Genomic DNA, 72,089 nt, shown 5'->3' on the forward strand with positions numbered 1-72,089 from the left:
ACAGACTACGAATTTGTGTAATCCTTTAAAGTTGCCAATTTTAACCTGAACTGGTTCTGTAATTGGGTTGGTCAAATACGGATTTGTTACACCTAAAATCTGTACTGTTTTTCCGGAAAGGGGTAAAGTTTGGCACTTCTGCAGTTCTCACTGTAGAGCGCGTAGCTCCTGTGTCAACTAAAATGAAACTTCCCCCCTCACATATGGACCCTTCTGATCTACTTCTAAGGAAGCTGCAAGCACACATTCCTCTTCGTCTGAACTCTCGCTTATCCACGCATTGTTAATACCATTCACACTGTGTAATGGGAATTGGTGTACTGTATTATTAGTCTGGTTGAACCTTTGACCTGTGACCTGTTGAGAAAGCATCACCTGCTGCTGCTCCATTGGGCCTTCAGGTATTTGGATTTGCTGTCTAGGTACCATTTGAACCTGCTGTTGCATTGGCTGTGACTGTGTCATCAGCACACATCGCATTTGCACCTGCTGCATGGGTTGAAGATTTTGCATTTGATTTAAATTACTTAAAAAATTTGTATTGTGACTTCTCATTCTCTGTCCTCTCATGTTTGGAATGAATTGATGTCACTTGTTTGCTGAACACCACGTTCCTGTATCATCATCTGACACTCCGGCTTCCAATGTCCGATCCCTCCGCAAGCGTGACACTCAACAATCTCTTCATTCCCTGCACATCATTCTGAACCACTACAGTACCTAAATTGGTTTCCGTTTCCAGTTCTTCTGGGACCTCTACCTCTCGACTGATTTTGAAATACTGCATTTCCCTGCTGTTGCTGCTGTAGAAAATGTCCCTGCATCCCTGTTTGTGCCGTTTTAATCTACCTCACCGTCCCCTTTTCTTTCACATTTCTCTGCTTCAACTCAATCTCATCACTAGAGTGCTTTGCATACTGCAATACCTCATCAACTGGTTTTGCATGCCAGCAAATTAAATTACTCTTCTGGCTAATTTCAGGTCTCAATCCTTCCACAAATCTGAACACAAAAAGAATCATATCTTTAGGCTCAATTGTTTCTGTACCACTGTAACACATAAAAACCTGCAACAATCTCTCATAATACATATGTATTGACTCTTTCACTTCCTGGGCTGTCCTATCTATTCTCTGCCAGTCGGTGTTTTTAGGCGAAATTCTTGTTTTAAAAAATTCAGTCACTTTATAGTTATATTTCATTACCTTGGGAGATGGTGCACCGCTAAACGGATCCCTCTCTGGTTCCATCGTCGGCCAATCTACGCTCCTCTTGCACTCGATCCATAAGTCTGCTGGAACTACTATCTCTAATAGGGTGTTAAAATCCTCCCACAGGCATTTTGAAAGTTTCACAAACCTGTCTGTCTGCTGGTACCGTTCTACTGGTTTCTCGCTCAACTTAGGATCATCTTTTGTAAATGACAGATTGTCACTTCAGCTCTAAGGGACATGAACAAAATTCCCTCCTGCTGCACATTCTCAGTAAGATTTGCGGAATCCTTTTTCTTCTTATCTCTTTTCTTCACTCATTTGCCTTCCCAGTTGTCTAATGCTCCCCGTGTCTGGACGTTTTGAAGTAACTCCCTAAGGTTTGCCTTCATTCCTGCAGATCTCATGTGTTTGAAATCTTTTGATTCAAAATCCAGCCTATAACTCCTCTTCAAGTGTTTTGTTTTCTCTATTTCCATTTCATATTTCTCTGCTAAGTCTGCTAGTTTTTGATGCACATTGTTCGCTTCCCTTGTAATTTTTGGGTACAAGTTTCTCAATTCTGCTTCTGTGCAGGACTTGAGTCTGTTCACACCCAGAGGCTCTGATTTATACTTTTTTTGCGTCGCATTACTGTCAATTTCTGACGCAAAAGTGGTGCAAACTTACAAAATACAATTGTATTTTGTACGTTTGCGACGTTTTTGCGTCAATAAATTACGGTAATGCGGCGCAAAAAAAGCATAAATCAGGGCCAGAGTTCCTTCAATAAGTTCACCCGCTTCCATCCCTAGTCTACTATAATTCAAGTACTCTTCTCCTCTAGGAGCACTCTGCAGGGTATTCAGATTATCTAACCATTCATTCAATTGTTGGGCAGTTAAGCCTTGGAGTGAAATGTTGTTGGGCTGAATATTTGTCAATGGCTGTACAGCTAGATTTTGAGACTGCGGAATCAGTAACTTCAGGCTATGACTGATGTTTGACACTCTACCAGTATTCAGGGGAACTCCGAAAGGACTAAGGTCTAACAATGATCCTGTTCCATCAAAAGTCTGTCTCAAAGGAGAGACTGCTCTGGTACTCTCATTGAGTCCTCCCCTTATTGAATTCTGACTCAGGACTCTCTGTCCGTTTGTGCTGTTATTTCCCTGGGCAAAAAAAGGTATGACTGGACCAATGGTGACGGGTACATGCACAGCATCTGGACTTGGTCTAACATTCGGGTTCTGTGGGTGCATAATTCCTGGATTCTGACTCATCAGTACAGACATATCTGTCTGTGTTCCTGCTATAGGGGTGTACATTGGTATGGCTTGTGGCTGCACTTGAGGCAGTAAGAGTGGAGTTGGCTCTGTATGAACCAAAGTTGGTTTTGGGAAAACCTGTCCTGTTGGCACAAGTAAGTTTGTGGCAATTTCCACAATGGGTACATCAGGGTAAATTCTTGGGACATTCAGCTGTGGCATTGGATTTTGAGCTGCCGAAGTAGTAGGTAGATTAAGACTGCTCTGCATTGGGCTTTGTGTCATGCTAGGATTAATCTGCACTGGACTCATCGTCATGTTAACCGATGGCAGTGCCGAAGGGTTTACTCTAGTGCTCGGACCACTGTCTTATGCTGCATATGGTGGGGGACGATTTCTCAGTAACTGTAAAATAAGCTCATCATCGTTTAACTCTTCCTGAAGTGTTAAATATCTCCTGGACTCTTTTGATCTCCACTCCCTACTCTCGGAGGGACTTCTGTTTGTCTTTCTGATAGCATTCCTTGCTTCTCTCTCGCTGTCCTGTGTAATTGCAGGAAACAACTTAATTCCGTGTATCGTCTCTTTTCTCCAAGACTTCTGATTACTGTCCCACCTAGCCTCCCCTAGTGTCTTTTCTGACTTTCTCATTCTCCTCTCAAACTTTGGTTTCTGTTGCTGTCTGGCTACTAATTCCCAGATTGCTAATGCCTCGAGCTGTGCTGGTCTTGGAGAAGGTTTCAAATCGTATAGCACCCTCCTCAGATTCTCTAAGCTCCTCAAATTAAATGTTCTGTTGGCAGGAAACGCTAAACTCCCATCTTTCTCTGTCACTTTGCACCATTGTTTCAGCCAAAGACATGGCGCAGCACTCTTCTCTTTGATTACAATGTAAGTAGGTGTACCTTCTGGCAATGTAATATTCCCTATACTTGTTGTAATATACTTATCTCCCCTTAGGGCACTCTTCAAAGCTTTGAAAAATGTCATTTCTACTGCCTTTATGTTTTTCTAAACCAAATCAGGAAGTGACTTTCAATCCCAGAATCCTTTTCAACAACCTTCTCAACCAATTGCACTTAATGGTTGTCTGACAATCCGTGCGCGACCCTTCTCACTAACCAACCTATCCCAGCATAGCTCCAACGACATCACACTCACACGTACATCAGCTTACAAGGTCTTGCAGCTTGTCCTCTTAACCTCAAATTCACACTCAACTAAAGCAAAATTATTGCAAGCACTGAACAAAATCAGAACCCAATTTGTCCGTTTACTACAGGTAGAGTAACACAATCGCTTCAGAAACCTTACGGATTTTTTACTGACAGCATTTCGCTCTAGCAGCTACTCTTTCTTTCTCAGTTTCCCTGATTCGCAAGCAAAATTTGACCTGCAAATTTTACACTCAACTGATCAGTGGGTCTGTCCTGGTGCACATAGGACTTGCCAGATCTCAGTCTAAAATTCTTTCACTCCCTTTGACTCACATTCTGACTTGTCGACCACGCTCGATCGACCTACTAAACCAGACAAATTACAACAAAAAACAAGTGTTTCATACACTTTTCAAAATACTCTGGAGTCTTAGACCTCACAGGGCATGCATACCAACAACCACATGGACAATTTTTCAGCACAAAGCGCCACACACATGTGAAGTTCGATGACTTCCCTACTCTCACACTTCGGAGTATGCAACTCCTTCAACAACTTCATTTGGAGTATGCTAACTCCCAAAACCCTCACAAACATCACAATTTACCTGCAATTTGTATAAGCTGTGCAAGGGCAAAAGCTATTCCATTTACACTGTCACTAGAATGCCAAGAACATCCTCAAACAATCATTGGCAAGCTCCAAGGTTCTTGAAAATTCATCCTAGGTATTTAGAGATATATTTTCTCTCCACCTTGTATCATCAAATCTGAAAATCCAAACTTTCTGTGAATTATTTTCTCTTTAAGGGACTAATCCAGTACCAGGCCTTTCTGGTGGGCTCTTAAGGAGAATAGCTATCATACTCTGCTACCATCACTGTTAGCGCGTCTGACCTTATTTAGTTTCTTATCATTAGATTATAAGGGGACAAGTTAGAGGTTCGGTGGACCTTTTGACTACGCTTAGAGTAGTACTCCACCATAAGTCCCAGTTCCAATTCAAATCAAAAGCAATACCAAGCAACAGCATCAATAATCTTGGGAGTCAATAATTTTCACACACCATGACCCCTTGCCCGCGAATAACCACACCTTTATGTAAAAGTTAGAATGTTTATTTCCCCATATTAACAATGTTGATATCACATAACTTAATCTCAAAATCAAATGATAAGCATACAGAAACTGGTTGACAGAATCTTCTAAAGAATCTCAATTTAATCAAAATATGGATCACTACACATTCTAGAGTTACAGTACAAATCGAAAGCAAAGAAAATACATCAACTGTTGTTAATATTTAGCAAGCATCATCAGTGAATATCCTAACTAAACTTCTGATTAGAATATCATGTTTGGGCTTCATGCAAAACAATTTAGTCAACACAATTGGAAAAACATCTAACTATGGCTCTTTCAAATTAGCGGTTGGTACCTAAAAACAAAAGCAGATAGATATAGTAATCAGTTTTATCGTTTTATACCTTGCCTCAATTTGGTCCAGCAAGCGGTAACAGTCTTCGTCTATTGGACATCTCTTCAGTCAGCAAAGCATCAGAATTCAGCAATAGAGTTCAAGATAGAAATATCTCAGGAATGAGCATAATAGAATGTCTCTTCTTGGCAACAAAGTCAAGGAGAAAGTTCAGCACGTCTCCTCTCTGGACGGTCAAGGAAAATAATGAGGAATGGTCTCTCTCCTCCCCGTGCAGTCTGGCTAAGTTAGATTCCCTAAAACTACTTCCCACATTGCTATCGGTCAAAGAATCATACGTTTACGTTTAGTCCAATGAAAGTCGAACCTCAAATCTAAGAATTTACTAAACCATTGATCACATGCCGATGATTGGCTCCTCTTCTCCTGTTCCCGTTGTTGTGCTTGTCAGTTAACAAAATTGTATCAGCTCATACTACAGTCAGTGCTTCCATTGTCAGCTCCTGGGAACCTCGCCTTTACACACACTACGTTTTACAATAGATCCATAGGTAGTATACCATTTCCTAGCAAGCAGTTCTCATGGGAAAGAATTTCAACTACTATAATTCGAACAACGCAATAGAAAATTACAATTTAATTCTCTAAGCAGCCATTTTATGATTCGTCTAAGCAATGCAACTTGACATGAGGCCATGCAACTAGGCCAAAAACCTCGCTAAATTTTGGCAACTGTATTTGAAGTGCTAGATACGAGGACTGTCTCTTCTGGTCTGTAAGTGCAGTTGGTGTCTGTTTTTGTCCTTCAGAGTTGAGCTCTTGCATCATCAGATTTGCCTGTATTTTGGTAGTGGTGGGTGCAGAGGGGCCTAGGGCTGATTCAGGCTCCAGTATGGATGAGTGGAGTAGTGTGGTTGCTAATTGACATTGGTTCTTTGTTCTGCTTGTGCTTCACCTGGACCTGGTGTACTTAATGGTTTCGAGTTAATTAGAACCAGACGAGTCATGAGGAGAGTAGGTTCTTCTGTTGGGTGCACTACAGTGGTTGCTAAAGGTTCTTCTAACTGCAGCAGGTGAAAACATTGCTCTCATTTTGTAGTAGTATTTACACAAAGAGGGGTAGCTTGTTATACTAAGGAATGTGTATGACTACCTGTTATGTGTTGACTACAAGTAATGGAATGTTGTTCATAAAGTTCTGTTGAGAATGTGAGTGCCATAAAATTACAGGGAGATCAGTTACTGGTCTCTCCTTGGAGTGGATGGACGCTAGGTCGTGTTACTTGCAATAAACTTAATAGATTCAACTATACAATGCTGTCTGACTCCACTTACAACATTTTGACGATTAATTGGTGTTGCTACACAATCTAGGTCATCCCGGTTAAGTGTTGTCTCATCCAATTTGCCAGGAATCGTTTGAAGAAGATTTTTCTGCCTCAAAGACATTTACAGATGTAAAGATTTTGGAGGACTATCGGAGCACTTTGGAGCGCTGACGAACCGAAGTGGCGGCTCACTATGTGCTTGCTGGTCTTGGAGTGGCAGCTTTCACTGCCGATGCTGAGTGCTTGTTTGGGACTCAACTTCAACGGAACTTGCGTGGGAGGAGGTGAGAGGAAGCTTCCTGTTGCTTTGGCATCCTTTGAACGATGTGCTGTTTACGCGTCAATTGCAGCCCCTTCCAGCGATCACAATGTTTTTTTTTAGATGCGCTGTCAGTAGGCGTGTCTTACACTATTGACACGACGCTTGTCCGGCGCAGCGTCTTCACGTCTCTGACATGTTGCTGGAGGTCACGCTGCTTGTGAGACATTTAGTACGGCGATCTGTGCAGTCAGTGCAGTGATCTGCACACCAATTTCAACGGATGCTGACTCCACGGTGATCTGCACACCAATGTCAACGAAGTAGGGGGGTCGCAAAGACTGTACCTAAAGACTGTTTTTTTTGGACACTGTTTGTGTAACAGTAAGTTTCCTGTTCAAATTCTAGGTTCGGGTTTGCGTGTAATAGAGGGTGGTACATGGGAAAGTAGGCCCCAATATCAATATTACAGAATTGTATTATTATTTTTAGTGTTCAAGACTTTGATGAGTTACTGTAAGCTTTTATTGAGCATCTAGTACTGAGGTCAAGCATATCAGTTGGCCATCGTCTAATTCCAGTTATGGCGTCCAAAGGCAATATTTCTCCGCCACCTTCATTTTTACCTCAGCCTGGGCCACATGTTATTACTTGGGAAGATTGGACAGAAATGTTGGAAAACTATATATTAGCCTTAGATGGTCAGAATTTTTCCCTTTTAAGGAAAATAGCTATTTTACGGAATGCTTTGGGTTGTGAAGGTCAGCGTATTTTTTAATATTTACCTACTGTTTTGGGTCAATGGACAACCAATGGAGGATGTATTTAAGGAAGCTAATAAAAGGTTTGGAGATTAGATTTGCTAGGGAAACCAATTTAGTTTTGGCTAGAAATACGTTTTACACCTAGCCTCAGGATCACCATGAAAAAATCGATGAATTTGTGTCAAGATTGAGAAAGTTGTCCATCAAATGTCGGTTTGGGACTGTGACCAAAGAATTGATACGTGATCAACTTATTGTGCAGTGTCGAGATAGGAAAATTCAAGAGAGGTTATGGGCAGTCAAAGACCCTATGTTGCGAGAGGCCATTGAAATGGCGAAAGTTATAGAGGAATCACAGCGATGCATAAAGGAACTAGAAAGGAGAGATAAGGCAAGTGACATGATGGAACGGGTAGTGATAGTTTTATTGTGCAACAGGAAGTCAATGTGATATCCAGAAAACCAATTGTTTCTAAGACAAAGGGAAGGGAATGTACTTGTTGTGGGAGTATGTATTATATGGCTGATTCTAAAAAGTGTTTTGCTACAAGCAAAGAGTGTAGGAAGTGTGGTCGCAGAGGTCACTATGCGCAAATGTGTAGAGAGAACAGCAAAACTAATAAAGATATCAGGTCTGGTATAAATGTTATGGGTGAACTCAATGACAATCCTAGTGATAATAGGATTTTAGTTGTTAGTCAAGAAGAAGTAATAGCAGCAACTAGAACAGAGGCAAGGACTTCTAGGCCTACAGCTTTTTTCAAGATAGATGATTGTGAAGTCAAACTTATGGTTGATGCTTGGTCATTGTATACCATAATCCCTGAAACTTTATTCAAAGCTCATTGGAAGAATGAAATGTTGTTCCCAAAAGATATTTCTCCAGGTGGATACCAAGGACAAAAGATCCATTTACTAGGGTTTATGTTAAAGCGAATACAATTTGAGGAGAGGTGTATTGAAGAGAAAGTTTATGTGGCTTCAGACGGGCCTCCTATTTTGGGATGGATGCATCAATTTGATCTAAACATTGTGATTAATCCCAGAGCGTCCAATCCAATACTAGTAGTTGAAGATGTGCAGCTACAAAATATTCTAAGGGGAGCCCGGGATGTGTTTAAAAAAACATTGGGATGCTTAAAAGGCTATGTACACAAAATCACCCTAAGGGAGGATGCCTCGCCAAGACAGCATAAATTGCATAAAGTGCCCTTCAGAGTGAGGGACGAGGTTAAGAAAGTGATTGACGATATGTTGTCTAAGGGCATCTTTGAACCTGTTGAGGTGTTTTCGTGGATTTCTCCGGTGGTGATCACTCGGAAATCCGACGGTAGGGTAAGGTTGTGTGTTGATTTGAGATCTTTAAATCGGAATATTGTAGTTGACACATATCCTCTCCCTAATATCAATGAATTGTTAACTGCTGTGAAAAATGGAAGGTATTTCTCAAAGCTTGACTTGAGGAGGCCTACCATCAAACTAAATTACATGCAGATTCTAAACACCTTACAGCTTTCGTAACCTCTGGGGGCACTTTCCAGTTCACTCTCATGCCGTTTGGACTCGTGTCAGCTGCGAGTGTGTTTATGGGCGAAACAGCACATGAGCATAACGTCACCCTGAAGAAAGTGTTAAAAGCTATAGTAGAATCTGGTTTGTGCTTAAATCAAGAAAAATGCACATTTTTGACGGAGGAAATTGATTATTTGGGGTATACTATATCCAAAGGAAATATCAAACCAAAGAAGAGCTTGTTGGAGGCTATTAGATTGGCACCTTCACCTAGTGACAAGGATCAGTTAAGATAATTTCTTGATTTAATAGAATATTATTCTAAATTTGTGAACAGGTTCACAGACAAGACTGAGAACCTGCAGAAATTGCTGCAGAGAAGAAATGGATTTATATGGGGGAGTAAACAATTTGATTGTTTTGTAATATCAAGAATGAGATCTGTGATGCTGACATACTTGCGCGTTTGACATTAAATTGCAATCCATATTAACAGATGATGCAAGTGCAACTAGCTTGGGAGCTGTTTTGTCCCAGATGCATGGCAGCCAAGAGAGAACTGTTGAATTTGCTTCTCGAACTCAATCGCAAGCTGAGCGCAATTATTCGGTAATATAACATGAAGCTTTAGCTGCAGTTTGGGGTGCAGAATATTTCAGAATATGTTTGTGGGAATTGCAATTTATTTTAAGGAGCAATCACAAACCTTTGTCTAAGATTTTGGCATGAGGAGGGTCAGGCAAAGGTTCGGCTAGGATGGCTAGATTAGCAGCAAGGTTTAAGGAATATCTTTACAGAGTGGAATTTGTTCAAGGTTGGAAGAATGTGCAAGCGGACTGTTTGTCTAGGATGTCCCTTGATTGGGAAACTGTTGATGTACAATCAGTTGAAAACTGTGACACAGAAGGTGCTGTGGCTTCAGTCATGGATGCTGTTGAGTGTGGTTTGGGAACATTTACGAAAGAGGAGTGGGAGGAGGAGATGAATTCTGGCAATTGTCTTAAGAAGGTTATTAAACTGATCTGCAAAGGGGCTAGGACAGAGAGTTCTCTGCTGATGGCATTGAGGCCTTACTTAAATGTGTTGGATGACTTGTCGGGTTTGTGGTGACGGTGTCATAATGAGAGGTGATCAGTATGTTCCATCTGAGGGATTGAGGTTCAGATTGTTTAATCTGGCACATGAGGGCCATTTAGGTCAAGGACTAACTTGACTTAACTTGTAGAAGAGTAAAAGAGGTGTTTTGGTGGCCAGGTTTGGATGGACACGTTAAAGATTGGGTAGAGAGGTGTACCTTATGCAAGGAGAGTGAGAAGAGGTTAAAAGTAGGTGACAAGAGGAGCTGTGGTCATATAGAAGTTCCGGTGAAAACATGGTATACCATTTGTCTTGATTTCATTGGACCTATCTCTGAATTATCATTTGAGGCAAGGTTTGCTGCGGTGATGGTTGATGTGCATTCAAGGTGGCTCATAGTGTAATTCATGCGGGATATCACCACAAACACGGTGATAAAGGAGTTGGAGGAAATTTTTGTAGAAGAGGGTATACCTTTGGTATTGATTACAGACAATGGTACTCAGTTGACCTCCAGTGAGATGCTTTAGTTCTTGAGGTGCTGGGGAGTGAGACATTCTCGTACTTCTTTGTACAACCCACAAGGAAATTGTATTGTGGAGAGGACCAACAGTTTGGTCAAGGGAACTATTCAATTAGCATTAAGTATTCATTGTAATGCAAAAAAAATGATCTCTTACATGATATGGGCGAATCGCACTACTGTTCACAGTACTTCTAACATTTGTCCGTTTTAGTTGATGAGGGGACGTTCACCAAGTTCCAAATTGGTTCCTTTTTGGCTTAAAGAACGGGTTGTGTCTGGTGGGTAAAGTGTAGTGAGAACATCTGGAATCACTAAAATAAGAGTGGGTCAAAATGAGATCTGGAAGAATTATAGGTGGTATTTCTAAATTTAGGGGTCCAGTTTGTGTATTAGAGTTAGCAAATTTTGTGTAGTAGTGGAAGGAGGTCAGAGGTGGAATGTCAGAAACGTGGCTTTGTATCGGAGGGGTGGTGAATGTGAAGGGAAGGAAGATGAAGGATGTTCTGGAGCAATGTTGGTTGCGAATAAGGGAGACAAGAAGGGGGTGACATCTAACACAGGTTTACGTGTTAATGAGAGATGTAAGGAGAACACTCATGTATTTTTGGACATACATGAAGAAGTGGTGACAACAAACGCAAGTGTGTGTGTCAATGAGAGTCAAAAGAAAAACGTGCGTGTATCCCTTGTCATCCTGAAGAAGAAGAAGTGAGGCAAACGGATGTTTCCAAGTCCATCAAAAGCGCAAGAACACATAGGCCACCAGCTTATTTTAATGATTACTTTAAGTCTTGAATTGTGTTTTTTCTTTTAGATATTGTAGTTGTTATTGTATTTATTCATTTTTCTCTTTACGTTCTTGTATCATTTTCTGATACTATTTTTGTGAGTTAGATTTATATGATGAAGGGAAGGGGGCGTGCTATGTGTTGACTACAAGTAATGGAATGTTGTTCATAAAATTCTACTGAGAATGTGAGTGCCATAAAATTCCAGGGAGATCAGTTACTGGTCTCTCCTTTGAGTGGATGAACGCTAGGTCGTGTTACTTGCAATAAACTTAATAGCTTCAACTATACAACGGTGTCGGACTCCACTTACAACAATACCCTTCGACCCCTTAAGTCCCAGGCCACATGCCATGTACTTGTTTCTAACCTCAGCTTTTACAAATATTCATTGTGCTTTTAAAAAAGAAAATCAGACTTCAAAAATTTCCAAATGTATGTGCTCCACACAAGCCACTTTGGATCTTAACAACATGTCTAGACATGGTCATAAGGGTGAGGACACTATGAAAGGCAAATGCATTTGACCTGTATGAGCTTTCTAAAGAATAGCTGACTAGACTTTAAAACATTTTACTTATGGTCTAGGATCTTAGAGCATAGGGTAACTCTCCCTATTGCTTCAAATTTGCTGTGTGTGATTGCTGCCGTAGATGGTGACATTCAGTAGTCCTGGGTTTTGCTTTTAAATCAACAGCACAATCTGGGATGGTTAGTTTCACATTTCCCAGTGTAGTTAAGGGCATACAAGTCTCAAAACACTAAGTTGGGCAGAAACGAAGTGAACCCTTTCTGTAGCAGGTACTTAGGCACCAGGGCCCAAAGCAGTAGGGGGCCTGCTGTAGTCCCATTTAAAAAATCTTATTATTCTACAGCGGGATTGTATTAGATCACATTAAGACCCATGACCCGACATTATTGCAACACTGCCGAAGTCAGGGCATGTGCAGCCTGGTCACGAGAGCGCTGCGTATTGGTATTATAACCATAGCCATAAATGTTATCAAGAGTACTCCTTCCGACTTGCCTAAAACATATAGAGGGTCATTACGACCTTGGCGGTTGACGGAGAAGTGGCGGTTTTACCGCCAACAGGCTGGCGGTAAAAAATTTGGAATTATGACCATGGCCATCCGCCACTTCTCCGATCAGACCGCCATGGCGGAGACGACTGCTGGGCTGGAGACTTGGGTCTCCAGCCCGGCGGCCGTCACAAGACTGCCGGCGATATCATGACCCAGCTCACCGCCATGGAGTTCATGGGGTTTGGAACCGCCATGAAATCCATGGCGGTAAGCACTATCAGTGCCAGGGAATTCGTTCCCTGGCACTGATAGGGGTCTCTGCCACCCCCATCCCCTCCCCCGAGTCCGTCCCCGACACCCCCCACCCCCCTGCCGCCCCCCAAAGGTGGCAGGACCCCCCTCCCCACCCCTACCCCGACATCACAACACAGACACACAACCAACATGCATGCAGGCACCACCAACACACATTCCCGCACACACACACACGAACAAACATGCCAACAGACACACACACAGTCATACACGCACACCCTCATTCAGACATACACGCACACATCCATACAGACATACATACAGACAGACACGCACACATTTCCATTCACACTACACCCCGCATGCATACACGCACTCACACACCCCCTCTACATACTCACACGCACACCCCCATGCACCCACACATCACACAACACCCCCCCAACCCCTCCCCTAACAGACAATCAACTTACCTTGTCCGTTGATCTTCCGGGAGAGGACGGGATCCATGGGGGCTGCTCCGCCGCCAGCACACCGTCAACAGAACACCACCACGCCGAATCACAGAACGTGATTCGGTGGGCGGTGTTCTGTTGACGTGGCGGTGGAGGTGGAGCAACCGCCACTTCCCCGCCGCCCGCAAGTATGGCTGATGGCAGCTCTCCGTCCGGAAAAGGACGGAGGGCTGCCAGCAGTCATAATACTCAGAGCGGAAAACCGCCACCACTGGCGGTCTTCAGCATGGCGGTCCCTCAGCGGTCTTGTGAAAAGACCGCCGAGGTCGAAATGACCCCCATAGTCTTTTAGCCAGTTTCCTTGTAGAAATTGCACTATTTTGCAGATCTAGTGTCTCTGTGAAGAACGCCACATACCACTATTTGAGCTTACATGCATCATTCACTCACTTCATCATATTTGGGGCAGGTGTTTACGTCCCACCACATTAAATTTCACCAGCCTCCACTGGAGCATGAGATCACATCTGGGCATATCTTTGCACTTAGGGTATTGAACTGAAAAAACGAAAAAGTGATGGATGGAATGCTTGAAATAATCTCAGCCTATGGTAATTACTTCAGGCCACATTCTGGTCATCAACTGCAACTTCATCTTATATCCCACCATGCCACCACAGACAGGAACCAGCTGTATACAAATCAGCCTTGGCATGGTGGGAAAAGAGATGGCTCTTGTTTTTCACATATCAAAAGTAGTGCTTGGAAAGGGCAGATGCACTGCAACAAATGTTGTTCCTTGATTGTTAATCAAACTCAAGTGCCTCTTGCTATACATTTGTGGTTGTAGATTTTTCTCAGCCGATAGGACAACCCATCTGGACTTTGCCTTTTCCTTTGCTTGCTGTAAATTTGCTTTTGTTATTTTCCTTTAAGCTGTTTTTGGATTAAATACCCCTAGGATCATCTGCCTTTGGACCTATCATCATACTTTGTTCTTTTCTCCCTCCTGATGTCAGATTATTTGTTTACTTATTGGTTATCACCAAATCAATCTATATAATCAATCAAGATCTACACAGATTTCCAGATGAGAGTTTTCCCCTGTGGATTTTTCATGACCCTGCAGAGTCATTGTGAGAAGCCAGGGACTTCCAGACTAGGGGGGTCATTCTGACCCTGGCGGCCGGTGGCCGCCAGGGCCACCGACCACGGGAGCACCGCCAACAGGCTGGCGGTGCTCCCACGAGCATTCTGACCGCGGCGGTTCAGCCGCGGTCAGAAGCGGCAAGTCGGCGGGCTCCCGCCGACTTACCGCTGCTCGGGGGAATCCTTCATGGCGGCGGAGCGCGCTCCGCCGCCATGAGGATTCTGACCCCCCCTACCGCCATCCTGTTCATGGCGGGAAAGCCGCCATGAACAGGATGGCGGTAGGGGGGGTCGCGGGGCCCCTGGGGGCCCCTGCCGTGCCCATGCCAATGGCATGGGCACGGCAGGGGCCCCCGTAAGAGGGCCCCGCAAAGTATTTCAGTGTCTGACTTGCAGACACTGAAATACGCGACGGGTGCCACTGCACCCGTCGCACCTTCCCACTCCGCCGGCTCGATTACGAGCCGGCATCCTCGTGGGAAGGGAGTTTTTCCCTGGGCTGGCGGGCGGTCTTTTGGAGACCGCCCGCCAGCCCAGGGAAAAACTCATGATACCCTCCGCGGAGCGGTATAATGGGGGCGGAATTCTGGCGGGCGGCCTCCGCCGCCCGCCAGAATCAGAATCACCCCCTAAGTAATTTGAGTGATTTGAACCTCAGAACAATACACAAAGATACAAAAACGTATATACACAAATCAAATGCCCAAATATTGGACTATTTAGTTTAATTCTGAATCACATTTGGAAAATATTTCACATTTTCAATTTTTCTTCCTTATTTATAGATAATGTATTAATTTTAATGTATAAATTATAATATTTTTAATTTTGTAAAATATTTCAGTCACTCAGAAGAGGCCTAGTGGACCCGGACTAGTACCCATGCCCTAGGTTAAGAACCACTGCACTACCACATACTGCTGCCCCTTTATCTCACTCTTGCCAATCCCTGCTCTTTGTCACGGTTTTTCCATCTTTCTTTTCCTCCCACTTTCCCCTTTGTTTGTTGTTCCCTCTCTTGCTCTCAGGAAATGTCTGACGAGGGAAAATATGTGTCAGTCCCAAAAGTGAGTGGCGTTGGGCCCCACCAGCAACCACCAGCTCAAATTCAGTACTGCAGTGAGGTGTGCACAGCGAAAGTAGTACAGGCTTCAGAGGGATAGTAGGAGGTGAAAGGAAGCACTGTATCAGGAGGACAGGACTGGCGTATAAGGCAATCTGGCAGTGCCAAAACGACTGGTCTGACAAGCCAGTGTTGGGTTTTTTGACTGTTTGTGGGTCTATTTTATGGTCTGGTGGGCTGGTTTTAATAGTTGATTTCATTGAAATTACCACAAACATTATCTGTAACAAGGCCAAATGTATCCTGTCGCCCATACCTGGAAAAGCATGTATACATTGTTCAAAACTCTTGATTGGCTGAATGTGGGTCACTTTTTCAAGCATCTGATCCGCTAAAGGAAGTCAGTTTCAGTTTGGTGCCTGGGCCTGTTTTGTGTCCTAGAACATCCCTATGTAGCTGAGCAGGAAGCGACCCACCAATATACACCGCTCAAGTGAAGTCTAACGCTACTGATATGTAGTAAAAGAACAAACAAAATTTGAAAAGAACAGAAACTAACTGCCCACAAAGAGGGGGGGGCAACACAAAAAAGCAGGAAAAAAACAATGTGAACACTCATGCACATATAAAGAGAAAACAAAAGAAAATAACACTCCACTCCTGCACATAACAGGTGAAAGAAGACGAATTACAGTTGTCACAGTGTTAGAGACAGGATCATTGCAAACTTAACAGGAAAATGCAGGATGATAGTATGACTGCCAAGGAAAAAAAGAGAGAGTAGAAATAACAATGAATCATTATCATAAGTAAAAGAAAATCTGTTGCTTTGTTATTGCATCTATAGTGCAATCTATATGGATATCATGATATGTGCATAGTGCTTACTGCCCATGAAAAGTCACTGGAACACTTTGGTGAATAGAAAAATGTCAGAGACAGAAGTAACAACTGTGGCAACAGGACCAATGTCATCACAAATGATATTTAAAAAGACAAATAGAACAAGATAGTATTACAAGCTCCATATTTTGGTGACCACCACATTTGACATGTCTAAAAAACAAACTCTTAATAAACATGAAAGATAACAACATAGAGGAATTTTTTGTAACATATCCACCAGAACAAATAAGCATAGGAATTCAAGTTTTACTCCACTACAAAACACTGACTTTGAAAGAAAAACTTTCAATATTGAATGATTCAATGGATAATTTTGCAACATGACTGTGGAAATTAGTGACTATTGTGATTTTCATAAATTTAACAATGAGGAAGCAAAAATGCTATGGATTATAGAAGGATGTAATTCAACTGGATTTAGAACTAAGCTACTAAGAGAGCTCCTAGATGTACAGAAAATTCTTCAAAATAAATAAATTAATGTTAGACAGAAGCACAAGTAAAATACCAGACATTTTTCAATGGTGAAATCTGCATCCAGTTATCAATCTGGGCAGGGTTCAGGAGACAATCATTTATGGAAATCTAACACTATAAGAATAAATACAAAGCCAAATGCCAGCGCTTAAGCAATGTAATTGGGCAAAATATGGGTCAAGTGGCTATGGCATTTGAATTGACTGAAGAGAATCATTTCCCTATTATAGGTATAGACAAGCTTAAAAATGCACATATAACTTTACACATCCATAGCTCTGTTGGTCCAACAGCACAAGATCATAATAGAGTACCCATACATATGCGAAAGAAAATTGGGGAAGAACTTCACAGTCTCCTATAGTAGAACATGAACAGCAACAACACCATTGCTTGCCGGAATTGTAAAAGTGCCAAAAGAAACAAAACTGAAAAAAAATGTATCTGTGTTGATGTATGACAACCAATTATAGCTACTGAGCAAGAGTAACACACAGGCCCTTGTTAGGTGATATCATAAACTACTTCAATGGAGCTATTTTCTTAACAAAACTAAATCTTTGCAAGGGTTACCATCATGTTGAATTAGGTCTCTTTTAACATGCAATGTAACTTTGGAATCACATCTGGAGCAGATGTCTTCCTGGAAACAATTAGAAAGATAATACTAGTAAAGAAAAGTTTAAATGGCAGTGATGGCATCCTGGTGTTTGGACGAACTCACAGAGGTGTGTACATGATTAACAGAAGCATGCCTCAAGCTAAACACAAAAAAAAGGGAATTCATAAAAAGAGAACTGATGTTCTTTGGACATATTTATTCAAGCAGATGAATGAGACCAAACTCCAGATCATTCATGAAACAGAAATACAGTCATGTTTCTGATGTTCACTCCTTCTTAGGATTGGCATATTGTGTCGTTTTTTTGTATACCACAATTGGCAACAATAAGTGCACCACCATGGGAACTAAGAAAGGACATGTTTTTAAGCGGACCACAGCATGTGATGAAAAATTCAACAAAATAAAAGTAGAGGATGTAAAATAGATTACCTATTTTGATCTGTAGTTGTCCATGCAATTGACATTGGATGTGAGGCATGGCAGCACAAGAACAATAACCACAAAACACAGGCCTGTAAGGGATTTACTGAGATACTTTATTTCATATTCAAGCAGAGTCGTAGCATAAACTGAAAAAGCGTATTCTCAGGCAATAAAAAGGAGTGTTTAACTGTAGTTTGGGCATGTGAGCATCATCAATTGCTCTTGCCTTGCAAGCCAATTACAATTGGTATACATTACCAAGCACGTCTTAAATAAATAGTAATTCAAAAGTAAAAATACCACCCAGAGTTATGAGCTGGGGAGTAGGTGTTATGGGTTGCTCATAAGTAGAGCAAGGATTATAATGCAGAAGACTATATTTTATGCCAGGGTTACCACCATGTTAAGAGAATGGCACTTTAGCTGAAGAATATATTAACTTCATTTTAAAACAAGTGACACCAGAAAGGATAACGGAAGAAGAATTTTAAAAACGCTTCTCATGTGGATACAAACATATAAGAAGTAATTCAACCTACACAAATGAACAAATGGAAAGATGAAAACTGCAATGAAAAGTCAAAAGGTGGTAAACGTTATGCAATGATAGTTTACAAACAAACACAAAGCAAATGTACAGTCTCATAAAAAGGATTACTATTGAGAGGAGTATGGGTTGTAACACCACAATTCCAGTGGAAAAGAGAGGTTGATATAGGGATATTGTAGCTACAACAAACATTAATGAGAGGAAATGGCATTGATCTAGATTGGCGGATGTATCTTGGAGTCCACTCTTTTGTCCCGGGTCCAAATAAGAGCAAGTGCAGTCCTTCAGGGCTCATCTCAGGTCAGAGACATCAGGTTTAGTCCTCTTCTGATCATCCTCAGGTCCAAGAGTGTTCTGATGTGGGTGCCTAGAGATGCCACATTTATGCCACGAATGAGCTAGTGGGTGGGAATGACTCCCAGACATACTCTAATCAACAAGGTAAATGTTCCCAGGGCCAATCTTACCCACTCTATGCATTTTCAAATGAGAAAAGACTTCAGCCATAAATAATATGGCCTCTGATGGCTGTGGTGTGTATGTGGGGAGAGTACTAGCGTCATTCCAATGTCTTCCCAAATCTAACACCAAAATCCAGTTTGAAGCAGCCACTGTAACCACAATAAACCCAGAGCCGGTACGACAAAAGTAAGGTTTTCTGGCAACCACGCAGTAAATGCACGAGACTGTTTTGGCACTGTGTTTATCTCCCTTTCAAGTGTTCCCCCAATGTCATATGTAAAATTCAGAGAAAAAGTCTAGTGTGACAAAGCAGATCCTTAAACAAGTAGACAGTGAATATAGAATTATCTGTCTGCCTTTTAAGTGCATCCTAAAGTATTATGTATAAACCCAGTAGACCTGTCATGCATGCTTTGACACTCAAGAAGGATTTGACACTATAATGTCAAAAAAAGATGCTCACAGCTCCCACACTCCATACTGTGTGATGTAAAGAAGAGACATCTCTGCCCATTCAGGGCAGTCTATTGTTTGTTACAGAGAGGATCACATATTTTTTATGCCTATTCAAATGCTACTTACAGGCTAGCATAACCCTGAGAGCATATGCAAATTAGCCTCAAAGAACTTCAGTCAGGAAAAGGCTCCTATTTATTAAACATCCGACTTCCCCATTGAATTGGATTTTTAAGAACTATTTGAAAAAGTTGTTTAATTATGTGTCTAGCTAGTACCATTCCTGAGATACAGTATTAGGATTTTTAAACCGTACTCTGGTTTTCGACATAGGGCAGCTGAAGAGGTGAAAAATAGGTTTCGGTCACTGGTCACTTTATGGACGTGTTCACATTAAATCTCTACATATCCTACTTTTAAATACCATGCACCTTGCCTTGTGGGTGTCATGGCCTTCATAAGGGGGTATTTATTAATATTTAAAAGGGAGGTTTGACCTCTCAAAATGGTTTATTTTGACAAGTAAGATTGAAGTATTTACACTTCTACAGACAGGCTACAATGACCGGCCTGAATCCTTGTTTTACACTGTCACTGTAGTGGATGGCACAATAGTTGCTGCAGTGCACTAGTGACATTTACGTTATAGTCCCCTGATATGTTTTGTACCATATACTAAGGACTTCTATGTATAAGTTTTTTTTTAAACTCTGTTTTTATTGATTTTATAATACCGAACCAACAAAAACAATACAGTGCATATCAATGCGAGTCATCACAAATATCTTCTTTCAGGACGGAGTGCAGACACAGTCGGGAATATGCTTCAACAGCGACCAATGCAGTAATATTGCCCCTCTGCCTCCCCTGCTAGTTAACGTCCTCATGTAACCAATCATTATTTACACTATACGTGCCAGAAATGCAACATCGCCACAGTTGGGTTCTGCCCAAATTAGTCCCCAATGATGTTGTGCTTTTACCTATCCAGTTTATGGGCTTTTGCTTTTGATTTTGAAGAAATCAGAAGTCATTTCACTCAACATTCCAAACCCTTCACCAATCAAAGTGGATAGAGAGGAGTTAGCCGTGGCTTAAAAGTTCACTTACTTATACATTACTATCAGACATCATGGAGGGGCAGGCAGTGACATCAAGAGCAGATGGAGCAAAGTTCAGAATGACTTCAGGCTGCTGAACAATGTGTGGAGGTCACCTCAGTAGAGTGGCAACACCAAGCTGGGGCTTTACCAGACCTGTATTCTGTCTATGCTCTTGGATGAATCAGAATGGTTGCAGATGATGAAAAGCGACATCACCATACTGCCATCCTTTCACACCAGTAACCTGAGAAGAATCTTGTACATTTCCTGGCCGCGAACTGTCTGCAACCAAGAACTGCTCACCAGAAGCAAGCAAGCAAGCATGACTACCGTCATTTTGAGAAAACGATGGAGACAGCTAGGACACACCATCAACAGAGAACAAGGTAAGCGTCTTTATATTTTATGGCATAATTCTCTCCATCTTCAGTATTTTGTTCCACTCATTGTGTCCACGCCACACATGTAACACTGCCAGAGCCTGATGGGTGCAGTCAGTAGTCCAGCTATCATGACAGTGATGTTGTACAGGACGGATTGTGGTGGCATCACACTCGAAACCTGACTGCTGGTTCGGTTCAGGGTATCAGGCTCACACGGCAACACACTTCTGAAATAGTAAATTCCCAGGCTGGATGCAGAAGGGGAACTTGGATGGGCAGGTATATCCTTTGGCCCAGTCGTCAGAGGGTGGGTGTCTACAGCATTTGTGGACTTCGAGCTGATTAAGGCTAGTACATCGGCAGGAAAGAATGATCTCTGACTCTGATGTTGGCACCAACATCAGTCTCACAGTCACATGGCAGAATGCCATTGACACAGTAATGGTTGGAAATTCAAAGTTGTGGTGCAGTTAACTGCAAGAGCCACTGGGGAGACTGTGGGTCCCCTTTTAAGCAGAGGTCACTCCCATTTTAGTCCTGACTCCTGGTTGTTCCACACACCAAGAACACACTAAGGTTCTCCTCATTCAGGACCAGGCACACTCCTTCCCTCTATCAGCAGACAGGAAGGTTCTAAGTCCTAGACAAGCCATCAGCTTTTCCAGCAGAAACTAGACTTCAGGTGATGTTCCCTGACCTCCGAGTTGTCATGCACACAGCAATCTTTGTGTACTTTACAGTGCACTATATTCCTTGTTCATGAATAACTTGAAAATGGAACACATTGAGGTTGTTTAGATCACACTTTTATGTATGTTTCCAGACAGGACATGTGGAGATCTAGGGGGTGATTCTGATTCTGGCGGGCGGCGGAGGCCACCCGCCAGAATTCCGCCCCCATTATACCGCTCTGCGGTCAGAAGACCGCGGAGGGTATCATGAGTTTTTCCCTGGGCTGGCGGGCGGTCTCCAAAAGACCGCCCGCCAGCCCAGGGAAAAACTCCCTTCCCACGAGGATGCCGGCTCGTAATCGAGCCGGCGGAGTGGGAAGGTGCGACGGGTGCAGTGGCACCCGTCGCGTATTTCAGTGTCTGCAAGGCAGACACTGAAATACTTTGCGGGGCCCTCTTACGGGGCCCCTGCCGTGCCCATGCCATTGGCATGGGCACGGCAGGGGCCCCCAGGGGCCCAGCGACCCCCCCTACCGCCATCCTGTTCATGGCGGCTTTCCCGCCATGAACAGGATGGCGGTAGGGGGGGTCAGAATCCATGAAGGATTCCCCCGAGCAGCGGTAAGTCGGCGGGAGCCCGCCGACTTGCCGCTTCTGACCGCGGCTGAACCGCCGCGGTCAGAATGCTCGTGGGAGCACCGCCAGCCTGTTGGCGGTGCTCCCGTGGTCGGTGGCCCTGGCGGCCACCGGCCGCCAGGGTCAGAATGACCCCCCTAGTGTCTAGTTTTTCTGAACTGGTGTGGGTTGGTTTTCTTTCAAATGTTACTGGATGTTCCTGAGACACAGCCTTTGCTTTGTGGCTTTCACAGCAGGTAGCCATCATATGGATTCCAAGGTGGAATATCCAAAACCAGAGGACAATGAAGTGTGTGTTCTCTGCACATGACTGACCTTAGCAGTAATCAGGGAAAGACAAAAAATAAGTCTCTACCTAGAAAATTTGGCGTCTTGAACAACAGAAACTGCAGTGCCACTCCTCATGCATATAATCTACCTTGTGGTTAGCAGATCATTGATTCCAGGTATGGCCATGCCACTGACTGCCTTGAATACAAGTGTCAAGGGCTTGTATATTGCACAGTAAAGAGCAAGTCAGCTTGATGAAAGTGAAATGCAGTGGGAATAGACTTCAGGAGCACGGGGTTGTGGCTGCAAAGTTCAGGACTTTGTCAAGTGTGCAAAGGGGCCTTGGTGAAGGTCCACTAGCAGATTGTTACAGTGACCAGACCTGCTTACTATTGAGTTAATACATGTTTTTGCAGTGTTGAATTACACAAGAGAGCAGATTCCGTCTGTGTTCAGTGTCAGACCCCGGGAAGGCCTACAGGTGGTACTTGGCCCCAAACTTAGGGTTGAGGTCATTTGGCACTGGTACCCCATGGTCTGTTCTAATATCACTCTGCATACTGAGCAAATTAAAACCCCTTCCACACTTAACTCTCGGGGCAAGCAGTCACAGGCTTCTCAGGTAGGTTGGATGGGCACTCAACCTCAGCACTCAACAAGTAACCTAAAGACCCAATGACTTTAATGTCCAGACCAATGTTTGTATCTTAAGAAAAAAAGAGCACATTTAATTAAACAGCAGTACTAATTTCTACCATATCTAACTTAGTATGCAGGGTAGTGAGCCTGTGCATTATCCTCCCTTGGAGCCCCACAACCACAAAGTTATCTTGTTAGTCCCATGCATGAAGATTAAGGTTTCTCTTTTCACACTGCCCTGAAGAAGACCTTTATGATTAAGCAGCACACTTAGTATTAACTGATCAACAGGTCAACAGAATACAAGAGTTGGTCTGCACTACATGACAAAGTCAGGAGAAAAGTGAATGGGATAACTTTACCAGCTCAACAACTGAGACACTTTTTTGAAACTCTAGCCAGGCCTAAGATTGATTGAAAATGAAAACATGCTGTTTTTATTCCATTCTGCCCAGGCGCATTTATGCACTGCACATTCGTTTTTTCTGCCCACTACACATGGAGCACATTCTTGAGTTCTACTGTTCATAAAATAATATGAGCTATTGTAAAACAATATAGACTCTATATAGTAAAACTTCCCTTCAGACTTTAATATATGTAACGTGTATAAGAGGACTGTATAACGTCTTACGAAGTATATAAAGGGGGTCATTACAACATTGGTGGTAAAAGCCGCTTACCGCCGTGCATAGGACCGCCAACACACCGCCGCGGCCGCGGAATTCCGCCACAGCTATTACGACCCACATCTCGAAATCGAGACAAAATTCAGGCACCCACACAAGTCCGCCACACCAAAGGTCAGTGATAAACTGGGGAAAACAAATCCTCCAACGTCACGCCAACAGAAATACGCCCATGCTATCACGACCCACGAATCCATGCGGCGGTCTTTCAACCGCGGTATTCCATTGGCGGTACACACCGCCGCGCTCAAAATATACACACATCTCCAAAACACCACCACATTGGACACACACCTGATACACATACACACACCACTCCCACACACCCAATACAATATAAAACACACACCCACATCACCCACAAACCCCTACGACCACCATTACTGAAAGAAGGCCAGAGAGAGACACCACCATTAACAAACTAGCAGCCACAGGCACTCAACACCATCACCCACACAACTGCCACGCACAAAACACTATACACCACTACATATCACCACACTTATCACCACACACACCATCCCACACATCACCTACACCACCCCATGGCACGGTAAAGAAACCCCAGGTTCTCAGAGGAGGAGCTCAGGGTCATGGTGGAGGAAATCGTCCAGGTAGAGCCACAGCTATTTGGATCACAGGTGCAGCACACCTCCATAGCTAGGAAGATGGAGCTATGGCGAAGAATAGTCGACAGGGTGAACGCAGTAGGACAGCACCCAAGAAATCGGGACGACATCAGGAAGAGGTGGAACGACCTACGGGGGAAGGTGCGTTCCGTGGTCTCAAGACACCACACCGCGGTACTGCGGACTGGCGGCGGACCCCCAGCTCCTCACCCACAACTAACAACATGGGAGGAGCAGGTCTTGGCGATTATGCATCCGGAGGGCCTCGCAGGAGTCGGTGGAGGGATGGACCCTGGTAAGTCAAATCTTAACTATCATATCCCCTACCCTACCTGCATGCTATCACAGACCCCCACCCTCGCCCCATTCCCTATCACTCCAACTCCTCACAAATGTACAAATAACACAAACCACCCATCCCAACACCAAGCCCTGCATGACAAAACAAAGCATGGACACCCATCACTAAAGCATGCCCACTGCACATACCCATAACACCCCCCTCAACCATCATCACACAAGCCCCCACACAGGAATGCTAGCACTGGGGTACACAGTCACCCACCCATTGCACACCATGACACACACACAGATGCAATAATCATGCTTTTACACCCCTACAGGACCACTACCCAACATCACCAGACAGGAGGGCCCAGACATCTCCACCCCACCCACAGAAGAGGCCCACAGTGATTACAGCAGCTCTGTCCAACTGGATCTAGATGACCAGCCCGGACCATCGTGGGCCTCGGGACAGTCGGTTCCCCTCACACAGGCACAGCCCACCACAGACCTTCCACCCTCTGGTAACACTAGCACAGCACCCACCCAGCGGGCCCATACCTCCGTGCCCAGGACACGTCAATCAGCTGTGTGTCCACCACTACAGGGAACCCAGGATTACCCACCACCCCAACAACAACAGGGACCTGGGGGCAGTGCAGTGGGCACACGGTCCAGGGGACGGAGGCACAGGAACACAGGGGAACTGGGAGGGCTGCTGTGCGACAGGGGGCAGAGAGGCCCAGGGAGCCCTCTCTCCACGAGGCCCTCTCCTCCATCATGGGAGCCTACCACCACTCCCAGGAGACGTTGGCAACGGTCCTGGCCAAGTTTCAGGAGACCCAGCGCATGCAGGAGGAACAGTATTTGGGGTTCAGGGAGGAACTCAGAACCATCAGCTCCGCACTGGGCACCATCGTAGGGGTGCTGAAGGAAATACTTAACACCAGGAGGGACACTGTGGCACTCCAAGGGGTCCCTGACACTAGCATGGACAATGAACTGCCCACCACCTCCGCCGGCGCTAGTGGACAGGAGGCACCGCCACAGGACCGACACACCAGCACCCCACCCCCTAGAGATGGAGAACCACCCCGCAAGCGGTCCCTGAGATCCAGGAACAAGACAGAGCACGATGCCAAGACCACCTCCAAGAAATGAGACCACCCTGATTGTCATCCTACTGTCCCACTTTGTAACCCTGTCCACATTGGAACTGCCCCAGCTCCACTTCCTATGCCCATATAGGCAATGCACCTGTGAGACTAGTAGACTGGAGTCTGCCATGGACATTCCTCCACCATCACCCCTCACCATTTTACAACCCCCCTCCAATACTTAGCACTTCAAAAAAAACACCCTTGAAGCACAAAACAATCTGGAGTCAGCTGTGATTTCGAAAATGTGTATTAGCAATGACAGTGACAAAATGCGTTTTCAAATGTAATGTCAACATACCTATGTCACACATCTCAAGTCCAAGAGGCATCTAAGCAGATGACACACGTTGGAAACCACACCTGTGAAACCGTAAGGGAAATGTACAACTCAGTGACCATATACAAGTTGAAATCGACAGACAGGATAGAGGTAGAAGTGTGAAAGTACTTGCAGCAGGCAGGAATGTTTTCTCACCTGTGTGTCACTGGAAATATTGCTGGATAACTGAGTCCCTGTTGTCAATGTCTTCTTCCTCTGCTTCCTCCTCATCACTGTCCACAGGCTCCACAGCTGCCACAACACCGTCATCTGGACCATCCTCCTGCAGAAAAGGCACCTGTTGTCGCAAAGCCAAGTTGTGAAGCATACAGCAGGCCACGATGATCTGGCACACCTTCTTTGGTGAGTAGAATAGGGAACCACCTGTCATATGGAGGCACCTGAACCTGGCCTTCAGGAGGCCGAAGGTGCGTTCGATCACCCTCCTAGTCCGCCAATGGGCCTCATTGTAGCGTTCCTCTGCCCTGGTCCTGGGATTCCTCACTGGGGTCAGTAGCCATGACAGGTTGGGGTAACCAGAGTACCCTAATAGCCACACACGGTGCCTCTGGAGTTGACCCATCACATAAGGGATGCTGCTATTCTGCAGGATGTAGGCGTCATGCACAGAGCCAGGGAACATAGCATTTACCTGGGAGATGTACTGGTCTGCCAAACATACCATCTGTACATTCATGGAATGATAACTCTTCCGATTGCTGTACACCTATTCACTCCTGTGGGGGGGGGCAGAGCCACATGGGTCCCATTAATGGCACCTATGATGTTGGGGATATGTCCAAGGGCATAGAAGTCACCTTTAACTGTAGGCAAATTCTCCACCTGAGGGAAAACGATGTAGCTCCGCATGTGTTTCAGCAGGGCAGACAACACTCTGGACAACACGTTGGAAAACATAGGCTGGGACATCCCTGATGCCATGGCCACAGTTGTTTGAAATGACCCACTTGCAAGGAAATGGAGCACTGATAGCACCTGGACTTGAGGGGGGATTCCTGTGGGATGGCGGATAGCTGACATCAGGTCTGGCTCCAACTGGGCGCACAGTTCCTGGACTGTGGCACGGTCAAACCTGTAGGTGATGATCAAACTTCTTTCCTCCATTGTCGACAGGTCCACCAGCGGTTGGTACACCGGAGGATTCCGCCATCTCCTCACATGTCCCAGCGGACGGTGTCTAGGAAGGACAACAGCGAGCACAGAGTCAACAAACTCAGAGGTATGTACCCACAGTCTACACAGAACACCATTCATACAAAAATGTGGCCTGTATTTGTGTTGTGAGGCAAGGCCTAGGTATGTGTGACGCAGTTGGTAATTAGGCCATGTGGGCCCCTGAAATGGCGGCTGCCTGACCTCTAAAGTGGGACAATGGGATGTGAGGTAACTGCGCTGGCGTTGTACACCGTCCGAATTGGGCGGTCGAAGACCGCGGCGCAATGCTGCATTGGTTAACATTGGACCCTATGGGTCCCAGGAGCCAATGACGATGTACACCGGTGGTGATGGTACGCACCGCCGCGGATGTGACCGCCGCGGACGTGACTGCTATTTTCTATCTGTTCAATCACTCGATACCTGATCTTTGACAGGAGAGGACCTACACTGCAAGTGCTGCTGTGACCTCGGTCTGGAAGAGACAATGGCTCGTGCATCTGGGGAAAGGGCCCCTGCCTTCACTGCAGAGGAGTTGGAGAAGCTCGTGGACGGGGTCCTCCCCCAGTACACACTACTCTACGGTCCTCCAGACCAACAGGTAAGTACACAGGGAGCACGTTGTATGGGCTATGCCTGTGTGGAGAGGGCTGGTTGTAAGAATGAAGGGGGCACAGTTCTGCGTGCATGAAGGACTGTGAATGCATGTGCCACCTGGCAAGGGTAGGGATGTGGGCCACTCGCTTAAGCCGTGCAGTTGTTAATGACTACTCTTCTTCCCCTGTACATGTCATGTAGGTCAGCGCCCACCAGAAGAAGGATATTTGGTGTGCCATCGCCAAGGACGTCCGGACCCTGGTGGTCCATCACAGACGGAGCATCCACTGCCGGAAAAGATGGCAGGACATTCGCCGCTGGAGCAAGAAGACGGCGGAGGCTCAGCTGGGGATGGCCTCCCAACGTGGGAGGGGTGCCCGTCGAACCATGACCCCCCTGATGTTCCGGATCCTGGCGGTGGCCTACCCTGAGTTGGATGGGCGCTTGAGGGCATCACAGCAGACAGGGGGTGAGTACAACATCATTCAGTGGACTTTGCGCGCAGTGAAGGTGTCTGGGTGGGGGAGGAGGGCTGTGGGTTTCCCTAGGCCAGAGCGAGTTCCGTAGGCTAGGCCCCTCCGTAATACAGGCCATGTGGCACCCCACCCCAACTCTGTAGAGTGCCAAGTACAGGTATTCATGCCCCTGTGTCATCTATGTGTGCAGATGTCGTCCATAGCCAAGTAGGCCATATCCCAGGAATTGCATCTGTAGAGCCCAACAGCGCAACGTAGTGCAGGGGGCTGCTGTGTCTGTATTGTCCGCCAAAGGTAGCGGTAAGCCATGCACTCAACCTGTCTTTCTTCTGTCGCCCCCCCCCTTTTTATGGTCTCCCTGTTCTTGTGTGCATCAGCATCATCAGGCGGAGGTACAGTGGCACCGGAGCACGAGGGAGCTGCATCCCACATGGCCATGGAGAGCCACACCACAGACTCAGAATACACCAGTGGGACGGAGGGCGTGGGGAGCACCACGGTGGTCACAGTATCTGCAACCAGCGACACAGACTCGTCCTCCGATGGGAGCTCCCTTGTGGTGGCGGCAAAATCTCTGCCCCCCACTTCTACAGGTACAGCCGCCACCCCCCCTACCAGCACCGCCCTCCCAGCAGCCCCTCAGCCTTCGCCCCGGGCCCGCTCACCCAGGAGGGTGGGCATCACCTTCGCCCCAGGCACCTCAGCCCCTGCCCCAGTCACCTCTGCTGCCCTCAGTGAGGAGGCCATTGACCTACTCAGGTCCCTCACTGTTGGGCAGTCTACCATTTTGAATGCCATCCAGGGTGTAGAAAGGGAATAGCAGCACACAAATGCATTCCTGGAGGGCATTCATTCTGGTCAGGCTGCCCTTCATCGAACCCTGCAAACTCTGGCCTCAGCACTGATGGCAGCCACTGTCCCTGTATCTAGCCTCCCCCCTCCAACTTCCTCCACCCAGACCCAAGACCCTGTACCCCAGCCTATCCCAAGCACACCATCAGACCAGCCTGCACGCACCTCACCACACAAGGTAAGCTCAGGCAACCATAAGCACCACACATCCCACAGGCACTCACGCAAGCATCACACACATACAGACACACCAACATCCACTGCCTCCACTGTGTCCCCCTCCTCCTCGTCTCCCTCCTCCCTCCCAGTCTCGTCTACACTCACACCTGCATGCACTACCACTACAGCCTCAACGTCCCGCACCAGCACACCCACCACCACACCCCGCTCACGTGCACTCGCCACCCCCACTACCATTTACACGTCCCCTGTGTCCTCTCCCAGTGTGTCTGTGACGCCCCCTCCGAAGATACACAAATGCAGGCGCACACCCCGCCAACAGCCATCCACCTCACAACAGCCTCCAGCCCATGCACCTGCACCCAAATCGACAAAAGTTACACCTCCTACAACCACCACCTCTTCCTCCACACCGAAACCCCCTCAATCTACCCGTACCAGTGTCTCCAAACAACTTTTCCTGTCCCCCCTTAACCTATTTCCCACCACCCCCCCTTCCAACTCATAGGTCCTGTACTAGCACCTCAGCCAAAAAATCTCCGGGACCAGTGGTGCCTGTTGTTACAGGTATGTGGAGTGCACCGGCCACCAGAACAGCCAGTGTGGCACGGAGCCACAGCACAACCAGTCCACCCCCTGTGAAGCACCAGAAGTTGGACAGTGCCCGGCGGGAGAGGGGGAAGACTCCAGCCAGCAAAGCCGCTCACAAGGGTCCCGGGGGGAGTGTGGACTCAGCTGTGACTCCTCCCAAGGTGGGGAAGGGGCAGAAGAAATCTCCAAAGTCTGGGAGGAGCAGCACGGCGGAGAAGACCGCCATCATCCCCGCTGCCCAGGAGGCCACCGCCAGCCCCATCGTCACTGGCCAGGAGGCCACCGCCAGAGTCACTGCCCAGGAGGCCAGCCCCATCGTCACTGGCCAGGAGGCCACTGAATCGTCACTGGCCAGGAGGCGACCGCCAGAGTCACTGCCCAGAAGGCCAGCCCCATCGTCACTGGCCAGGAGGCCACCGCCAGCCACAGCCCAGCTGACCCATGAAGGACCGCCAGCCACAGCCCTGCTGGGCAATGAAGGACTGCCTTGGCAAGCACCGCTGAACAGGCCAGGGACCGCTGAACAGAGCAAAGACCGCCATGGAATGCACCGCTGAACATGTCTGACACTGGCAACTCAAGCACCGCTGAACAGGCCAGGGGCCGCTGAACAGGGCAAAGACCGCCATGGAATGCACCGCTGAACAGGCCAGGGACCGCTGAACAGGGCTAAGACCGCCATGGAATGCACCGCTAGCCCATTTGCGGCAGGGGCAGTGACGCAACTGGGACCGTCACGGGGTGTTTGCTGCACTCTGGGCACCAGTCCCCCTCCAGAACCAGTGGAGACTTGCATCCACTACCTCAGTCCTTGGCAGGATGAAGCACTCTGGGCACAAAGCCCCCTCCAGAACCAGTGGAGACTGTTATCCACTACCTCAGTCCTTGGCAGGATGAAGCACTCTTGGCACAAAGCCCCCTCCAGAACCAGTGGAGACTTGCATCCACTACCTCAGTCCTTGGCAGGATGAAGCACTCTGGGCACAAAGCCCCCTCCAGAACCAGTGGAGAGATACATCCACTACCTCAGTCCTTGGCAGGATGAAGCACTCTGGGCACAAAGCCCCCTCCAGAACCAGAGAAGTGATACATCCACTACCTCAGTCCTTGGCAGGATGAAGCACTCTGGGCACAAAGCCCCCTCCAGAACCAGTGGAGACTTGCATCCACTACCTCAGTCCTTAGCAGGATGAAGCACTCTGGGCACAAAGCCCCCTCCAGAACCAGTGGAGACTGTTATCCACTTGAGAGACTGTGGCTTTGCACTCCCCAGGATGGTACAGTGGGCAACCCACCCACTGCAGAGACTTGAGAGACTGTGGCTTTGCTCTCCCCAGGATGGTACAGTGGACAACCCACCCACTGCAGAGACTTGAGAGACTGTGGCTTTGCACTCCCCAGGATGGTACAGTGGGCAACCCACCCACTGCAGAGACTTGAGAGACTGTGGCTTTGCACTCCCCAGGATGGTACAGTGGACAACCCACCCACTGCAGAGACTTGAGAGACTGTGGCTTTGCACTCCCCAGGATAAAGCAGTGGGCATGGAGCCCCCTCGTGGATCTGGCGTCGTGCACTCATCCAGCTGAGGTGCCCCCCCCTTCCCTTCCCCCTGAGGTGCCTGTTGTATTTCTATCTGATGCCCCAGCAGTGTTCTCTCCGTTTTGATCTGGTATCTTGTGTGGGCCTCGCCCATGCATTTTGGGCCCAGTGGTCCACGGACAATGAATGGTGCTATACCTGCACTACTAATCGTGGTGTATATTTTGTTTAATGTGTATATATATATATGTATATATTTGCTTACTGTATCTTGATATGTTACAATGGTTCGACTCATTTCCTTTTGTCTTTGCATTCTTCTGGGGGGGTTGGGGGTTGTTACTGTAATGTATAGATATGCATTGGTGTGTGTGTTGTAGTGGGTGAGGGTGGGGGTGGGGGTTGGGATGTTGGTTGTGTGTGTCCCTGTGTTTTTGCCTCCCCCCTCCCCTATGTCGTAGGTGCAGTACTCACCGTGGTCTTCCCACCGGCGTTGATGATCCTTGTATAGGAGCAGGAAGACTATCGCAGGGAGTATATGGAGTTCCGGCTCTATGGTGCCCTCGTTCCTCGTGGAGTGTGTAGAGGTGAGTGTTTACCTTTTGCAATGGCTGTTTCTGCCGTATTTTTTTTTTTCACCCCGGAAAAGGTGGCGGATTGGTAGGTTGTGATACTGTGGGCGGTACATTGTCCTCCGCCTGTCTGTTGGCGGTGACTGCCGCGCTGTTTGTCTGTACCGCCGTGGCGGTTTGAGTGTTAAAGTGGCTGTCTTTGTTGGCGGTTTCTGCCACAGTCATAATTCCTATTTTTTTACCCCTGGCCTGTTGGCGGTTTTACCGCCGCTTTAACACCGTCCGCCAGAGTTGTAATGACCACCAAAATGTTGTGTTGTAATAGTGTTTATATAGCACTTACTACCCCTGAAAAGGTATCGAAGCGTTTTTCGGCGTGTAGCACGCTACTCCGGAACCCAAGAGGAATTAGTGGTGTATTAGCATGGGGAAATATGAGTACAGTTTAATAATAATATGAGATCATTTGAGCAGAGGATATGTGAGTTTGTTATTTGGATTGACTAGAGTAATGGAGGCTAGAGGAGGGAAGAATCCAGAAGCGTTAATTGGGAATTTATAGTAATAAGATGAGGCTTGGGATGAGTAAAGGAGAGATGGAGGAGGGAAGAGTCTGTGGAAAGGGTTAGGGAGATCATAGTAGCAGGAGGGGTTTTGGAAGAGTCAAAGGTGAGATAACTGAGAGAGAATTTAGTAGGGTTGTTTGGGAGATCATGGTAGTAAACTGGGTTTGGGTGAGCTAGATGTGGAAGAGGAGGGAAGAGCTTAGGCAGGGTTAAAAGTAGTAGAATGGGTTTGGGATGAGTCAGAGTGGGGATGGAGGATAGATTGATAGAGACATGACGAGCGAAATGCTTATGATAATAAAACATTTGACCAGTGTGATATAAAACAAGAGCAGGGATTCATAAGTATATAATATAACAACTTATCTAGGAGCTATGCAATGACCTATGAACATGTTAAGCATAGAATAACATACACATCTATATGTAGATACACACATGCATACACACACATATTTAACTGTGAGTAAATATACATTTGTTAAGCAGGTTTAAAGAGTATGTGTGTAAATTATTATTATGACATAGTAGCGATGCATATTTCTTAAAGAACTATACATATCTAGAATATCTGAAGACAAGATAGTTATCCGTGGATCTTATATATGGGGTAATGAGTTCCACAGTTTGGCTGCTTCAACGGAGAAGGATGTACCACCTATAGTCTTTTTCTTGAAAGGTGGTGTTCTAAGGCGGGGTGCCAATCTTGAGCGGAGGTTTCTTTGTTGAATGTATTGGTTATTTTGTTTCTGATAAAAAGCGGTCCTGTCATCGAAACTGTTGCCAGTGTTGTTAAGTTCTTCCCTCAGCAAAAACGATTCCCCTTTTTCTTGTACCCACATTGGTTGCAGCGACGCCCTCATTCCTGGTGGCTCTTACGGAGGCTGTTCTTAGAACCAGGTTCTTCAAGTTTATCTGCCACTCAAGATGGTGGGCGCAAATCCATGAGAGGTCAGCGCTGTAGTGTTTCTACCTTAGTCTTGAGCTGAAGCTTCCCTCCAGCTGTTTCTCTCTGGGAGCTGTGCACTTCAACTGTCATCCTGAAGAGAATGAGCAGTGTTCCTGAGGTTCTTCATTTCATAGAGAATTCTTCGAGTTTTGAGTTATTAATTCTTTTTCTTGTTACGGTGTGCACACTAACTTCTTTTTCCCTTCTGGAGAAGCTGAATTTCTTCCTTCTTCCAACAACTGGCTGTCGGCTTTCTGAAGGAGAATTCATTTTAGCTTAACAGAACTTCATGCAACTGCAGTAAGGAATCCTTTTGTATGATGTCCAGACTTGCCAATATATATTTATAAGTACATATATATTCAAAACTCTGCTTCTTACAGATTTGCCAGTCTTAGAGACAAACCTCAGTGCTCAGACTAATTCCTAGAGACTGTGATTGAGAAAACTGAACCTTGAGAAGGAGTTTTCCTTTCCTTTAAAAGACATTAGTAGATTGTATATTTATGAACCTTTAAACTGTTCTCCAGAGAACCTTGGATAACTCTGACTCCTGGAGAAAAGAAGATATTAAGTTAACATTGTTCTCTGAGAGAGAGGATAGTCTCTCAAAAGATCCAGGTTAGGAGACGATGTAATTGGGTGAATGTGAATGGCTGAACAGTTGGAATGTGCAGTAGGAATGTACTTAGCTATGCTCTTATCACCCGAATTAGGTCCTTCCTTTAAAGAAATCCCAATCAGAAGAAAGGTGCAGGTTACATTAGCACACAGTGAATATCCTATCTTCAAGTGGGAAACACAGGCTGGAACAGGATCTGGAGGTGGTCTCTCTTTTTCTATTCTGTAGGAAAGTACCATCTTGCCTGGCATGTTACCCCATATTTCACTGTATATATGTTGTTTTAGTCTATGTGTCACTGGGACCCTGCCAGGCAGGGCCCCAGTGCTCATAAGTATGTGCCCTGTATGTGTTCCCTGTGTGATGCCTAACTGTCTCACTGAGGCTCTGCTAACCAGAACCTCAGTGGTTATGCTCTCTCTGCTTTCCACATTTGTCACTAACAGGGTAGTGACTAAATTTACCAATTCACATTGGCATACTGGTACACCCACATAATTCCCTAGTATATGGTAGTAAGGTACCCAGGGTATTGGGGTTCCAGGAGATCCCTATGGGATGCAGCATTTATTTTGCCACCCATAGGGAGCTCTGACAATTCTTACACAGGCCTGCCAGTGCAGCCTGAGTGAAATAACGTCCACGTTATTTCACAGCCATTTACCAATTCACTTAAGTAACTTATAAGTCACCTATATGTCTATGGGTGCAAAGTTACTTAGTGTGTGGGTACCCTGGCACTAGCCAAGGTGCCCCCACATCGTTCAGGGCAAATTCCCCGGACTTTGTGAGTGCGGGGACACCATTACACGCGTGCACTGTACATAGGTACAGCGTCACAATGGTAACTCAGAACATGGCCATGTAACATGTCTAAGATCATGGAATTGCCCCCCCAATGCCATTCTGGCATTGGGGGGACAATTCCATGATCCCCCGGGTCTCTAGCACAGAACCCGGGTACTGCCAAACTGCCTTTCCGGGGTCTCCACTGCAGCTGCTGCTGCTGCCAACTCCTCAGACAGGTTTCTGCCCTCCTGGGGTCCAGGCAGCCCTGGCCCAGGAAGGCAGAATAAAGGACTTCCTCTGAGAGAGGGTGTAACACCCTCTCCCTTTGGAAATAGGTGTGAAGGCTGGGGAGGAGTAGCCTCCCCCAGCCTCTGGAAATGCTTTGATGGGCACAGATGGTGCCCATCTCTGCATAAACCAGTCTACAGAGGTTCAGGGATCCCCCAGCCCTGCTCTGGCGCGAAACTGGACAAAGGAAAGGGAAGTGACCACTCCCCTGACCTGCACCTCCCAGGGGAGGTGCCCAGAGCTCCTCCAGTGTGTCCCAGGCCTCTGCCATCTTGGAAACGGAGGTGTTTGTGGCACACTGGACTGCTCTGAGTGGCCAGTGCCAGCAGGTGACGTCAGAGGCTCCTTCTGATAGGCTCTTACCTCTCTTGGTAGCCAATCCTCCTTCCTAGGTAGCCAAACCTCCTTTTCTGGCTATTTAGGGTCTCTGCTTTGGGGATCTCACCTGATAACGAATGCAAGAGCTCACCAGAGTTCCTCTGCATCTCCCTCTTCACCTTCTGCCAAAGGATCGACCGCTGACTGCTCAGGACACCTGCAAAACCGTAACAAAGTAGTAAGACGACTACTAGCAACCTTGTATCGCTTCATCCTGCCAGCTTTCTCGACTGTTTCCAGGTGGTGCATGCTCTGGGGTTAGCCTGCCTCCTCTCTGCACCAGGAGCTCTGAAGAAATCTCCTGTGGGTCGACGGAATCTTCCCCCTGCAACCGCAGGAAACAAAAGACTGCATCACCGGTCCTCTGGGTCCCCTCTCAGCACAAAGAGCGTGGTCCCTGGAACTCAGCAACTCTGTCCAAGTGACTCCCACAGTCCAGTGACTCTTCAGTCCAAGTTTGGTGGAGGTAAGTCCTTGCCTCCCCACGCTAGACTGCATTACTGGGTACAACGTGATTTGCAGCTGCTCCGGCTCCTGTGCACTCTTCCAGGATTTCCTTCATGCACAGCCAAGCCTGGGTCCCCGACACTCTAACCTGCAGTGCACAACCTTCTGAGTTGTCCTCCGGCGTCGTGGGACTCCCTTTTGTGACTTCGGGTGGACTCCAGTTCACTTTTCTTCTAAGTGCCTGTTCAGGTACTTCTGCGGGTGCTGCCTGCTTCTGTGAGGGCGCCCTGAGTTGCTGGGCACCCCCTCTGTCTCCTCATCCAAGTGGCGACATCCTGGTCCCTCCTGGGCCACAGCAGCATCCAAAAACCCTAACTGCGATCCTTGCAACTAGCAAGTCTTGTTTATGGTCTTTCTGCATGGGACATCCATCCTCCAAAGGGGAAGTTCCTAGTCCTCTTTGTTCTTGCAGAACACCAAGCTTCTTCCACCAGGTGGCAGCTTCCTTGCACCCTCAGCTGGCATTTCTTGGGCTCCTGCCCACTCTCGACACTGTCGCGACTCTTGGACTTGGTCCCCTTGTCTTACAGGTACTCAGGTCCAGAAATCCACTGTTGTTGCATTGCTGGTGTTTGTTCTTCCCGCAGAAACCCCCTATCACGACTTCTGTGCTCTCTGGGGGTAGGAGGTGCACTTAACACCTACCTTTCGGGGTCTTGGAGTGGGCTATTTTTCTAACCCTCACTGTTTTCTTACAGTCCCAGCGACCCTCTACAAGCTCACATAGGTTTGGGGTCCATTCGTGGTTCGCATTCCACTTTTGGAGTATATGGTTTGTGTTGCCCCTATACCTATGTGCTCCTATTGCAATCTACTGTAACTTTACATTGCTTGTATTACTTCCTTTTGCTATTATCTGCATAATTTTGGTTTGTGTACATATATCTTGTGTATATTTCTCATCCTCATACTGAGGGTACTCACTGAGATACTTTTGGCATATTGTCATAAAAAGAAAGTACCTTTATTTTTAGTATATCTGTGTATTGTGTTTTCTTATGATATTGTGCATATGACACCAGTGGTATAGTAGGAGCTTTACATGTCTCCTAGTTCAGCTGCTTTGCCATAGCTACCTTCTATCAGCCTAAGCTGCTAGAAACACCTCTTCTACACTAATAAGGGATAACTGGACCTGGCACAAGGTGTAAGTACCTCTGGTACCCACTACAAGCCAGGCCAACCTCCTACATTGGTTGTGCAGCGGTGGGATAAGTACTTGTAACTACTTACCACTTTGTCATTGTGTACTTTTCATAAGAGAATAATATACAAAACAAGTTCAGTGTATGTACACCTAACCAAAAAGTTTTGCTTTCCTCCTCTTACACTTTCTACTAAGTGCTGAAAAGTACTCTAAAACTTCTAAAAGTTTCCAAAAAGTTAGAAAAAGTTTTTTTTCTCTTTTCTTTAAAAAGTTGAGAAACTTTTTCTTTCTTCTCACTGTCTCTAAACCTTCTTCAATCATGTCTGATGTAGGGGCTGCTCTTAAAATGGTCAATACTACCTATGACAATTTAAATTTCAAGAGCCTAAGGAGTCTCTGCTTAGATAGAGGTTTAGTGATAGGAAAGAACCCTACAAGAGAGTTTCTATATAACATGCTCATTGTGAATGATGAGTCCCAAGCAGGCACTTCAAATGAGAAGTTAATAGATGGCTCCCATTCTGACTCAGGGGAACTCCTTGAGGGAGGGGGGGAGGGTTCTGTTCCAAGACTGCCCCTTAGCAGACCACCTAGTATTGCTGGTAGTAATGGAGGCTCCCATCATAGTAGGGGTTTCTTCATTCCTGAAGGCCAGGTTGTTAGAGTCCAGTCAGGTAGGGACAGATCTCCCTCTGTTGTGTCCAATTTATCTTCTGTGTCCAAACATTCCCAACCCACCCACCCTGAGGACAACATGTTAGAAATGGAACTCAAAAAGTTGAGAGTGGAAGAGACGAGACTGAAGTTTAAACAGCAACAGCTGGCTCTAGACAGAGAATCCCTAGACCTGGAGAAGGAGAGACAGAGATTGGGGTTTGGACCCCATGGTGGCTGCAATAGCAGTATTCCTGATAGTAATCCTGTTAGAGAGCATGATTCCAGGAATCTGCACAAGATAGTCCCCCCTTACAAGGAGGGGGATGACATCAATAAGTGGTTTGCTCCACTTGAGAGGCCCTTAAAGGCAGTGGGCTGCTATATTGTGGCTATCTTTCAATGGAATAGGTAGGGATAGGCTCCTTACTGTTAGAGAAAGTGATGCTAACAATTTTGCAGTTTTGAAGGATGCACTCTTGGATGGATTTGGCTTAACCACTGAACAATACAGGATTAAGTTCAGAGACACCAGAAAAGAGTCCTCACAAGACTGGATAGACTTTGTTGACTGTTCAGTGAAGTCCTTGGAGGGGTGGTTACATGGCAGTAACGTTTCTGACTATGAAAGCCAGTATAATCTTATTCTGAGAGAGCATATTCTGAATAACTGTGTGTCTGACTTGTTGCACCAATATCTAGTGGACTCAGATCTGACCTCTCCCCAAGAATTGAGAAAGAAGGCAGACAAATGGGTCAGAACAAGAATGAACAGAAAAGTTCATACAGGGGGTGACAAGGATGGCAAGAAGAAGGATGGTAAGTCTTCTGACAAGGGTGGGGACAAAAATAAAACTGAGTCTTCATCAGGCCCACAAAAATCCTCTGGTGGGGGTGGTGAGTCCAAATCCTCTTCAAATCAAGTTAGAAAGCCTTGGTGTTATTTGTGTAAAGTCAAAGGCCATTGGACAACTGATGCCAGTTATCCAAAGAAAAACACCAAACCTCCCACTACCACAACCCGTACTGCAAATTCTAGTGCCCCTAGTAATAGCAGTGGTGGTGGGAGCAAACCTACTAATAGCCAATCCAAGGGAGTAGCTGGGCTTAATTTTTTGTAATTTAGTTTGGGTTGGTCTTGTTATGGAGACCAGAGAGGCTGTGTTAGTTTCTGAAGGTACCATTGATTTGGCCACCTTGGTTGCTTGTCCCCTTAATATGGATAAGTACAAGCAACTTCTCCTAATAAATGGTGTTGAGGTTCAGGCCTACAGGGACACAGGTGCCAGTGTTACCATGGTAATAGAGAAACTGGTACACCCTGAACAACACCTACTTGGTCAGCACTACCAAGTGACAGACGCTCATAACAACACTCTTAGCCACCGCATGGCTGTTGTGAATCTCAACTGGGGGGGGGGGTTACTGGTCCAAAGAAAGTTGTGGTTGCTTCAGATTTACCTGTAGACTGTCTACTAGGAAATGATTTAGAGACATCAGCTTGGGCAGATGTGGAGTTGGAGGCTCATTCAGCAATGCTGGGCATTCCTGGGCATATTTTTGCTTTGACAAGGGCTCAGGCCAAAAAGCAAAAAGGACAGGGTAACTTGGATCCTGGAACAATGGACCAAGTGCTCCCTAAAGCTAGGGGTAACAAGGGTAAATCCCTACCCACTATCCCTCCCTCTACAGATGATTCTCCTTCTGAGGAAGAAGAATTTCCTCCCTGTGCAGAACCTTCACCAGATGAGCTGGCAGCAGACAATGCTGAGCTTTTGGGTGGAGGGGGGCCTGCCAAGGAAGGGCTGAGTGTGGCACAGCAATCCTGTCCCAAAATAGAGGGTCTCAGACAGCAAGCTGTCAAACAGCAAAATGGGGAAGTCAGTGACTCACATAGAGTTTACTGGGAGGACAACCTCTTGTACACAGAGGCAAGGGACCCAAAACCTGGAGCAGCCAGGAAGTTGGTCATTCCCCTGCAGTACAGAGAGTTCCTCCTAATTCTGGCATATGACATTCCTTTGGCTGGGCATTTGGGTCAGATCAAAACATGGGAAAGGCTTGTCCCCCTGTTTCACTGGCCTAGGATGTCAGAGGACACAAAAGATTTCTGTAAGTCTTGTGTGACCTGCCAAGCCGGTGGCAAGACTGGTGGCACACCAAAGGCTCCCCTTATTCCACTACCTGTGGTTGGGGTTCCCTTTCAAAGGGTATGGGTTGACATAGTAGGCCCCCTTGACCCTCCTACTGCTTCAGACAATAGGTTTATCTTGGTGGTTGTGGACCATGCCACAAGATATCCTGAAGCAATTCCTCTAAGGACCACTACAGCACTGCAGTGGCAAAGGCCCTCCTGGGAATCTTTTCCAGGGTGGGTTTCCCAAAAGAGGTTGTATCAGACAGGGGTAGCAACTTTATGTCTGCATACTTGAAGGCTATGTGGAAGGAATGTGGTGTAACCTACAAATTCACCACACCTTATCATCCACAGACTAATGGACTGGAAGAGAGGTTTAATAAAACTCTCAATGGAATGATAATGGGACTCCCTGAAAAACTCAGGAGGAGATGGGATGTCCTGTTACCTTCCCTCCTTTTTGCTTACAGGGAGGAACCCCAGAAAGGAGTGGGCTTCAGCCCCTTTGAACTCCTCTTTGGGCACCCTGTAAGAGGTCCACTAACACTTGTTAAGGAGGGTTGGGAACAACCTTTAAAAGCTCCCAAACAGGACATAGTGGATTATGTACGTGGCCTAAGATCCAGAATGGCTGAGTATAGGTAAAAGGCCAGTAAAAACCTTCAGGCCAGCCAAGAGCTCCAAAAGCAATGGTATGACCAGAAGGCTGTTCTGATTCAGTACCAACCAGAACAGAAGGTGTGGGTATTGGAGCCTGTGGTCCCAAGAGCACTCCAAGTCAAATGGAGTGGACCCCATCTCATTGTTGAGAAAAAGGGCGAGGTCACCTACTTGGTTGACCTGGGCACTGCCAGGAGTCCCCTTAGGGTGATTCATGTCAACCGCCTAAAACCCTACTATGACAGGGCTGATCTCACCCTGCTCATGGCAACAGATGAAGGACAGGAAGAAGAGAGTGACCCTTCCCTGATCTCTTCTCCTCCACTGAAGAGGATGCTCTAGTGGAGGGAGTAGTTTTAGCAGATTGTCTGACTGCAGAACAGAAAGACAACTGCATGAATCTCCTTGGACAGTTTTCTGAACTCTTTTCAACTGTGCCTGGCACCACATCTTGGTGTGAACACACAATTGATACTGGAGACAGCATGGCTGTCAAAAGTAAAATCTATAGGCAGCCTGACCATGTCAGGGACTGCATAGAACAAGAGGTTCAGAAAATGCTTGATCTAGGAGTGGTTGAACCTTCTGAAAGCCCATGGGCGAGTCCTGTGGCGCTTGTACCAAAGCCTCACTCAAAAGATGGAAAAAGGTAGATGAGGTTTTGTGTTGATTACAGAGGTCTCAACCAGGTAACAAAAACTGATGCTCACCCTATACCCAGGGCAGATGAGCTCATAGATACACTGGAATCTGCCAAGTATCTAAGCACCTTTGATTTGACTGCAGGGTATTGGCAGATCAAATTGGCTGAGGATGCTAAACCTAAAACTGCATTTTCAACTATAGGAGGGCACTACCAATTTACAGTGATGCCCTTTGGTTTGAAAAATGCACCTGCCACTTTTCAGAGGTTGGTGAACACAGTCCTGCAAGGGTTGGAGGCTTTTAGTGCAGCATATCTTGATGATATATCTGTCTTTAGCTCCACCTCGGATGAGCACCTGGTCCGCCTTTGGAAAGTTTTGGAGGCCCTGCAAAAGGCAGGCCTCAATATCAAGGCTTCAAAGTGCCAGATAGGGCAGGGAAAGGTGGTTTATCTGGGACACCTGGTAGGTTGGGAACAGATTGCACCACTTCAGGGGAAAATCCAGACAATCATGGATTGGGTTCCCCCTACAACACTGACCCAGGTGAGAGCCTTCTTAGGCTTCACTGGGTATTACAGGAGATTCATTAAAAACTATGGCTCCATTGCAGCCCCTCTTAATGATCTTACAAGTAAAAAGATGCCTAAAAAGGTATTATGGACAGCTAGCTGTCAGAAAGCTTTTGAGGAGCTCAAACAGGCCATGTGCACTGCACCTGTCCTAAAAAGCCCATGTTACTCCAAGAAATTAATTGTTCAAACTGATGCATCTGAATTAGGGGTAGGGGCAGTCTTATCACAACTGAATTCTGAGGGCCAGGATCAACCAGTTGCTTTTATCAGCAGAAGGTTGACCCCTAGAGAAAAGCGTTGGTCTTCCATAGAGAGGGAGGCCTTTGCTGTGGTCTGGGCACTGAAGAAGTTGAGGCCATACCTGTTTGGCACTCACTTCATTGTTCAGACAGACCACAAACCTCTACTTTGGCTAAAACAAATGAAAGGTGAAAATCCTAAATTGTTGAGGTGGTCCATATCTCTACAGGGAATGGACTATACAGTGGAACATAGACCTGGGAGTACCCACTCCAATGCAGATGGACTCTCCAGATAATTCCACTAAGACAATGAAGACTCATCAGGTCATGGCTAGTCTTATTGTCCTTCATTTGGGGGGGGGGGGTTGTGTAGGAAAGTACCATCTTGCCTGGCATGTTACCCCCATATTTCACTGTATATATGTTGTTTTAGTCTATGTGTCACTGGGACCCTGCCAGGCAGGGCCCCAGTGCTCATAAGTATGTGTCCTGTACGTGTTCCCTGTGTGATGCCTAACTGTCTCACTGAGGCTCTGCTAACCAGAACCTCAGTGGTTATGCTCTCTCTGCTTTCCAAATTTGTCACTAGCAGGCTAGTGACTAAATTTACCAATTCACATTGGCATACTGGTACACCCACATAATTCCCTAGTATATGGTACTAAGGTACCCAGGGTATTGGGGTTCCAGGAGATCCCTATGGGCTGCAGCATTTCTTTTGCCACCCATAGGGAGCTCTGACAATTCTTACACAGGCCTGCCAGTGCAGCCTGAGTGAAATAACGTCCACGTTATTTCACAGCCATTTACCACTGCACTTAAGCAACTTATAAGTCACCTATATGTCTAACCTTCACCTGGTGAAGGTTGGGTGCAAAGTTACTTAGTGTGTGGGCACCCTGGCACTAGCCAAGGTGCGCCCACATCGTTCAGGGCAAATTCCCTGGACTTTGTGAGTGCGGGGACACCATTACACGCGTGCATTGTACATAGGTCACTACCTATGTACAGCGTCACAATGGTAACTCCGAACATGGCCATTTAACATGTCTAAGATCATGGAATTGTCCCCCCAATGCCATTCTGGCATTGGGGGGACAATTCCATGATCCCCCGGGTCTCTAGCACAGAACCCGGGTACTGCCAAACTGTCTTTCCGGGGTCTCCACTGCAGCTGCTGCTGCTGCCAACCCCTCAGACAGGTTTCTGCCCTCCTGGGGTCCAGGCAGCGCTGGCCCAGGAAGGCAGAACAAAGGACTTCCTCTGAGAGAGGGTGTAACACCCTCTCCCTTTGGAAATAGGTGTGAAGGCTGGGGAGGAGTAGCCTCCCCCAGCCTCTGGAAATGCTTTGATGGGCACAGATGGTGCCCATCTCTGCATAAGCCAGTCTACACCGGTTCAGGGATCCCCCAGCCCTGCTCTGGCGCGAAACTGGACAAAGGAAAGGAGAGTGACCACTCCCCTGAACTGCACCTCCCAGGGGAGGTGCCCAGAGCTCCTCCAGTGTGTCCCAGACCTCTGCCATCTTGGAAACGGAGGTGTTTGTGGCACACTGGACTGCTCTGAGTGGCTAGTGCCAGCAGGTGACGTCAGAGGCTCCATCTGATAGGCTCCTACCTCTCTTGGTAGCCAATCCTCCTTCCTAGGTAGCCAAACCTCCTTTTTGGCTATTTAGGGTCTCTGCTTTGGGGATCTCACCAGATAACGAATGCAAGAGCTCACCAGAGTTCCTCTGCATCTCCCTCTTCACCTTCTGCCAAAGGATCGACCGCTGACTGCTCAGGACGCCTGCAAAACCGCAACAAAGTAGTAAGACGACTACTAGCGACCTTGTATCGCTTCATGCTGCCGGCTTTCTCGACTGTTTCCAGGTGGTGCATGCTCTGGGGGTAGCCTGCTTCCTCACTGTACCAGGAGCTCTGAAGAAATCTCCCGTGGGTCGATGGAATCTTCCACCTGCAACCGCAGGCAACAAAAGACTGCATCACCGGTCCTCTGGGTCCCCTCTCAGCACGACGAGCGTGGTCCCTGGAACTCAGCAACTCTGTCCAAATGTCTCCCACAGTCCAGTGACTCTTCAGTCCAAGTTTGGTGGAGGTAAGTCCTTGCCTCCCCAAGCTAGACTGCATTACTGGGTACAACGTGATTTGCAGCTGCTCCGGCTCCTGTGCACTCTTCCAGGATTTCCTTCGTGCACAGCCAAGCCTGGGTCCCCGACACTCTAACCTGCAGTGCACAACCTTCTGAGTTGTCCTCCGGCGTCGTGGGACTCCCTTTTGTGACTTCAGGTGGACTGCAGTTCACTTTTCTTCTAAGTGCCTATTCAGGTACTTCTGCGGGTGCTGCCTGCTTCTGTGAGGGTGCCCTGACTTGCTGGGCACCCCCTCTGTCTCCTCATCCAAGTGGCAACATCCTGGTCCCTCCTGGGCCACAGCAGCATCCAAAAACCCTAACTGTTACCCTTGTAGCTAGCAAGTCTTGTTTGTTGTCTTTCTGCGTGGGAAATCCTCTGCAAGCTTCTTCACGACGTGGGACATCCATCCTCCAAAGGGGAAGTTCCTAGTCCTCTTCGTTCTTGCAGAACACCAAGCTTTTTCCACCAGGTGGCAGCTTCCTTGCACCCTCAGCTGGTGTCGCGACTCTTGGACTTGGTCCCCTTGTCTTACAGGTACTCAGGTCTAGAAATCCACTGTTGTTGCATTGCTGGTGTTTGTTCTTCCTGCAGAAACCCCCTATCACGACTTCTGTGCTCTCTGGGGGTAGTAGGTGCACTTTACACCTACCTTTCGGGGTCTTGGGGTGGGCTATTTTTCTAACCCTCACTGTTTTCTTACAGTCCCAGTGACCCTCTACAAGCTCACATAGGTTTGGGGTCCATTCGTGGTTCGCATTCCACTTTTGGAGTATATGGTTTGTGTTGCCCCTATACCTATGTGCTCCTATTGCAATCTACTGTAACTTTACATTGCTTGCATTACTTCTTTTTGCTATTATCTGCATAATTTTGGTTTGTGTACATATATCTTGTGTATATTTCTCATCCTCATACTGAGGGTACTCACTGAGATACTTTTGGGATATTGTCATAAAAATAAAGTACCTTTATTTTTAGTATATCTGTGTATTGTGTTTTCTTATGATATTGTGCATATGACACCAGTGGTATAGTAGGAGCTTTACATGTCTCCTAGTTCAGCCTAAGCTGCTTTGCCATAGCTACCTTCTATCAGCCTAAGCTGCTAGAAACACCTCTTCTACACTAATAAAGGATAACTGGACCTGGCACAAGGTGTAAGTACCTCTGGTACCCACTACAAGCCAGGCCAGCCTCCTACATATTCCCATTCCCCTTTCCCGCTAGCGGATGCAGGATACAGATAATCAGTAAAGTCTGAGCACACATCTGTTGGAGGGAGTTGGGTGAAAGGCATCTGCTCCTGGGGAAGTTTGATCTAATGTGTAATCTCCTGACAGGTCCTGTTCTATGTATAGCTTTGTGGGTGATACAAAGCAGCTTGAAGGTGGATCTTCTGGCAACAGGTAACCAGTGTAGTGCTCTCAAGGTAGGGGAGCTGTGGGCTTGTGGCTTTACACATAGTAGTAGTAGACTGGCAGCGGAGTTCTGAACACGTTGTAGTTTTTCCATAATAGATAGAGATGATCCATGGTAGAGGTTATTGGCATAATCCAGTTTGGATAGCACAAGAGAGATAGTAGCCTGCACCTTGTGTGGAGATTCGAGGTGGGGGAAGATGCGTCACAGAGTCTTCAAGGTGATGAAGCTTGTTCATGCTTATTTTTCCACTTGGGCATTCATTGTTAACTTGGAGTCCATGGTAATTCCACGTTTTTTAACTTCCTCGGATAATTGAGGAGGTGGTCCGAGATTGTCAGGCCAGGTGCACAGTGGGTCATAATTTTTTCATTCACCACATGAGTATTTTCGTTTTGGAGGCATCTAGTTTGAGATGGCACCAAGTCATCCACAGATCAACGGCTCTGAGGCAACTGAAGATTTGTGAGTTTTTAACGTCTTTGGGGCATTCTAATTTACGTAGTATTTGTGTGTCATCTGCATAGTTGTAGCATGTGTGTTGAAAATCATTGATCAGTTTTTGTAATGATATGTAGATGTTGAAAAGCAAAGGTGAGATGGTTGATCCTTGGGGGTCCTCTGCTTTTGTGAAGTACAGTTTGGCAGAGAAGGGAGGAGAATAGATAATATTAGTTCTGTTTTGAAGGTAGGATGTAATCCAGTTGAGAGCAGTCCCTTCTATGCTGGCTTCTTGGAGTCTTTAATTAGGCTGACATGGTCAACCCATTGCGGTCTACTGTGTTTTTAAGATCATCCCAGATTACTATGAGTGCCAATTCAGTGCCTCTTCCTGGGCAGAATCTAGCTTGGTAGTTTGAAAGTATGGAATTGTCTTCAATGAATTGTGACATTTTGACGAATGCTGCTTTTTCTATCAGTTTGCCTAGGAAAGGTCCATTTGTGATTGGTTTGTAGCTGTTGGGGTCCTGAGGGTCTAGGTTTGTTTTCTTTTCAAGCGGTCGTATGTATGCCTTTTTCAGGTCTTCAGGAAAAGTTCCTGTAGTTAAAGAGTTGTTGATGATTCTTCTTACAGGTGTGGCAACAGAAGTAAATAAAAGAATGTTCTTGAAGATGTGTGGTGGACAAGGATCAGAAGGGCAATCGGAAGGTCTGCTTGCTTTAACCAAAACCATAAATTCACCTTGTGATATTCGTTTGAAGGACTGTAGAGGCCGGGTTGGTTTATTCTTAGAGTGGTTTTTAGGAAGGGGGTTGGTGCTGAAATATCAGATACTTATTGGACACAACCACATATGCATTTGTACTGTAAGAAGCCCAGGTGCAGAGGAACACACTGATCATTATATGTAGGTGTTTTATACTGAACAAATATGCTGTTCTGGGACTGCCTCAAATCAAATCACTCCGAGACACTGTATGTGCAAAGTAATTCTGAAGTATCCCGATTTCACAGTGATCAGATTGAGTATTGTGCATCAAAGTGAATGAATTTGTAAGTGATTTTCTCTGCTTGGTGTCCCATGAACCACTCAATGTGACCCCTCTATAAGCCCCAAACAAGCACAAAGTCAGAGTTAGCATGTGAAGGAACTCTATGAAACTAAGACACATTGAGATCAAGGTGAGCTTCAGCAGATGAGGGCCCCCTGAGTTCACATTTCCTAACCTGGAGTCTAGTTGGTACAAGTGCTTCTAGCATCATTAGCCCTAGACCTCACATCAAGATGGTGAGCAACGAGTCAATCCTTTTTAAGATACACTTTTTTTTGTTTTTTAACATGTGGCAGAAGTACATGATTTGTACTTCATTAGAAAACCATAGTTACGTTAACAGCATTTCAGTACATCCACCACTGACCCACCCAAGACAGGTAGCATGTGTAGAGTAACAACAGAAGGTGGATATGCGGACGTGTTTCCTACACAAAACCCAGATCTCCTTGTGCTTGTGGGGTTAGCCTCGGGCCCGGTACGCTGGTTTTTCCCAGTTGAGAGCATCAATCCATGCCTTTCAGCCATTCATTATTGGGCCGCACTGACTTCATATTGATTATTTAGTGATATCCCTTGTGGCAAGGAGATTTCCTATCCCCACTGGGGCACTTTCAACCCTGTGAGCTTCCGAGGTGCTCCATTACCCCCAAGAATATTAATTTAGACAAAGTTTAATGTGTCATCCTAACAAAAAGCATAATGTCCCACACCAGTGCTCTTGGGTTGTTGGGCACTCCCAGGCCAAGTGACGAAAGTCCTCAATCTGTGTGTGGTATGGGGTACAAACAGGAGAAGAGATTTTTCCCATCTTTCAAAGCTGTTGAGGGATTCTGTGCAGATATTTGAGTTGAAGACACTGGAATCTGGCTGTTGTGGCTATCTCATGTGGGGTTATCGGAGAATCTCACCAGTCTTTCTCCTCCAGTAGACCAAAATCTCCCTCCCATTGTGATCCCAGCATAGCAAGACTCCACTGAACATTAGAAATGTGTACTTCTTTTTGACCTGGAGGATAGAGACCCTATCGGCTACATGTAGACAATTTATTTAAAACGCATCAAATTCAATGGCTAATGTTTTTTCTTTGTTGAGTGAGTGTTGCTCCTTTGCTCTTACTGTACACTTTACATCCCATTTGAAAAGATGTCCAGAATCCAACTTGCTTGGCATGGATAGTTCTAATAGACATATCAGGGCACTCAATGATATCATTCAGAACAGGTTATTGGCCTAACTTTGTAAGGTGGGAATTTTTTCATAGTCCATCAATTTCAACTTTTCATGTTGTGTTGTTTGTGTTCTTAATGAATAATTGCTAATCTGATTCTGGCTGAGGTATTTCTTATGGATAATAGACCGAAAAACAAAATGACTCAATCAACTGGCAGCTTTCACATCAGTATGCACATAAATATTTGCGTTAACAGCTGAGTCCTCTCACAGGTACGCACACTATTCCATACAAAGGAGGTTTATTATGACGTAAAGCTCTAAATGTTGGTCATCTGCCAAAAACCTATTCTTTTCATTTGTCAGATACAATAAAGTTCTCCTCATTGTGGGCCGCTGCTTGGTGTTTGTTTGTTCTCATGTTTGGTTTCGGCTATGTAAATAGGTATTTGCTCATGCCAGTTTCGTGTTTTTCTCATCTATGCACTTTGATTTAGTGCAATGTAAATACACTATTGATTATTGGTATAGAATACATGGTACGTTTTGCTGGGACAGTGCCAATCCCATCCACGCCCCTATCATCCTAGAAGGAGGCACAAGGCAGTCCATAATTTAGGCTAGTGGTTGACTGCGGTTGGCACCTGCACTCATTTTTGGTGGGCAGGAATTCATTTTCATGATTAGACGCTAACCCACAGCAAGAGGAAAAAACAGAAAATTTTAAAAGAAGGAAGAAAAAAAGAAAACCTTGCAAAAGGAGAAAGCAGTGATGAAAAAACACCTGTAGGTGTGAGCTAGAAAGGGAATCTGTAAGGTGGTGAGAGACAGTGGTATCAGGTGGAGTTAAGGCAAACCTTGGTATTCAACAACTCAGTCATTCGTCAGTGCTGGTGGAAAGCTTCGAAGAAAAGCTTTAAGTCCTTGCACTTATCATTTTTATAGATTCATCCCTAGTACATTGTGGCCACTGTGTTTAATAATAGAGGCGATTAATGGAGATTTTTATTCAAACCGCATCAAGTCAATCTAAGGGCTTTACTCCATGGCCAGCACGAAACAGAACTGGCAAAATGAAGAGTTAAAAAAGATAGCAGTTCCTTTGGAGCATGGAAGAGTGATCCTGCACTATCAGTGAAAAAAGATACCTTCTTGGACATCTTATCAACACCCTCAGGTCCTGTTGTTACGCTTTGTTGATGGCCCACCTGAAAAAACTATTTTTTTCTAGAACTCCGCTGACTTCTGTGCCTGCTTCTTTCCACTGCGAGAAGGTTTTCTCTGTATTCTTTGCAGGTTGGGTGGAATCCTGCCCCCTCCTCCTTTACATTGTTTTCAAATTCGGGTTTTGTTTTACATTCCCTGGCAGTGAAAATGGCAGTGACCTGGATGTTGGTTCACACTTCCATGGTTTGATGCACTCTATTGAACATGACAGCAGAGATCAGGCGCTCAGACAGCGGCAGCAAACACCCATTGAAGTGCATGTGTGAACAGGGGCCCTAACTGTTGGCTGTCCGTGGTTTTCTAGAGCCCCACTGTAGGGTTGTACTGCGCCTGCTGCTAGGGGAGGGGGGCTGTAGCTGGGTCAGCAATACATAATTATAACAGACAAGAGCCGTGCTCCCAGGCCATTTCACTCTACCTAGGGAATGCTAGACCCATTTGCAAAGAAACCCAGGGGCATCACTATAAGTAGGCCACACGTGGTCCCCGTAAGCACACCTTGCTGGTGGCAGCGTAGACATTTACATCATGTAGTACCGCTGTGTTTTGCAGCAGCTCTGGGGCAACGTGCATTAAAAATATGACGAGCAAATAAGAAAAACAATACCTTCCTTGCAAGGCTCTCAATACTTGCCCGAAGCGCTAACTGGGGTTTGGGGGGAGCGGTTAGGGGGGAGACTAAAAAAGGAGCCTTGCCCCTGTAGTTTTAGGGTCGAGCCTGCGTCGCATGCGCTCGCGCATGCGTATTGGTCGCAAGATGTTTTAGGTATTAGAAAAGGGCTCGGAGCCCTGTCGACATCATGTCAGTGTTTTTCATTGGTTTGTGGGCTTGCCTATTAAAATCTGCTTGCTTTCATTAGTCGAAGGCATGCATACGTCATGCCTTTTCCGGTGGCTAGCCCTCCTCGAGCGTATCGACCAAGTACAGAAAACATGAGAGGCTCGCTGTCTTCTGTCCGGCTCGTGGACTACTTTTTCTCTATTTTCATAGCGCGATTTCGCTTGGCAGAAGTCGAGCGCTTTACACAGTTAATTACACTTTTTTGGGTTACGTACATAAATGCACTTTTGCCGATAGGTGAAAAGTCGGGTTAGGAGTTTACACCGCTATCAGCTCTAACACGAGCAAACGCGAGACCTGTTGCATTGCAAATGCTTGTTTTTTTGCGACTGAAGCAGGCCAAACAATCACTATATACTATTGGTCAGTTTAAGGAAGGGGCAGGCTTTTAGGAGAGTTAAGTGAGTTCTCGGTTGGTCAGGAGTTCCCTCTCTTGGTTGTTCACACCAGCCACCAGGCTCGTGGACAGTTGGAGTTGGGCTGAATATGTTAGCACCCCCACCACCTTGGGTGTTTTTTTTTTTTTATTAAAGATGGTGTGGTCGTGCAGCAGTTGGAATGGAACAGGTGTGTTTATTAACAGAAGAATTGCTGTTCGGGGTGCAGGCTCTTGATGAACAGGTTTTGGAACATTAACACAGGACAAAAACTAGGGCCCATATTTATACTATTTTAGCGCCGCATTTGCGCCGCTTTTTATTGCAAAATCGGTGCAAAATTACAAAATACAATTGTATTTTGCGCCAAAAAGCGGCGCTAATGCGGCACTAAAAAAGTATAAATATGTGCAGTATGGGTGGATCAACTTGCAGGGGTGCGGTTAAAGAATTCAGATAGTTTATAGGTTATTAGTTTATAAGTAGTTGATCCCAAAAAGGGAAAAGGTTTGCTTGGAGTGGTGAGGTAATGGAAAACAAGCATTGGCAAAACCAGTAGGTCTCACCTATGCAAGAGCTATTAGCTTTGGTAATGTGTTTTAGCCATGTTGTACACCACCGTGGCTGCTTTTCAGCATGGCTAAAAGCTTGTGGTGTAGAGTGGCAAAGAGTGGAGTAGAGTGTCAGAGTGGCATGTTGTGAAGAGCCATGGACTGGAGCGTCATGGATTGGAGTGGAGTGAGGGGCGTAGAGTGGAGGGGCATAGAGAGGAATAAATTGTCATACAGTGGAGTGTTGTAAAGCGAGGTTAAGGAAAAAGAAGTGAATGCTGAGGTAGGAGGAACGTCAGGTTTTATGGTAGACCCAGAGTATGCCCACCAAAGACTTAAATGGGCAGCCTCACAGGGGCATCAATCCGTTAACAATGTGGCAGAACTCAAATATTCAGACTCATATTATATTACCACTGCCTTAAGGATAACCAAGTAGGATGCCCTTTTAACTAGTAGGCCTTGAGATGCCAAACAGCAGCGCCTGCTGGAAAGGAAATGAACAGGTAGGTTATCCAAAGATAGACGCAGCACTGAGAGGCCATCTAGTTTAGACAATGAAATTGGTTAGAGAGTTAAACCTAGAATTTGTAAGAGGGGAAGACCCCACAGAATAAACCAGTACCAGAAGACCCTCAGTCACGCGATCGTTTAATAATGGAGGTTCCATAAATTGATTAAATGAACATTGCAAGGATAGTACTGCGCCCACCTGCAAACAGATGATGTGCTGAAATTGCACTTTCAAAATTGCAGAAGCTAAATCCCACCTGCGGTTTGGTCTTAACTGCTCGATGTTTTGAGGTTCGCAGGCGTCGGGGAGCTAATTGCTACACAAAACAAAGGTGCTAAGTAGTGCAATCAATTGGTAGTCAGAAGCTCACTGTAGTTGCCCCAATCGTCTTTAAAAGGTTATATTGTTATGTTTATAGGGGTTAAACAGCTTTCGTCTGCAACTGGGATCAAAGCACGTTTTCCAGCCAAATTGCAGATATCACGTTTAGGTGCCGCTCCTTGAAGCAGCAAAATATGACACCACTTGACAACTGAGAAGCACCAGCGAGTTCTGTTAACGCACGCAGATGTTTTCCAAAGCTTGCTGCGTCATCCTGCGTGTGACGGGCAGTAAGTACCTCTCTTGACTGCAGAAGACAGCTAAAGCAATTTTACAACGGCTGTTTCCAAAAAATATGGCCGCACAGGACACCGTTCTCGCCAATCCAGTGTTTACCATCAGCAACAGCTGTCTAAAATATAGCCTTCCGAGGGTTTAGGAATGCCGGCCAGTCACTACTGCGCTAATGAAATATAATACAATAAACTTGGCTAGGAGAATAAACATCAGCCTCGAAGACTGCATTTTTTAAACAGAGAATATATATAATTATGGGTTGTTGGTCGGACCTAACAGCGCCAGATGCTTCTGGGGCACAATATGCCCAGCATTTCAAGCAAAAACGTTTGCATACTGAATTAAGTGCAACTCCCCAGGGGTGCAGCTTCAGGTGGGGGCTATGCGGAGGAACACCCTCCGAATATTTCCTTAGTCTTGTTATGGCCTGGCTGTGCCGCTCGGGTCCTGATGCCTGTCATAACCGGTGCAGAGGTCCGATTCCTTTCAATCACCCTACTTCCTTGCACCCACTCCCTTCCTGGGGCACATTGCTCTAGTACGTAAAATTGGGTCTTCGGTTCGGGGCTCTATGCTGCCCTATGCTGACAGTGGTAACGCAAATATACAAGTACTCTCAGTTCCTTAGCATATGGATGATTATCTCTTACAGCTCTTCAGATTGTGCCTTTATTTTCAGTGCTATCGCATGTTACTAGTCCTACTCCATATAATACCTCATTCTGAGATGGCTGACTTCTGGAATGTGCATGTCACCCCTCTATTTTCAGTGCTACTGCATGTTATACCTCATTCTGAGATGGCTCACTTCTATTCTTTAAGTTATGGGCTTTTCTGTGAGGTATCTATCTGACAACCAGCAGTGTCAGCGTCACTGCTCATATAAAACACATCATGTCTGTCCAATTCTGATTATTCTAATAGTGGAGTATGTCACGTAAGTGCACAAAAGCCAGCATCATAGACATTTTGTAGTATCAGGGTTCCCAGTGGTATTAGATGGAGGTCTCAATACAGTTATCCACAGTGCTTTGTTCCCCAGCAGGTAATTTTAAGTGCTATCTAAGGTCGCAAGTCCTTTTGTTATTGTTCACCATGTGCCAAGGAGCTCAGCGCCAAATACAGCAGCATCAAGCAAGGTACATGGATCCATCTGCACACATGCACAGCTACATGATGTGCCACACTTACATCCACCCACACATCAGAGACATACACATATATCTCATACACAAGGTGACAATTAATCCACCCATAAACACACAAACTGACCATTGTGCAGCTCTGCACAAATACTGTTCAATCCACCGCCATCATCTTTTAACATACATTTTTATCCACAGACAGCTACTCATCCATCTATCCATACACACAAATTGAACATTCCTCTAAACATTAATTCATGAGCCATCACACCTCTGACTCCACCAGCTGCCTACTGGCTTACTCCACCGTATTACTGCCCACTCCTCCAACTACTTCTAGAGGGATCTAGCCACTCACACGCCCACTTACCCATCCACATTTAACTGTTTACCCACTGAGCTGTCCTCACACTTACCAATCCACACAACCATACTGCAGCAAACATATCAAATAGTTAAAGGTGTTTGCACTGTTGAGCCAGACTATGCTGTACCTGTTACATATAAGAAGTTTGTTTTGCTGATGTAATGCTAGAACATATGTGTCAGGGATTAAAGCTTGTACTACTGTTATCATGCTGCAACTGTTAATGAGAGAGTGAAGCTTTACTGCTGATGCCCAGTTATACCCGTTCTGTGAGGGCTGCTTACACAGATGATGGTGAGCTGAACCCATTCTGTGACAGAAAGGCTTTCACTTTTGCTACTGCGCTATACCTATTTTGTGAGATTTGGACACTGAAACAGTGAATAGTGTGTTACATCTTTCCTGTGAGACTGAAGCTTGCACTCAAGCGGCTGTGGTTTACTTGTTATGTAAAGGAAGGAAACTTGTACTTTTCATGGCCAGCTGTACTTGTTATATGAGGGACATTTACATAGTTGATGGTGTGCTGTACCTATCATGTGATGTATGGAAACTTGCGACTGTCCTTCCATTGTTTCAGAAGCATTAGGCACACCTGCTATGATGAACCTGCATGCTTGTGGCCGAGGTATGTGTTAGACTTTTCATCATTGGCGTGGTCTCCCTTAACTTTTTGCCTCTGTTTCCCAGGTTGTTGGACTTTGATTTTGCTGTTTTTGTTACTCTGGCCACTTTACCACTGCTAAACAGTGCTAAAGTGCAAGTGCTCCTTTACAAAATGTGTATGCAATTGGCTTATCCATGATTGGCATATTTGATTTATTAGTAAGTCCCTATTACAGTGCACTTGAGGTGCCCAGGGCCTGTAAATCAAATGCCACTAGTGGGCCTGCAGCACTGGTTGTGCCGCCCACATAAGTAGCGCTCTAATCATGTTTCAAACCTGCCACTGCAGTGTCTGCATGTGCAGTTTTAACTGTAAATTCGACTTGGCAAGTGTACCCACTTGCCAGACCCAAACCTTCCCTTTTCTCACATGTCAGACACCCCTACGGTAGGCCGCAGGTAGCCCCAAGGGTAGGGTGCAGTGTATGGTTAAGGTAGGACATATAGTAATGTGTTTTATATGTCCTAACAGTGAAATATTGCTAAATTCGTTTTTCACTGTTGCAAGGCCTGTCCCTCTCTAAAGGTTAACATGGGGGCTACCTTTAAATCTGATTAAAGTGTAGATTCCCTTTGGGAGTGGATGGACATATGTAGTTGGGGGTCTCTGAGCTCACAGCTTAAAAATACACATTTTTAGTAAAGTCGATTTTAAGATTGTGTGTTTGAAAATGCCACTTTTAGAAAGTGAGCATTTTCTTGTTATACTATTTCTGTGACTCTGCCTGTTTGTGGATTTCCTGTCTTGGTCCGTTTGACAGTTGGGCTGGTTGAACCTCACACTAGACAGTGACACAAAGGGAACTGGGTTGTAGTCTGCATTCCCTGATGATCCATCTGTGCTATGAGGGAGGGGAGAAGTGGTCACTTACACCTGAAAGGTCTGTGCCTGTCCTCACACAGTGCAGTCTCCAACCCCCTGGTGAGTGTCTGGGGCCTGGCCTGGGCAAGGCAGGATTTCACATTCAAGAGAGACTTTGCTTTGAAGTAGGCCTACTTCAAAGGCGAAATTGGGTATAAGAAGGACACTCAAAACCACAGACTTTAGAACACTTCTGGAAACCAAGAGGAACCTCTGCCTGGAGAAGAGCTGAAGAGCTGAGGAAGAAGAGCTGCCCTGCCTGTGACTGTGTTTTGTGGAGCTATCCTGCAGTTGCTGCTTCTGCCTGAGTAAGAGGGCAAAGACTGGACTTTGTGTGCCTTCCATCTTGTGAAGATCTACAAGGGCTTGATTTAGAGCTTGCCTCCTGTTGTTTGAAGTCTCAGGAACAGCAAAGACTTCTCTCTGCCAGCACCTTGAGTCTCTGGAGAGACTCCTACTCTGCCCTGGGGTGCCCATCCAGTTCCTGGGACCATGGAAGGAGAAGCTGGCAGCCTAAGAGGAAGAAATCCACGCACAGAGTGCCCGGAGGGGAAAAGATTGACGCAACTCTGATCTGCGGCTGAAGAAACAACGTGCTGCCGGCTCTGCGGCTGAAAATCGACGCTCGCCAGAAATGCAACCGAAGAATTGACACACGGAGCAGGAGAAACGACGCGCAGCATCGCTGACAGAGGCTGGGAGATCGCAACCTGCTCTTCGTGGTTTTCGGATCATCGTGCGGCTGGATTTCCGACGCAAAGACCGCTGGGCGTGTAAAAATAACCCAAGGCCTGCCTGGACCCGAGAGTGCTGACCGGATCGACGCATCGCTCTCCTGCAGAGAGGAGAAACGATGGAAGGTCTTGCTCGTGAGTGAAATTGAAGTATCGCAAGCCCTTTTTGGTGCACACTCGCCAGTGCGTGGTTATTTTTGACGCACCCAAGGTACATTTTCACGCTAACAGTGTTAGTGCGTGTTTTAAACTACATAAAGACTCTTTTTGCTTTTTAATTGATAACTTGACATGTGTATTGTGGATTTTTATTGCTTTGGTCTTGATTTGTTTAGATAAATAATTCCTATTTTTCTAAACCTGTGTTGTGTCATTTTGTAGTGATTTCATTAAGTTACTGTGTGTGTGGGTACAAATACTTTACACCTAGCATTCTGAAGTTAAGCCTACTGCTTTACCAAGCTACCAAGGGGGTAAGCAGGGGTTAGCTAAGGGTGATTTTCTTTTACGCTGACTAGAGTGAGGGTCCTTGCTCGAACACGGGGTAACCTGACTGTCAACCAAAGACCCCGTTTCTGATACTATGTATCTGGGTATTAGGCCGGTGACCTTAACTGGAGCACCCAGTGTGCTTCCCTATCTTATTTGAAGATCTACAGGACTTAACTCATGGGCTACCACAAGGCGCTTCCCCCCCTCAAGCTTAGTCTGGTCATGTTAGGTGTGTTCTAATTGGCCTCCACCCCAACATTGTGCAAAGGAACTGGAATGAAGCAGACCAAGAAGTCCAGACTAAATCGCTATGGCCCTGTGCTGACTAACTTACTATTCTAAATAACTTTAAACGAATGTTCCTAACCCTATCCATTAACCCAACCAGTGGCCATAGTGCAACCTATTTCAATTGGGTTCACCATGTATCTTGTTGAGGAATATCAGACTCACAACCCCCTAAAGTTATTGACTAATCTACTCCCCTGACCTTTACATAACTGCCATCTGCCCCCATGTCATGAATGTGAACTTTGGCTGCTCCCGTTTGTATAATCGTACAGCACAGTGGAGTCATGGAACCCCACTTTAGCAGCTTGAGCTCTGAGTGGGTACTGCTGGGCAATGTCTGTAGCACAGAGCTTTTAAAATGTTGCTTATTGCTCCTTTGAATTTAATCAGAGGAATTGGTCTGCACACAGAAGATCATAATTTCCAATGCAAGATAACAGAATAATGAAGCTTTCAAACTGGGAACAAATGTTAAAAAGGAAATTAAAAGAAAGAAGATGGGTAGACAATTGGGGATGCGGAGAAATAGAGAGAGAAGGATGGATGAAGAAAGAATCGAAGGCAAAGAAGATGGGTAGACAAACAACAATGTAGAGAAGGATGGAGAGAATGATTGGTGAAGAAAGGCTGAGTGGAGAGAATAATGGATTGCTGGATGGATGGACAGAGATGTGAATGAATGGAAAGTACGATGAGGACATGGAAGGAAGGTGAAGAGAAGGAAAGATGGAGAGATGGATGAATGGATGAATGTAGAGACGGATGGATAGAGACAATGGAGCAATGTAGAGAATGATGGATAAAGGAAGGAAGGATTAAGAAAGGATACATGGAGAGAAAAATGGATGGATGGAGAGAGGAGGGCTACCAAGATGGTTGAAGAGGAAGATCAATGGAGCAGAGGGTGGATGAATGATGGATAAAGGAAGGAAGGATAATAAAAGGATACATGGAGAGAAGGATGGATAGAGAGATGGCTGGATAGAGGGATGGATGAAGAAGAAGATCAATGGAGAATAGGGTGGATGTATGATCGATAGAGGGGAAAGTATGGAGTGAAGGATACATGAAGGGAAGGGTGGATGAGTGAGTGGGTTGATATATGGGCAGATGAGGAGAAGGAAGGATGGACAGAGAGAATGATGGAAGAAAGTATGCAGAACAGGAAGGATGGATGGACACCTTTATTGAGAATTGAGATGTAAAAGGTACCATTTGGTCACCTTGTTTTAAGAATTCTCCTGGGAAGGAAACAAATGTATGTTTGGTTTGAATACCTCACCCTCTTACTCAGTGACATTCAAAATGTTGTTCAAAGTGGGGGATATGTTATTTTTCTAGCCTGTCCCTTGTAAAAGCACTAAGAATACAGCTCCTTGAGAGACCTTCTAAGGGAACAAGACCATAGAGTGCACAGAAAGAGGAAAAAGAGCTAATAGGATATTTTCAGATATCATATGCCGATTTTTGGACCTTGTGTGCTCCTACATGGTCTAACATTGTCAGAGTGGTTTGAGAGTCAGGGAGTAAGATATAAACAGCAATAGTTCAGATCTGCTAGGCAGATAGTTATACATTGGGAATCCGTGGTGGATCAGGAAGCCTGGTTTCTTCATCCACCAGTCATCTGAAAGTCCAGCATTGCCTTGGAAGGCAGTGCGCACTCTCACTTCTGCAAATGCCTGCCCTTGGCACTACAGCACTCAAGCACAAAGGGAATCCTGTTCACATAGCGTGCCGACCCTTTCAAATATCTATCTTTATGGCCAATCAATCCAACCTAGAGCAGCACCACTTACAGCATCTTCCTTTCTCACATGGTGAGCAATGACACCCAAGCCCAAACCTGAAATTCAGCACACATTTTGTACATTTAACGAGAATCCTATTTTATTTGTTTTTGTTTCTTGACTGTCTCACGTTGCTCTATTCAGCACATAATTCCTTGTGAATTGGAGAAGCTGGTAAAAAAAAGATTGGGCAGATCCTACTGACAGACTGTCATCAGGCCAGCAATTATAGAAATGGATCATTACACTCTTTTTATCCTACACTGTTTACTACCCTGAAATCCCATCAGTCTTAATCAGGAAAATGTGCATCCCTTCCATCATCAGGCAACATTTTAAAGCTAACTATGGAGGTCAGTGGGGCATGAGGAAGTCACATGAAAGCCCGGAGTGAGCTTTCATCTGACTGGAACCTTCACTAGGTGGAGGCAAAGTTAGGGTTGAGCCTTGTAAGTAGCACAATGACTGGCCCATCCAAAGACTACCCAGGTAACAGCAAGAAAACACCAGGTGTCTCACTGATCTTTGTTATATGCCAATGAGCCACCCTGCTTTGTACTGACTATTCCATCCACATTGTACCTTTAGTTGGGGGAAGTGTTATTTGTGCAGGCAGAGGCCATGGATGGACATACCTAGGATGTGGAACTGACTGGCTTATGGCTGCATTGCTTCCTCTCATCGAAAGGGAGGTAGGTAGCAACCTCCATTTCCCCAGCTACATCTACATCAGAACATGGAAGCTGGGGCTTAACAGAGGACAAGCTCCACATCTTACTTCAGATACATAGGAAGAGGTAGTGGGACTAATAAATAGTAAAGTGTGCGGGGGGGGTAATAAGGGGTCAAGAACTAAAAGACAAACATCCCTTAAATTGGGCAAGAACAGTCTCTCTGTCACCAGTAACACAAGCTGCTCAAAACATTGTGAGGTTCTACAGGTAATTTTGAAACCGGGGAGAAGGTGGGAAGGGAAAATACCAACAGAGTGACAAGTCCAGGAATCTGTAGCCAGCTACAAAACAGAAAGTGTGGGAAAAGAAGAACAGCTGAGACTGAAGGTTAGCTACTTCAGGTGGCATCTGCAGTTTCAAGCCTGCGAAATCCCACCACTGGCAGTCAGAGAAAGGTGGAGAAACCTGTTTGGAAAATGCCACATCTCCTGTTACAGGGAAGCCTGTTTCTTTATTGGTAAAAGCCTCTGAGAAACAGTTCTGTTCAAAGTCAGAGGGCCTGATTTGGCGTTTGGCGAACAGTTTACTCTGTCACAAACATGACAGATATCCTGTCCGCCGTATTACAATACCCGTAGGATATAATACGATTGGAATACAGTGGATGGGATATCCATCACGTTTGTGATGGACTAACCCCATGCAAGAAACTAAATCAGGCCCAGAGTCCTTCTATGTGAAGACAGAGAAAATGGCCTGTAAGAGGTCTTTTTACCACAGAACTAGCCTCGGCTAGGAGAGAGGAGGGTGGACAAGGAGGTCTAGATAGGTTTATCTGGCACAGCCTTCAGATTAGCATAAACCTTATGCACAGGATCCAATAGGAGTGATGCTCTTTTCTACCTCTCATAACTACTGTTAATGACCACAAATACATAAATACAGGTGCCAGTGGCAGAGGCGTGGAAAGGGGATTAGGAGAGAAAATAAAGATACAGGAGTCCACTAATTTTGCTTTGTTACTCAGATGGTCAAATAAGTCTACAGAATATATTGAGTTATTACAAGGTAAGAGATATTTTTAGTGTCCTGACATATAGAAAACTAAATGTAACTACAAACGTGAATAAACATATCTGAACTCTATTGCTGTGCAACTCTTTGTAGTTCAATATGAAAGTGGTAATTACTGAAAGCTAAACATATGAACGATAAGTATCTCAAAGATGACACATATATAATCTTATACACCTTAAATACTTTAGTCGCCACTGTGTAGTTACAGTTAGGACCTAGCTACAAGAGGAAATTGATTTTGGTTTGCTAACTACTTTGGCACCGTTTGACCAAGCTTAATGAAACTTTCCAAGTAAAAAGGTCAACCACTTCAGGGCCATGCTGGGAAGTTTTGGGGCGATCTGTCAAACAGGTGCCAAGAAACAGAGGGGCCCCAAAACACAATTTCCCCTTGCAATTTCCATACAAATATTTGAAAAGTGCTACAGCCAAAATGGTTGAATGGAATTACATCAAATTTGGTAGAAAGCTAGATCTTTACCAGGAAAGTATGATCTTTGTTATTTGGTGTATATCCATTCAATAGTTTTTGTGAAGGTATGGTTCAAAACATATATGTATATATTTCTGGGGCAGTTGAGTACGCTAGACACTGTGTGCATGCAACTTCAAATAACAGAGTGATATGATTGGCTAGCTCCCTCCCTGGTAGCAAGAAGCTTCTGCAAGTCTTGCTGGATCTTCTGCTCTGATTGGCTGGCAACAACAGGAGGAGAAATGTTGCAACCGGACATTACGTTACACAGTGGCTTGGTCCTCATATCCTGAAAATGAAGAAAAAAAAGGTATATGGGGGCAGGGTAGGGGTACCCTGATCCCCTGCACCTTGTGGTGGGGTCCCCTGCTGCCAACCCCCGACCAAGTATGGCTAAAGGCCATGCATGGTAGGACTTTGCTGCACTAAGGGATGTGCAACCCACTGGGGGTTGCTGCCAACCCAACACCATGCATGGCCTATGGATGGTAATAATATCTTACTTTACAGTAAAAAAAAAAACTTCTGAAATGCACTAAAAAAGATAAAAGTCAAAGTTATGTCATAGTTAGGTGATGCTCTGCTCATGACCTCACATATTACATCACTCATGAAATGTTCTCTGACATCATTTATAACATCAGTGAGGAAATCTGAAATGACATAATTGCTGACATCATTGTGTATGGCAAGTGCGCAATTTATAGTTACTTCAGTTAACTATAACTGGTGACATTTCAGAGGGTTTTAGTTTAAAATGTTATGTCTAAACTGACATTTTCACCTAATGTAGCGTCATTTATATATATAAATTGTACTTACTTCAGTTAACTTTAACTGGTTCATTTTTATTTTTTTTGTTTAAATAGTTAAATATAAACTGACATTTGTACCAAACTATAACGTTACCTTAACCTTTTCGACATGTGCTTTTTTAGGTAATATGTAGATGTTAAACTGACATTATATTTGGGTGTAGAAATGAGGTAAGTGCTAAGGTTGAAAATACGAAAAAACACTTTGGACCAAATTTAAGAAAAGTGGAGCTACTACCAGTACATCACCACTTTTCTTGCGCCCTTTAGCACCCCCTACGGCACCATGTGTGCACCATATCTAAGATATGGCGCACCATGGTGGTAGTTAGAGGAACTAGCGGCACTAGTTCGGAGCTTTGCAGGATTAGCGTCAACAATTTTCACACTAATCCAACAAAGCCCATTGAGGCCCATTGTAAACAATGATGTGCCTCCTTTAATGCCTGCTCTGAGCAGGCGTTAAAAGTGCCGAAACAAATGACGCAAATAAATCTAATGTACGCACAGGGTTACAAAGTGGATCAATGCATGCATTGTGCTACTTTGTAAATTTGGTGCAGAGATTTTGGCCTAGTTAGGCCACATTAGTGTGAAAAAAAATGATGTTCATGTCGCTCAAGGAGGCGCTAGGGGCTCTTAAATCTGCCTCTAAAATTTGCCAGGTTAGTGAACTAACTATAACTTTTGCCTCGTCACACATTGCTTATGACCTCACATACATATTACATCTCTCATGACATATTAAATGACATCATTAACATTAAATGATATCACCGATTAAATCATCCACAACACTCCATAAACCCTAAAAGCATTTTAAAACAGAATTTTTTTAATAAATGGCCTATAGCCATATACAGCATACAATTATTGTGTGTCTATGTGTGGCTGCATAGAAAAACAAGCATTTGCAATGCACTAGGGTCTCGCATTTGTCGGAGTTACAGCTATTCCCAGTTGTAAACTCCCAACCGGATTTTTCTTGCATTAAAAGAAAAAAACAGCGCGATCGCGCTGCTACAGTTTACTTGTAATAATACCTATCGGCAAAAGTGCAATTATGAACGTAACCGACAAAAGTGCAATTAACTGTGTAACAAGTTCGATCGTATGCAAAGCGCTCGACTTTTGCCCAGCAAGATCGCGCTGCGAAAATAGAGAAAAAGTAGTCCACAAACCTGACGGGAAACAGCGAGCCTCGCATGTTTTCTGTACTTGGTCATTGCGCTCGAGGAGGGCTCATCACCGGAAAAGGCATGACGTATGCGTGCCTTCCACTAATCAAGGCAAGCAGATTCTAACAGGCAAGCCACCGTGCCAATGAAAGACACTGGCGTGACGTCGACGGGGCTCCGAGCCCCTTTTCTAATACCTAAAGCGTCTCGCTAGTGATACGCATGTGCAAGCGCATGCGACGCAGGCTCGACCATAAAAATAGCATAAGAGCTGGAAGCACAATTGGTTGTGCAAGGTGAAAGGAATATGGTATAAAGTTTATCAATCAGTAAGGTTTCATGTGCAAGTAGTAGTCCTAGTTAAACACACAGAAGATGGGAGAAATGCATGCAGCAAATCTAACTACTGGCATTTGCTCAGGTAGCATTCCAGACCATTGTCCTTTTGACCACAGTGTCTCAATTTGGACCAAGCCATAGGCAAATCACCATTCTCCCTGCTTCAATGTTCATATTCCAGCCCAAACTTCCAGGCCAGGGCCTCCCTGAATCAGAACAGAAGCAAACGAAGATCGGTTTCTCCCTGTTTGGGGCTCATTGAATGCATGTAGTTCGGGTCCAGTGAAACAGTGAGGCTTGACTCCCAAACGTTATGGGACTGAAATGTAGTAGCAGTACACTACAAAAGCCAAAATATTGTTTTTTTGGGTCTCCGTTGCTGTGATAATGTTGCAGCGGCTATGTAATGAGTTTTTTAATAAGGGTTTAGGGTGCAGAGATATAGTTTTGATACACCGTCTACAATCCTTTGCCAGGACCTTTCAGACAACCCAGAGGCTAACTGCCCAAAGAACAAAGGGCCAGATGTAGGTATATATGATTTTGCGACTCGGAAATTGCGAGTCGGAGCGACTTGCAATTTGTGATTCGCAAAATTATATGCAGAATGGTGTCCATGACACCATCTGCGAATCGCAAGGGGGTCGCAAAGACCCACCTCATTAATATTAATGAGGTGGGTCGCAATTTGCAACCCCCTTGCGATTCCCTGCACTCACAGGGATGGTGGCCTGCTGGAGACAGCAGACCTCCATGTCTGTGACTGCTTTTTTAATAAAGCAGTTTTTTTTTTTGTATTTCAGACAGTTTTCCTTAAAGGAAAACGAGTTGCAATACAAAAGAAAAAATTAAACCATTTGGTTTCATTTTTTCAGAGTAGGCAATGGTCCATTGGACCACTGCCTGCTATGAAAAAATAGTTTTGGCGACATTCACAAAGGGGAAGGGGTCCCATGGGGACCCCGCCCTTTTGTGAATGAGTTAGCATCCACTTGATATGGGTGCTAACTGCGAATTGCTTTGCGACCGCGTTCGCGGTCACAATGCAATTCTGCATCGTGGTGCGAATCGCAAATAGGAAGGGAATAGGAAGGGAGTCGCATTCCCATTTTGCGAGTCGGTACCGACTCGCAAAATGGGAATGTGCATTGCGATGCCCGTTTTGCATGGCGCAAACTGCGAATTTCGCAGTTTGTGCCATGCAAAACGGTTGCTACATCTGGCCCAAAGTGCCTACAACAAGCTTGGACAATAAAACAATCTTCTTTGTATGACTTATAGTGGTTTCTAGAAGGTAACTGTAACCGGACGTCCCCAGACGCCGGTCTTCAGAAAGACACAGAAACTGACGAAGGATTCCCCGCGGAGACCCGAGGAGCTCTGGACATCATGACGTCAAGCGTCATGTACACCAGAGTGAATATTGAAGAGAAGGAAGCCGCCGTAGACCCGGAGATCGCAAAGGATCGAAACGCACAAAAACAGCAAGAGAGCCGATCGAACGCCCAAACGAAGCGAGTCCCCGGAAAGCAGACGAGCACCGCGAAAGAGGAGCGATACCCAGGGAGCCTCCCGCCCCTGAGCCGGTGAAGTCGGGAGACCGTCCGAAAGCCGTCCGCGTCCCTGGAGGGGCGTGGCCTACCGAGGTACGGTCGTACCGAAAAGGGGAGGGGGACACCGGGTGGTTACGGGGTTTACGGGGACTATGGAGACTACGGGGAACTGAGGGGAGAGGGCTGAGGTCTTATAGGGAGGGGGAGGTGGTGTAAAAAGGAACCCAGGATACCCTCTAACCTCACGGGGACCCGACCATAAAAACTGCTAATAACCCAACAAGGGAGCTACACGAACGCACTGGGACAGGGAGAAGGACGTGGAGAAAAGTAATCCTCACCTCCCTGCACTCCTGTATCTACCCCCACCTCCCTACTAACCTAAATAGCTCTACCTATTATTTAAACCCCACTTACCTTTTTCTTTTCTCCTTTATTTTGGGAACCTGGGCCGCTGACGCATGGGAGGAGCAGAATCTTCCTAAAGCCGAACCAGACCCCACAAGGATCCTTATCCAAACCCTGGAAGAGAAAATAAGGAAACAAGAGACTTTATTATTTATCATTTGAGAGACTAAATCAAACCGGACATTCTAGGAAATAGTTAATTTGTCTTAAGACTGTAAGGGAAATAAATTAATTAACCCCGTGAGTACGCGTCTGTCGTCTTAAATCCAATATCCCTTCGACCCGGGATAAAGAACCCGCCACAGTGGTGTCAGAAGTGGGATATTGGACCAGGCGACAGGCAGTTCAAGACCATGGAGGATAAACCCACCATCTCAGATATGATGCAGCAGTTGGCCGAGGGACAGAGGCATCTACAAATAGTATGGGAAGAACAACAGAAGGAGGCTAAAGTAGAAAGGGAGGCCCTGCAAAGCGCGCTCAAAAGTCAGGCCACTATCATGGCCAACAATCAATTGGTTCATGAAACTGCCATCAAAAATCTCACGGATACCATTGCTGCCACCCGGGTACATCCGAATGTGCCTAGTTCGGTCCTACAGCGTTACCAGGAAGGCGAAGATCCTGATGCTTTTTTCACCAATTTTGAGCGAGTTGCCACTTCCGCTACTTGGCCCCAAGAGCGATGGGGTCAATATATAGCACCATTATTAACAGGAACCCTCCAAGCGGCTTATCAAGCGGTGAACCCAGGGGGAACAACTCCATACCAGGACATTAAGAAGAGCATTCTGGAACGGGTGGGTTTCGATTCAGAACACTACCGAGTCCGGTTCAGAAAGGCTAAGTGGGGACCCTCCGAGAATCCCCGAGCCCTATACTTCCGGATCAAGGATTTAGGTCTCAAATGGTTAGGCCCCATTGGGACTAATCGGGAAGACATCATCGAGATCGTCCTCTTAGAACAGTATCTAGACGCCCTACCCCCCAACACACGCCACTGGATTAAACAACACCCAAACCCAGACACTAACACCACCATTGAGTTAGCATGTGCCTTTCACCGCTCCCTCGAGTTTAAGGTCTCCCCCCTTCGGCCAACCCCTAGTCCGGTTCGACCGAGTCCCCTTTCATCCTCATCGGCAGGACGAAGAGCCAACGAGGATACTGGAAAAACACGAGGGTTTGAAAAGCCGTATGTTCAACAGCCACAGTGTTTTAGTTGTGGTGAATGGGGACATATAGCCCGGGTTTGTCCCCTAAAAACCGAAAAACCCGAACCAATGGAAATAGGAATTACTAGGGGACGAGTCTTTTATACCGGGGGAAAAGAAACCCCATATAAGAAGAGACTGGTTATCAATGGAAGACCCACCCTGGCCCTCATTGATTCAGGATGCAGTCAGTCCGTAATCCGAGCTGATCTACTCGTTAACCCTACCTTTACTGCCGGACTTACTGTATCCATCTGTTGTATTCACGGAGAAACCAAGGAATATCCTCTAACCTGGGCAACCCTGTCATGGGAAGGAAAAGAAAATCCCATAAGGATGGGGGTAGTGGAACGACTAGTGGAAGAAGCTATTATAGGAACGGATTTTACAAAATTTCCGGAGCTTCTAGATAGTACCAGACATTCTGAAGAAATGAATACATGGTGGAACAGTGCTCCCTTCTCTAACGTACCTATACCGACCCCGTTAGACCGGTACAAACCCTCTCGGAGTGAAAAAAGAGCAACCAAAAAAGCCTACACACAAGAAAACTCGAGCCCAGAGATGGTAATTACACCCGTTCTTACCCTTACTAACCTGCCCCCCTTCCGGAGCTGCCAAAGAGAAGATCCAAGTTTAGTTCATGCCTGGAAAAGTGCACGACCCCGGGCCCTCCAAGATAAAGGTCCATCGTTCACAATAGTTAAAAATCTATTATATCGAGTCACTAGCACGGGCCGAGAAGAAAAGAAGCAATTGATAGTCCCCGAACCCTACAGACAACAAGTTCTACACCTAGCCCACAGTCAGCCAGGGGGTGGCCACTATGGGAGAGAAAAAACGGAGGAGTATCTGTTGAGGAGGTTCTATTGGCTGGGTGTCTTTTCTCAGATTAGGAAATTCTGTCAGCAGTGTCCTAAATGCCAAATGATTGATCCTGGTACGAGGAGAAGAGCCCCTTTACAACCCCTCCCTATCATAGATATTCCCTTCTCACGAATAGGAATGGACATTGTTGGTCCGCTCCTACCCTCTTCCCGGGGATACCGTTACATATTAGTGTTGGTGGACTACGCCACAAGGTACCCCGAGGCCCTCCCCCTTAGTAGTATTAACACTAAGAGCGTCGCCCACGCCATGATAGGCTTCTTTTCCCGAATCGGCTTTCCCCGAGAAATCCTAACAGACCAAGGCACCCAATTCATGTCCTCCTTAATGGCACAGATATGTCAACTTTTGGGGATCAAACAATTGCGGACTTCGGTCTATCATCCCCAGACTGATGGTCTGGTGGAACGGTACAACCGAACACTGAAAAATCTTCTAAAGAAATCTATCTCCGATTCAGGTAAAGACTGGGATAGGAAACTCCCCTTAGTATTATACGCTGTCAGAACCCATGAGCAAGCTTCTACGGGCCATAGTCCGTTTGAACTGCTGTTCGGACGACAACCCAGGACCTTATTAGACATGGCAGCGGAATTATGGGAGGAAGAGGATGGGGAAAAGACCCTTCTGAAATATACCCAGGAATTAAAAACCCACATACACACGGTGTGGGAAAACGTGAGAGTAAACATGGAGAAGGCTCAAGAGAAACAGAAAAGGTATTATGATAGGAATACTCAGTTGAGGACTTTTTCCATAGGGGATAAAGTATTAGTGCTTCTCCCCAGTTCAGACAACAAACTGTTAGCAAAGTGGCAGGGACCATATAACGTGACTGGAATCGTAACACCGGTGACTTATAAAATTCAGCTAACCGATAGACCCAATAGGTCACAGATCTTCCACGTTAATCTGCTAAAAAAATGGGAAGAACCTGTGACCGACCCGGTCCGAGGATGTCTGGTTAACACTGTTAAGGAATTGGAGGTAGGGTGGTGCCCCACTGATCGCCCTAGTGGAAGCGAGATACCGGTCATAAACACAGACATCTCGCTTCAACAACGCAAGCAGTTAAACAAACTCCTCTATGAACATACTCAGATATTCTCCCTGACACCGGGTAGAACCAAGTTGGTACATCATCAGATCATAACCCCTCCTGACAAGATAGTGCGGTTACGCCCTTATCGTATCCCTGAAGCTAGGAAGGTTCTGGTAGAAAGCGAAATAGAGAAAATGCTAGACCTAGATATTATAGAACCTTCTCAAAGTCCCTGGTGTTCGCCTGTGGTATTGGTACCCAAACCGGATGGGTCTATACGTTTTTGCATTGACTTCAGACAAGTCAATTCTATATCCCAATTTGACACGTATCCTCTCCCAAGAGTAGACGAACTTTTAGAGAAATTGGGGAAAGCTCACTACATGTCTACTCTCGATTTGACAAAAGGCTACTGGCAGATCCCGCTAGCCCCAGGAGACAGAGAAAAAATGGCCTTCTCCACTCCCTCCGGACTATATCATTTTAAGGTTCTCCCTTTCGGGTTACATGGCGCACCCGCCACTTTCCAACGTCTCATTGATACCATTCTACGACCGCATACCAGCTACGCTGCCGCCTATCTGGATGACATCGTCATAATTAGCGAGACATGGGGGGACCATTTAACGCATATAGGAAAAATCCTTACAGCATTACGAAGGGCTGGACTGACAGCCAACCCTTCTAAGAGCCGACTGGCCTTTAATGATATCTCTTACCTGGGCTATCACATAGGAAAAGGTATACTGAGACCCCAAATGAACAAGATCGAAGCCATCCTACGCATCGATGCTCCCACCTCAAAAAAAGAGGTCCGTTCTTTTTTAGGCCTGGTAGGATACTACCGACGCTTTATCCCTCATTATTCCACCTTGGCCGCCCCCCTGACTGATCTTCTGAGAAAGGGATAACCTAAAACCATTACGAGACTAAACCCGGATCAATATCATAGTTATCGTACCTTGCAGAAATGCCTCACTACTCAACCGATCTTAAATTGCCCGGAGTTTAATAAACCATTCCATCTTCAAACGGATGCCTCCGATGTAGGATTGGGAGCCGTACTTTTTCAGAAAGATGAAACCGAAGTTAGCCATCCCGTGGTCTATATTAGTCGTAAACTGTTTCCCAGGGAACAGAAATATCCCATTATCGAGCGAGAGTGTCTTGCCATTAAGTGGGCAATCGAAAGCCTCCAATATTACCTTTTGGGCAGGTCCTTCCTGCTGTATACAGATCATGCTCCCCTTACCTGGCTCTCAAGATATAAAAATACCAACAACCGCATCCTGAGGTGGTTTATTGAGCTTCAACCTTTCTCCTTTCAGGTCTGCCACCTCCCAGGCGACCTTATGGGTCAGGCCGACTATCTATCCCGGTTCCCGGGTCCTGTGGGACTCGAACAGCCCCATTCAAGTGAGGGGATGTGTAACCGGACGTCCCCAGACGCCGGTCTTCAGAAAGACACAGAAACTGACGAAGGATTCCCCGCGGAGACCCGAGGAGCTCTGGACGTCATGACGTCAAGCGTCATGTACGCCAGAGTGAATATTGAAGAGAAGGAAGCCGCCGTAGACCCGGAGATCGCGAAGGATCGAAACGCACAAAAACAGCAAGAGAGCCGATCGAACGCCCAAACGAAGCGAGTCCCCGGAAAGCAGACGAGCACCGCGAAAGAGGAGCGATACCCAGGGAGCCTCCCGCCCCTGAGCCGGTGAAGTCGGGAGACCGTCCGAAAGCCGGCCGCGTCCCTGGAGGGGCGTGGCCTACCGAGGTACGGTCGTACCGAAAAGGGGAGGGGGACACCGGGTGGTTACGGGGTTTACGGGGACTATAGAGACTACGGGGAACTGAGGGGAGAGGGCTGAGGTCTTATAGGGAGGGGGAGGTGGTGTAAAAAGGAACCCAGGATACCCTCTAACCTCACGGGGACCCGACCATAAAAACTGCTAATAACCCAACAAGGGAGCTACACGAACGCACTGGGACAGGGAGAAGGACGTGGAGAAAAGTAATCCTCACCTCCCTGCACTCCTGTATCTACCCCCACCTCCCTACTAACCTAAATAGCTCTACCTATTATTTAAACCCCACTTACCTTTTTCTTTTCTCCTTTATTTTGGGAACCTGGGCCGCTGACGCATGGGAGGAGCAGAATCTTCCTAAAGCCGAACCAGACCCCACAAGGATCCTTATCCAAACCCTGGAAGAGAAAATAAGGAAACAAGAGACTTTATTATTTATCATTTGAGAGACTAAATCAAACCGGACATTCTAGGAAATAGTTAATTTGTCTTAAGACTGTAAGGGAAATAAATTAATTAACCCCGTGAGTACGCGTCTGTCGTCTTAAATCCAATATCCCTTCGACCCGGGATAAAGAACCCGCCACAGTAACTGATGCCCAGGTTTCAATGCTTGTTGTGAAGTCACAACCCATTGGAGTTCAACAGTCCAAAAGTCATTAAATTACCCACTGGAAGCAATAAGTGGCTAGGGTGGCAATCCACATAAACACCAGGAGCCTAGTGCTTGAATTCTCAGGTTGTTTAGAATTGGTGGTGGCCAGCTTGGATCATTGTGTATAGTCTTCCTCTTGTTTCACAGCATCCTTGGTAGGCAATCATGATGCACCTTTGATGCAGCCACGTCCATGCTACCTGGATTCACCCATTGCTTCTTGCATAGAACAGTTGCTTCCTTGAGAGTTTGTTAGAGACATTTGGGGATCCACAGAAATGCTCTGAAATCAAGTAGTGTTGAGAAAATGAATTCTTAACTGTTCTCAATATTTGACTTAGAACATAACTAAAGCCTTTATACATGTTCATTTAAACTTGGGGATTAATCCGTGGTGGAACAGGAAGAATCTGCATGTCAAGATAATGTTACTATTGGGCCTGGCCCTTTTTGAAAGGTCACGCTCAAACTTTTTGCCTTCCTCTTCCTATTTTTCTGACCTTCTTTTTGTTGGTTCTAAGACTCTGGGCACTTTATCACTGCTAAAGGGCAGGTGCTCTCCCTACAACTTGGTATACATGTTTTACACCTCTTTGGCTTATTAAATTCACCTGTAAGTCCCTTGTAAAGTAGTATACCATATACCTGTAAATTAAATGCTACTAGTGGGCCTGCCACTGCAGGGCCTGCATGCACAGTTTACTGCCACACTGACATGACAAGTCAAACTACTTGCCAAGGCCTAACCTCCCTTTTTACTACACCTAATGGCCTTAGATAGCCCTATGGGAAAGGTGCTGTGTATGTAAAAGGTAGGCCATATGCCTTTATGTACTGCATGTCCTCATAGTGACAAACAGACAATTTAGTTTCTCACTACTGTGAGTGCTGCTCCTCTCTTAGGATAGCTTTGGAAATGCCCTGGCATATGTCTAAGTGGTACCTTCTGATCTACGAGGAATAGTGTGGGCATGTTTAGTATGTTTGGAACGGTAGTGAGAAATCGTGCTTATTGGTGTAGGTGGATCTTTTATTGCCATTGTAGATATGCCATTTTTAGAAAGTGGGCATTTCTCTGTGCTTATAACTTTCCAGGCAGCTATCACACAGGAAGGGTGGAAGTGTAATAGGAGTACATCTGCATACTGAGTGGTCTTCCTGGGCTGGGAGAGGTAGGGGCGGGACACACT

This window comes from Pleurodeles waltl, chromosome 5 (genome assembly GCF_031143425.1).
Source record: "Pleurodeles waltl isolate 20211129_DDA chromosome 5, aPleWal1.hap1.20221129, whole genome shotgun sequence".
Lineage (NCBI taxonomy): Eukaryota > Metazoa > Chordata > Amphibia > Caudata > Salamandridae > Pleurodeles > Pleurodeles waltl.